This window comes from Amphiura filiformis, chromosome 7 (assembly GCF_039555335.1).
Source record: "Amphiura filiformis chromosome 7, Afil_fr2py, whole genome shotgun sequence".
NCBI lineage: Eukaryota > Metazoa > Echinodermata > Ophiuroidea > Amphilepidida > Amphiuridae > Amphiura > Amphiura filiformis.
In genome coordinates this window covers 21,305,083-21,366,030 of record NC_092634.1, presented here as the reverse complement: position 1 = coordinate 21,366,030, position 60,948 = coordinate 21,305,083, and the positions used below count along the sequence as shown (strand labels likewise).

Sequence of the window (60,948 nt, the reverse complement as noted above, 5' to 3'; positions counted from 1 at the left end):
TTCTGAGGGGGCACATCCCATGCGCCTGATTTGCAACTTTTTCTTGTTTTTACCACGCTAATTTGCATCTTTACTGTAATATATTAAACCCATAAAATTATGTTGATAATAATATCAAAATGGTGCACCAAGTGCCTTCAATATTGGGACAACATTTTTCAAAATACTCCAAATTCTCAACTCATTCAAGCTGAAGTGGCAGCTCTATAATGAAATGTTCTCTGACCAGAAGATAATTTCCACCTTGGAACAACCAATTTGTTATGTGATTGACTTCGAGTGTTCTTAGAATGAGTAGAGGAGGTGAAGGTAAATTGAGACGACAAATAATGTGGAGCAATGTTTTTTAGACGTTTAAAAACTAAAATAAGTATTAAACTGATTCTCCCACCTACTATCATCAAGTTTAACCCAGTCCAGGTCTTTCATCATTTTGTCCACTGATGTTCTGATGTCTGCAGAAAGTAAAATACGGGCAAGTCTATTCTGCAGAATCTGAAGCTCATTTTTGTGGCAAGCACTAAAATTTGACCAAACAGAGCTGCAGTTAGACTATGCCATAGTCGATTTGTGATAAATAAAACACAATGTGTTATTAATCATGAAGAAAGCATTCAGTTGAACTCGAAATTGTACTGATATTTATTACATCAAAATACTAGTATAAAATTGTTCTGAAAAAGTTTATATAATTATGACAGTAAAAGTAAAGTATACGTAGGCTTATTATTATTGAATGCAACATATCATAATGTCATAATTATATTAGCACTTCAATACTGAACAATTCTGATTTTAGAATCTACGGTACCAGTTTATTAATCGCGATTGAGTCCGAGTTAAAAATCACTTGAGAAGCTAACAAACAGGGGGAGTATGGTGACTGAAAAGATCAGTTGTGAAATCTATCAATTGTGCACAAACTTAAAATTAAATCAGAGTTTTAAGCTTAATTGCAATATCCAGAATGCACAATGGGCAAGTGGACGGAGTAGTCTAGGCTGCAGTAGTCAAAATGAGGAAAGACAAGGGCTTAGACAAGTATTATGGTCTCAGATAATAACGGACCCTTTATGTAATCTCCAAGTTAAAATAAATAAATTAAATACAATAATTTGATTTTTTTTTAAATGACATTATCATATTTGTTTTCAAGTTGAGGCAAGCGACTATTGATTAATATGTTGAACTATAACTTCCGAAGATTGTCAGATCAATGGCAAAGGAGTTCATAGTAAAAACTAAAAACAAACACATCGAGGGTTGGTGTAAGCAAGTCCTATCTACAATAGCTGCCCTATAGATAATTTGACAATTCTGCATTGTATATTGTACACATGAGTCATGTGACATGACACCTGGCAGCTATTGCAGATAGGTCTTATACACCATCGAATTCACTCACTGGGCTTTCATCCGGCGACATAACAACCAAAAAGGTTATCAACATCATCAAAGAGTACAATTCATTATGAATTGAAGCCAACAAAATATCGATGATATCATAATAGTCTTCATCGAAAAATTGATTTACAAAATGTTCCCCATACAATTCTTGAGACGGAGAACTGGGGCAAGTCAATATTTTTTGTCATATTTTTTTTTGCTCGTGACACTCCCGAGGTGACACGCCATCCTATACCATCTTGGCTGCAGAGAATTACTATTACCAAGATGGATCTACTGAAGCTGATGAGGAATTATTCCAGTGGTACATAATGTTTTTGGTCAAATCGGAATTATTAGTTTGGCTTCTAGAAAGGAACAACTAATTGAAACGAGTTCTGAGACTGGACAGAATGATGTTGTTGGACCCTACATTTCGGACAAATGACTAACGCTGTCATGTCTATTTAAAAATGACGATTATGATAAACATCGAATTACAAAGACTTGAAGCCATTTTACTATCATGCCGCAGATCAGGCATGGGTACAACTAATAATTGTTTATAGTCGTTGGTAACATGGCTTCATCACCAGAATAAAGGGATAACTTCTGGAAGGCAGCGCAATGAGCTATCGTAAGTTCCTGAAACCTGAGCCTCCCGTGGGTTACTCAAACTCGCCTCGATCTAGGAGGAGGTTTAAACTGTCTCCAGTGGTTCCTGGCTATCAACCTAGCAAATCAAGGATAACACCAGCATCAGGATGGGTAAGGAAAAAAATGCTTAAAGAGGAAGCCCGACCAGAGCAGTTCTTCTAGGGTGAACCAACTGACCTGCCTGGTTATCATATTAATCAGTGACAAGGTTACCTCTGAATTTGACAGGTGCTAAATTGATGCAATAATATTAAAACACCAATTAGCACTTATCAAATTCAGAGATAACCTTGTCACTGATTAACATGATAACAAGACAGGTTTGGTTCACCCCAGAAGAGCTGCTCTGGTGGGGCTTCCTCATTATGCTCAAGCATAATTATTTTGCTTCAAAGAGTATTTCGTGATCCTAGCATCCTCTTTTTATAACATTTTTCAGTAGATATCCACGAAAAAAGCTTATTCCCAAAATTTCAGTTGATTCCGATTTTGCGTTTGCGAGATATGCATGATTATGTGTATTACACTACTCCATAGACAATGTGTTGTAATTTCGTTCTGGTATGCCAGAACGAAATTCAAATTTCACGATATCTTTGCAAAACGAATTAATCTGCAAGAAATTTTTTGTACATAAACAATTGTGTAGCCAGAGGTTTCCAGTGATATAAAAATCTCATTTTTTTTTAGAAAAGAGGGGGGGTGATGCTGTGGATCACGAAATGCCCTTATATTATGCTTAAGTCATAACATTTGCCTAATGAGACAATAATCAATCACGATGAGTATGGCTTTGAGCTGATAACTACCAGGTATTACAGACCGTGTGTTATTTTAATGGTAATTAATTAATTGAATAATTGAAGACAAATAATTTTGCTTCACTCTAAGCAATCATGAATAATAATCTTTAAAAAGCACATTGAAAGGAATTTTCATTTTATCCCCGAGGAAACCAATGATGTTTTTAAAGGAACCATAAAATATTCTTCCGGTATTCTGGTGAACCTTTTACGTTGATTCTTAAGAAAGCCTAAAAGTCTATTGTCTATAATTCTCCCAAGATCCAATAAGACTGAGAACCCTGAGAGTTCAGAATCTTCTTGCTAAGATCGTTTTAATCATCGGATAAAACGCGAAACACGCAGTATCCCACTTTTATGAACAAAACTGCAATGGGCCGCGAAGTGCACCTGGAGGATCATCACTGCTTGAAGCTTCACAAATCCTGGTTTAAAGTCGCACAGAGAATCAAGATTATCCTTTGTGGCACAAGCTATGCCAATTATGACCAATTTGGATTGGAATTGCGTTGTCAAGAAAAACATATTGTACAATACGACCTCGAAAAGCACTAAAAAGCGTCTTTTTAATTATTCATATAGTTTGCATAAACATAATCATGTTCTTTCAGATCATAGAGGCATGCTATTTTTAGATATCAATTTCTTTTTAATACGATATTTTTACTCTTAGTTATGTATTGATAAATACCGATTTAATTGTATGAGGAAATTATACATAATATATGAAAATGTTAAATTAATTACCATGTAATTGAACCAAATATAAATTGTGTCCGTACATAAGTTATGGGTCTATTGAATTGAAGATTCAGTACCTATTTGACAGCAATTCGAATGGACATGATGCATGGATGTATTTGGAATCCGGTCAGCATAAGCATGATACGTGGCTCGAGTGGTTTAAAATTATACTTTGCTGCTCAAACTAAACATCAATTTTTGGGATATGAGATGAGAATAAAAAAAAGTTGTAGCTGCATTTATCTCACATCCCTATTGTAGTTGCACATGACAGGCCCAGCGTGGATTTCGATTCTTGTGAAAAAGAAATAACAACAGTATGTTATGCCACATGAGCATGATAGCTCATGATTAGACCTGGGAGGAAAAGACATTTCTCAGGAAGTTTCAGAACCTCCCATTTTGAAACTGCAACTGTTGCTGTTATGGAGGATATGAGGGTTGAGTCCCTTTTGAATGTTGGATTGTCTTCGCAAGATCTTGGTACATGGTCTTCGCCTCAATTAGGAAAAAAAATGAATACATGCGAGAGTGGGTGGTGAACTGGTGATGTTGGGCTACGATAAGAGGAGCTATAATAGAGGAGCACTATTTTCAACAGATTCAAAGCTGCAAAGGTTATGGAATACTGAATCTGTTATTTTAGTTGCAAATATTTTTGTCCGGGAAGTTGAAATCTTGGTAAGCAGGTAGAAGAATTTTAACGCAAGTCAGTCTCTGCAGCCAGTGGAAAAAAATAATCGCCATCCAGGTTTTCAAACAGGAACTATATAGGCCTATAGCATCTTGTTTTGGACATCAAAATGGAGGAACAAGAGCCAAAGAAGCAAGAGCCTTCTGCCAATCCGCCACCATTAACAACTAAAACTAGTTGGTCGACGATACCAGTGAGTCAATGGTTTCCAGCTAGTTCATTTGAAGATTTTGTTGACAGTTATACATCTGGAAACAAAAATGATAATAATGATAAAAATAAGCCGCATCAGGAAGGAGTTGATAATTTTAATTCGAAGGGCACAAATCGAGATTATCGAACGAAAAAGGTGAGATTGCATTATTGTGTCAATGATACAAATGTCTAGACCGATACGGTATTATTTTTTATAAACTGAGTTATATTCAATCTCGTACGCCTAGTCGCCTACGTGTTTATACCAACGCAACAATCATTCCTAAAATGAACTTTAAATTAAACAGTTTCCTGAAGAAGGTGGGTATAGGAGAGGGATGCTGGCCGCCGTTATCATGGTTATAATTTTAAGTTTTTTTAATCATTTTCGTCAACCCCCCACTCTCGAAAATCACTTCCCTCTCCCCCACCTTGGCCCACTGGAAAAACCCTGGCTACGCCACTGCATACATACACCTATACACTCCCCCCACCCACCCACCCACCCCACCAAACACGACACAAACACGGACAGAAGATAAAGTGCAGTATACTGCGGAGGCTGTATTCTTTAATGCATATTCAACCAAGGCTTGTATTTTCATTGGTAATTAAGTGTCAATTATAATAATTAATTTTGAATGTTAGCACATGTAGAATGTTTATGGAATCGTAGGATGTAAATAATTAATGTCACCAATTCTCCATTTGTGTTGCTATGAGACGTGAGACTCGTGGCTGCAATCATTATCGTATTTTCTGTAGTGAATTTCTGTGCACTGCAGCCGCGGTAAACACATCCTTTGCATGTTTTATACTAAACATCTCAAAAAAAGTAACTGACCCCCCTTAAATAATGACCATTATTTAAAAACGGGTGATTGTATTACAAATCTGTAAAATGCGTTGGAAGCAGAATTTATTTCTGCACATTTTGACTCCTCATTTGTAGCAATTGACTAAATATTGACGTCACAGCGTACATTTAAATCAATGTAGCCCAAGATTTTTGAAAGTTGCAGTAAATTCTATTGATTTTGCATTCAGTGTAATGGAAGGAAATCTGTGTAATGATATCTGAGTGCTTTTGTATTGTAAAAATTTGTGTGTAAGTGCAACTTTCAAATCTGGACCTCACTACATTAAATTGACCGATGTTTTATTGTTTTCTGGGCTATCGTATCAAATGAGGTGTCAAAATGCGCAGAAATAAATTCTGCTTCCAACGCATTTTACAGATTTGTAACATAATCACCCGTTTTTGAATAATGGTCATTATTTAATGGTCATTATTTAAGGGGGGTTAGTTACTTTTTTTGATATGTTTATAATAACTGATTAACTATTGTACTTATTTGCTGTTCAATCTCAAAGGAGACTAATTCTTTAAACTTCAAAGTTTATAGCAAAATATGATGTTCCTAAAACAAGACAAAAATGTGATACAATATTACTATGGTACCAATCTTCCAACAATGAGTTTACAAATTTGCGATCAAGGTAGTTTTTCCGTTACCTGCAACCCCTTGCATTATTCCCGTCGCATGAGCGCCAATTGTTATGTATTGTCTATGGAATACACATGTGTATGTGTAGTTGTGGTAGTAGAGAAGCGATGTATCTCCCAGAACCAGCATAAAATGCTGTACATAAAATGCATTACAATAATAGTTTAAAGACCAACGTTGTTGTACAATTGAAACAATGAGTTCACACAAACTTGTGATCAGTGTAGTTTTTCCGTCTCCCGCATCGCGCAATCCCATACATTTAATATACTTTCTGTTACTATTTGAATACACCGTTCATATTAATATGTGTAAGTCTATGGTTAAAAACAGCAACCGTGAATAAACGGGCAATACTATAAACATTATACAGAATTTTCACATTGTAGATTTTGCAAAACGTCATAGTTTCTCTATGATCAATATAATTATCTTCTCACTTTTCCTTTTCTACGCAGACGTCGGAGCCTGACGATGCCACCACCGACTATGACTTCCAGGATGACTACCAGGCAGCAGATCAGGAGAGGTCGCACTCTGCCTCTCCCACCATTCCTATCCAATACCACGATGGCAGCATGCTTCGCTACCAACCACCTGCCCATAGAAACAAACAGGCAGCACCTGGTAAAAGAGGCGGTGGTAAATTCACCACTAAGCTTGTCACATTCTACCGTAACGGAGACAAGCATTTCAAAGGCCTACAGTTACCCGTTAGTAAGAAGAATTTTAATACTTGGGATACTTTAATCAATTATCTAGCGCAGAAAATATATCTACCGTATGGTGTGAGACATGTGTATACTCTAGGAGGCCAAAGAGTTACTGATGTTGCACAACTTGTGGATGGTAAAGCGTATGTGTGCGCCAGTGGAGAGTTTGCAAGCAAAGTCCAGTATGGTAAACAGGAAAATACCGACAGAGTTTGGCAAAACAATAGACCACAACCAGGAATCCGTGTAACTGATCGAAAACTTTTAAACAGGGATTCGAACTTGGACCCTGAGGTTGTAAACGAAGTAGTGCAGGGCGCGAATCGTGGTTATAGATCGACAGCTGGTGGTGGTTTTGCAGATCCGAATATGGCGATGGCTGCGATGCCAGTGCCGGGGGTTCGCGCCAAGTTGAAGCCGAGAGTTATAACTATTATAAGTAATACGCATAGAGCGAGCAGAGCAAGGATATTATTGAATCCTAGAACTGCACAAAGTTTTGAGCAGGTATTACGTGATATGAGCACATCGATTACAATGACGAATCCACCGATTAAACAAATCTTTACATGGATGACAGAAGAACAGGTAAGAGCTACACTCTTAGAATGATCTTATCATTTCGTTTGGACATCAAAAGTGTCCGAAATCGGTTTCCGAACACTTTTGATGTCAAGACGCTTTTTCCCTGAAAATCGTTTGGACATCAAAAGTGTCCGAAATTGGTTTCCGAACACTTTTGATGTCAAGACGCTTTTTTCCCGAAAACTGTTTGGACAACACTACTGCAAAATTGAATTCCTTGTCCCGCAGCGACCGCTACGGTTACCAACAATCATTGTTTTTTTACCAACTTTGCTCACAATTAATTTTAATAAGAAAACAATTAGAATTTATATGAACATAAGCTTTACTGAAGAATTTGTTTTTTATGTTGTCCAAACAATGTGGGTCAAAATCATGCCTATATACCACACCCACACACAACCCTCAAACCCACCACCTCACCTGCGCACACTACACACCCGCATTTTGTTTTGGCACATTACGCAACTTTGTGAGCAATGTAGTTTTACCACATTCCGAAATACCGCTGAGTAACCTCCTGCGTCTCACAATATGTAAAAAAGAAATTAATAAAAGGCGTGGGAACACATAATGTATACACGTAACTCCTACCCACCCACATACTACCCACACACACAACCCTCAAACCCACCCACCCCACCTGCGCACACTACACACCCGCATTTTGTTTTGGTACATTACGCAAGTTTGTGAGCAATGTAGTTTTACCACATTCCGAAATACCGCTGAGTAACCTCCTGCGTCTCATAATATGTAAAAACAGAAATTAATAAAAGGCGTGGGCACACATAATGTATACACGTAACTCCTACCCACCCACATACCACCCACACACACAACCCTCAAACCCACCCACCCCACCTGCGCACACTACACACCCGCATTTTGTTTTGGTACATTACGCAACTTTGTGAGCAATGTAGTTTCACCACATTCCGAAATACCGCTGAGTAACCTCCTGCGTTTCACAATATCCAGCTGAACCGTCAATCTTTGTAAAAGGGGTCTGTCTATACTATAGAATTTAAAAAAATCATAATTAAAGTTACGGGATCGATATAATACTAATTTTATAGCAAATTATTAAAAATTAATTTTTGATATTTAACAGTCCTCGAAGTAAACTTTATAAATCTAATGATGTGTACAGAACTTAAAGCGTATGTAGCTGGGAGGAAAAGCCGATTATCAATTGAAAATAGTGACATTTAGTATTGAAGATACACATTTGCTTTTGCAAAACATTCCCTTATTTAAAGTTGAAATTGAAATTGACATTGAAATTGAAATTGAAATTGACATTGACATTGACATTGACATTGACATTGAAATTGAAATTGAAATTGAAATTGAAATTGAAATAAAAAATGAATTAAAAAAAAAAAATCTTAAAATTTGAAATTTGAAATTTCATTAAAATGTTTTTGGACTCAAGTATCTGCAACGGATGTATCCAATTATCAAATCTATTGTTGGAAGCATGTAGTGAGCGTTAAATTATGGATGCAACCTGAATTTATAAACACATTATTCCAGGCTAGTGAACAAGTAAGACTACACGGTTGATCACAATAAAGGTTTTGTCTTCATGTCTTAATTATCATAAAATAAACCATCCGTGCTAGAAACATCACATAGACATTTTTTATTTGGTTTATAAAAATGAAGCTTATATTATACCTGTAACCGTGGTAATGTTGTAAATTACTGTAAAAATTCATATTCCTACGTTTAATGGTTTCTGAAATTACAGAACTAAATGGAGTGTACAAGTTATGCACACACACACCCACACCCACATTTGTTGCGGTATTTTATTCAACTTTGTGATCAATGTAGTTTTACCACATTCCGGAATACCTCTTAGTAACATCCTAGGCTACATTTAAAATCTATGCCCAAACCCACAATACCCCACAGCACCCCACCTACACACAATACACACCCACAATTTGTTTCAACACATTTATGCAACTTTGTGATCAATGTAGTTTTACCACTTTTTTCCGGAACACCTCTTAGCATAGATACTAAAAACGTCCTGCGTCTAGGAAATATTAAAATATTTCATAAATGTGCGAGCACACATATAGGCTACATTTAAATCTATGCCCAAACCCACAATACCGCACCTGCACACAATACACAACCGCATTTTGTTACAACACATTTATGCAACTTTGTGATCAATGTAGTTTTACCACTTTCCGGAATACCTCTTAGTAACATCATAATGAGTCTACATCCATGACAACGAAAAAAATCTTGAATAATGACGCTCGAGACATTAGGCATAACCGCATTAGTTGGCTACTCATGCGTACATACGTTCATGTTGGTTTTTAATTGCAATTGGTATCTTGTCTTTTTCACATATCCACAACATTCATAATATTGTAAGGTACTGTGTACTGTAATAATCAAATACCAACGATTAGATTCTTAGCGAATCCATTTTGAATTGATTCTCATCATCGTTAGCCCCGGTAATGCTATTTTTCGTAATCTTGGAACAAAGGTTTGAATGTGATTTTGGCATGCCTGAAAGGTACTGAACAAATCTGTTTAAAAAAACTGACTTGGGCTATAAGTGTCAGGCATTTTTTGGTAGGGGGTCAATTAAGGTCAAACAGGGGTCAAAATTATAAATTATCGCAATTCTTTTAAAAAGTATTCCAAATTACTTCACTTGGTCATAAGGAATCCAAAAAGGTACCGGGTACCGTATAGTTTGCCCTATCTGCGACCTTTGGCTATGGAGCTATGGTTAGAAACATGACAAAGGTCAGCACACTTTCGGCTAGGTGCATTTTTACTAAAACCGAGAGGAAGCCCAGTCAGAACAGTTTTTATGGGGTGAACCAAACCTTCCTGGTTATCAAATTAATCAGTGACAATGTTATCTCTGAATTTGACAGGTGCTAATTGATGTTGTAATGTTATTGCATCAAAGCAATAGTCAGAGATAACCGAGTTACTGATTAATTTGATAACCAGGCAGGTTTGGTTCACCCCAGAAGAACTGCTCTGGCGGGGCTTCCTCTCGGGTATAGTAAAAATACACCTAGCCGAAAGTGTGCCCGATTAATGATTTTGGTGTCTAGTTATATGTTTTCTGACATTACAAATTAAACTGAACAACATAAAAAATGTAAATGGTTGCCTTCAAAATGACCACGAAAAGGCATAAAATATAATAATAATAATACTAATAATAATAATGAATATACTTAAGACTAAGACTAGTACATCATACCTGATATTAATTAATGTTAGACTCAGGTGTCACATACTTACTTGGTAACTACAGAGAACTTAATGAAAACCAACGGTTGTCATGAGGACCTAGCTTTAATTACAGTTATATTGTTTTAAGTGTCATCAACCTGCAGTATAATGTTAATTAATTTAATAATTTCCTTATTAAAATAGAAAATGATAATATAAAGCAACAATAATCATGGGCAGCTGTGCGTTGTGGTTATATGATTAACCTACGGCTTTCTTATCTGTTATAATATTGAAAGGTAAAAACTTATTGATTTCATTTTCATGAAAAACAATGATTGTCAGAATTAAACGTCGGTAAATATGTTGAAGTGTGAAGGAGGTCCGAAGGAGGAAAACCTATATGTACAGAAGCAATGATAAATATTGAACTTCTGAAATTACAATAACATTATTTGTTCAATACATAAAAAAATGGATTGGTAACTTAAGGGGGGGGGGGTAATATAGACCCCTTGGCCTTAAGCATAAAACAGCAGTAAACTAACAATCTACAGAACTTGATGGCCCATTCTCCGATAAAGCGTTCAAGTTTGGTCTCCGGAATGACAAAATGCCAACCACAAAGAATTCATAAAATTCATTCAGAATCGTAAACTTTAATAGTTTAAGAACACAAAACAATGCATGGGTGATTTTTCAACAATACTTCATTTTTGAGCAATATTACTTGTACGTATTGGGGTAACGTATCAGTGGTAACGTATCTGTGAAACCCTTTCCCATCTTTGTCTTAATCGTGCAAGTGTAAAAACTGAACGACTTAATACCCATACTTGATCAGTCATCACCCAATGTACTAAAGTCTGGTATGGTATTTGGCTTCATTTATCACAGTGTTTTTTCCGAGGGGAGTAGAATTTAGGTAACGTATCTGTGACGGCATGAACGTAACGTCAGGACTTTTTGCCATTAATAGACCTATTTTTTTTACTTTGAAACCATTGTGTTATGTTCCATATAAATAATATAACTATGGAGCCTGCTTGATCCATCACATATGAAAACATTCATCTAGCCAATTATTTTCACAGATTGTTATCCATTAGAAATATGGTAACATATCTGTGAACAATATTAACGACATAATCTGAAAGACCTGTTGAAAAAATTTAATAATCTGTGTTGTGATGATTTATACTTTATAATTAGGGCATGATACCAGCTAATGAAAAGTATCTATAATCCATTATATGCGTGCATGTTTAGAGAGCAGGGACACATTATACGGAACACACTTTGACTGGCGACATGGAGAAAAACAATGGACATGCATAATCAGCTTTATTGTTTTATACTTTCTAGGCATGTTACAACCTCTAGCCTCACACACTTTAAAAAGCAACTCCTGAGTATAAGTTATATTAATAAAAGTTATTTCTTTCTGACGAAACAAGTCTGAATACGACTTGAAACTATGGGCGACACATATTTGGCATTTTGAACACTTTATCGGAGAATTATGTGCCTGATATCAACTCATATTTCATTCAAGACAAGAACTATTTATTACCACCACAAATAAGATGAAAAATATTAAATTACATTTTGCTATTAACGAGGAAATGAGAAATACGACAAGTGGCTACGGGGGCCATATTACCCCAAAAGTTGGGGTAATATGGCCCCCTGTGTAAATCAATGTAAAGTTTTTTGTATGCAAATTAACTGATAGTTCATTAAATTTGAATGTAAACCACTTGCATTTAAAAATCTGGTAGGTATATTGCTCAAACATGAAAACAGTTTATCTTCACGAAGATCAAAGCATTTAAGAGCAATTCCATGTTACTCGCCTTACATTTTTGACAGAATTATCACACTCTGTCTCCTATAAATTCAACTAAACAAGAACATGGTTGGTTCATCTTCTCCACATATGAGATTATATAGACCCTAAGTAACAAATACCCTAAACATTAAATTTGTGGACAACTTCAAGCAACATTTATTGGCAAACAATGTGACTCGCATTAGGCAAAAAGAGAAGGTCCTAAATTTGGTACTTTAATATTCACCATTTCTCCACATATTAACAGTTGAATTAAAACTGAAGTAAACAAAACTAGGTGATTACCTTTACTGGAACTATACTCCAGAGGCAAAGACTAACTATAAAAGAATGAACTTTTTTTAAATGACCAATTAACATGATTAAGCGTGTGACTCGCGTTACGTGACTCACGTTGGCGTTACACTCAACTTACCTGAAAATTCCAACTTTTATTTCACCACATTTCTCAACTTTGAGTAAATAATCGTGTAAATTTTACTATTCATAATAATTATAATTTCAACCTTTTAGCGAATGTTTGAAATAAAATTACTAAGTGAAACAAGGCTGTAAAAAAGATTAATTTTGAAAGGTGAAAATCCCAGAATTTCCCCTAAAATCCACTTTTTCGGCATTTTTTCATACTAAATGTTATTCAAGTTGACTGAAAGACATAAAGGTTTTTCTTCCCTTTCATTTGATACCACATTTGTGATTGCTGTGCTTACATTTACCTTGTCAGATGTAAAAATGAGTTTTTGAGAAATGTCATTTTAACATGAGACCCATAATATTCAGCGGTTGTCCGGAATATGGTAAAACTACATTGCTCACTAAATTGTACAACAAAGAACTTTGCTCAAACAAAATGTCCGAAATAAATGTAGGGGTGCATATCCTTATATTCATGATATCAGGGCTTCAAGCGGTAAAACAATACCATTAAGGTTGCACTGTAATGTAATTTCCCCATCGAGTAATACTCCTTTTAAAATAATGATAATCAAATACGAAATCCACCAGTTGTGGCGGTGTAGTTACACATAATACAGTCCTTAATACAGTTATTCATTCTTTTATGATGTAGCATGCATCGGCTCACTGCTTTTATATGTTAAAAAATACAATTTCTATAATTGTAGGCTATATACTAACAAAAAATATTTACCACATCATCTATCATATCTAAGTCACTGATCATCTAGTCACATCTAATATCTGAGGAAATGAGTCACATCGGAAATGAGAGAAACAGCAAAATCAGATCAATCGATTATTTCTATCAAATTATTCTAAGGCAAGACATACGTCTGGACGCTCCCAACCTTTATTTAAAGCCAGGTTAATCATTGGTATTATGTTGTGGATCATGGAGGGAAGTCCCGAGGGAAGCAGCGTAACCAGTTTTTTAGTGTGAGGGGGCAAAGCCACATTATCGTCCCCATTTGTCAATTTTACGTCCCAGTTTTACGTCCCATTTTCATGCCATTTTAATGTTAATTACTTTACCAAGGGGGTTAGTACGGTATATCTCCTATAAGAAAAGCTTAGTCAAATCTTTATAAAAAGCCAGATCTTTTTTCGATAGGCTCTTATATTTCAGACCTAATATATGACTAAACAGTAATAATAGGGTCTAAACGTTTGTTTTAAGCTTTTCATAACAGCTACCTTCGACTATATTTATAAATACGTATTTATAAATACGCACGTGACCCATGGGCACGACATACCAAGACCAACAAGCGTGACCAAATCCTCATGTTATTGACATGGATAGGAACTTATTAGATAAATAGATTCCGAGTTCGTATTATGTTATCAAAAACAACATTTTGAGGTGTGCACCCTAACAGTCATGTTGTTTTTGCTCCCAATTTACAACTCTCTAGATATTGAGCTTATTGTAGTTTCTAAAAATGCGTTTATTTTCTGTCCATTTTTGATAGGTTTTGAGCTTCAACCAACTATTTAACGACTTCAAAGACCACGACTCATTTATTGCATGTGGAACCGAATCGCTTGTCAAATCAACGCAACTCAGTCATGTCAGTAGTGATTCGGCTTCAGAAGATATGAGTCCGCGTGTGGTGGATAACCGTGCGCGGGATAGAGTCAAATTTGCGGCGCCGCAACACCCTGATGATGAGAAACTAGTCAACGGTGGGAAGCCGAGGAGGAAGATTAAAAGACAAGATACAGGTAGAGATGTAACGACTACACAAATAGGTATGGTTATTAGGTCACACAGGGATGAAATCCTTGATTGGTCGTTTGCATGTATATTTTCTCGTATGACCTTGAAACTACACTGTATAGGCAATATATAGCGGATGAAATTCATTATAGGCCCTAGGACCAGTTTTTTCAGCTATTAAAATATTGTTTCAGAATTGTTCTGAACCATTGTTGACACATGCCATGCACTCAGCATGCTCAGACAAGAAGATGGCAATTTAGAATTTAAAATGATATAGGCCTATAGGAAAAGTAAGGAGGAAACACTATATAATATTTAAAATCCAGAGCAAAATTTAAATGACATGCTTTAACCACTCAGGCTGAAGGAGCAATTTTTTTAATTTGAAATATAGCCATAATCTACAGACATGAGTTTTTTGGAAATGCAAAGCTACCTCCACGATATCAGTGCCAGTTCATACTTGCCAGTCTGTGGCCTTTGTAGATCAGTTCTTATTATGAAGTATACAAGTTGGCCATTCGACTGCTGATCTTCCAACAACCTATAGAGGTTATCCACTTCACTCATGTGTGACTTCTAACAAAAGGCGCTGGTTCCCGTAGTATTCCTCATTCAAACCAATTCAATGCACGACCTCGGAGTTATCTGCATGACTTTGACGGGCTATTTTGAAACAGTCATGGTTGCACATGCAGGTACTTCTTTTTTAAGTCCTAAACAAGGTATAGCAGTCGTTGATAGGATATGCAGCTTATAAACACCTCAAAAGAAATAAGTCCCCCTCTGAACATGTCGTCATAACATCGTAAGGTTTCATTTTGTACCAACAAAACTAACTTTGAAATAATTATATGACTGTTTACTAAGTGCTGTGTGAAAATGAGAGATTTCCATGACTTCAGGGCTGAATGAGCCTAAATTGAAGGCAAAAACTGCCCTTTTCAAAAGTCACAAAGTGTTTAGAACATGGATAACCTCTATTGTAATTTTTACGATACAATACCAGAATATAAGCCAACCTTCATGACCTTTATCTATGAATTTTATTTGTCATTTAATAGCTTATCCAAGAGATCCACTAAGTTCCGACGATGCCTTTTCACCCCGCTCTTCTATTGATGACGGTCCCTCCCACCACCAATCTCTCCCTCCATTACGCCCACGTAAAGCTTTCGCAAGCAGCGGAAGTGAAGACAGCGTTGGAAGTCCGTTACCAGTAGACAAACGTCGCGGTGGCAGAGCCAAACACAGCCATTCGGGAGAACCGATGGAAGTAGACTCTTCAACATCATCGTCGGGTAACGGTCTGAATCGCAGAACACGGCTTAATCATATACAGAAATACGACGGAGATGCAGAGACTGGTGCCAGCAATTCGGAATCTGCAGCAGAGAGTGGAGATCAAGGTGGAATTCGGAAGAGGAAATCAAAGGCACGGACTTTCCGTAATTTGGGACGTGCATATCGCGCTCTGATAGCGCCGATTACGGTGGAAATTCACGGTCAGGAGAAGCAGTTCTTGCCACCCTCTGATTTGGACCCGACCGAAGTATCGAAATATCGTGCACCACAGAAGAGGCTCAAACTGGAATGGGTGTATCCTTTTGATTAGTAAATTATTATTTTCTTAAATTTAATTTCCCACTGCCTTGAAGAGAACTTTATATTTGTTCATCAGCAGTAGTATTGTTTCAGACACTACCAAAACAATTACGGTACAAAATAATGCATACTCCTAAACTATAAGTCCTGTGTTTAAATTTGAGAAAAAAAAGGTGAAAATTTGAAATCGTATAGAGATAATCTCTCTCAGTTGAACCTTCAACGTCTGTGCTTCAATGGAGTCTATGAATAAGGGCAACAAGTCTTTTCGATATACAATTGCTCTCAAAAAACAATTCTAGAATTTATACAGACGAAGAAGCCTAATATAATTATTCTTGACTCTTTAGAGAGTCAAATGACTCCCAACGTGGAGTCATTTTAGGCATAGAGTCATAAAGTGACTGGACTCCATTTCACTCGAGGAGTCACCCTGACTCCACTTTGTGTGGAGTCAAATGTTTATATTTTCTTAACACGTGCTGCTTACCAGGTATGGCTACCGTGGGTTGGACTCGCGCAACAATCTCTTTGTCCTTCCGTCCGGTGAGATTTTATACACAGTAGGTGCTGTAGCTGTGATGTATGACCAAGAGACTGATCAACAGAGACACTACGTGGGACACAATGAAGACATCACCAGGTAGGTGAAGTGATAATATGCTCCTACCCTATTTCAAGGGATGTGTATGTAAGAAGCCCAAGTCTGATCATGTAACTTACATTGTAAGCCCACTCTTAAGAGATCTTCATTGGCTACCAGTTCATGAGAGAATCAAGTTCAAGACACTCACGATGTGTGCAACTGTTTCACGATCAAGAGCTTCATACATGCTATGAGTACTAGGTCCAGTGAGAGTGTTCATTTGATCATTCCTCGCACCTGGAAATGTGCTGGGGATAGAGCCTTTTCAATGACTGCTCCAAGGTTTTGGAATGGCTTACCATCTACAATCAAGAATGCCATCAGCCTGGACTCATAAGTCATTGATCAAAACTCAAAATTTCAGTAATTTTTGCTGCCATTGCTTTTTGTGTTTTTGAATTTGTTGGTTTTCTTTTCTCTTGCGCCTTGAATCCCCAGGCAAAAGGCGCATATAAATACTTGTTGTTATGTTATGTTATGTTAAGAAAGAGAGGTAGATCATTGGAGTCTAAACCATGGGCGAAGAGTCAACAGTTGCTATGCGCAATTTACAAATTATGGAATAATGCTCGGAGTGTCGAAAGACTTGAACATAAACCTATGATACAATCCGTAGCTTTGTGGTGTTTATAGTTAAGAGTTTGTTTGTTTGTTTAAACGGTCGCTCCGTGTGGAGACACGCTTTGGTCCTGATGGGACCAGGCTCAAACAAAATGCTCAAGCCAGGCTAAAAAAGCCTATATCAGCATGCTGGCCTGTATGGAAAGATATGTGAGAAACAGATTTGAAGACAAAGAACAAGGAAAAGAAGGCCATTCCCAACAATCAAGTTAACAATTTAACTGTCAGCCTTTGGGTCAAGAGAAAGGAAGTGCTTAATCTATCTCAACTGCCACTGAGCGGGCATGACATGTAGGGAATCGCTATTGAGTGAAACCAGAAGAGTGGCTTCTCCACTTAGACCAGAGCTGATTTGAACAGTATAAAATATCCTTCTATATGCATAAAATTTCTTTGCATTAAGGACAACTATTTGTAATTGTTCGATTTGTTTAAACTACTTGCGCACCATTCTACATAAATTATTTCTCATATATATTATATATATTTCTTATGGCTAGTCCGACTTTTGACTGAACTCGTCTTCGTATTCGTTCTTTAGTATTGCAGTACACCCAAGTGGTGACTTTGTCGCAACAGGGCAAATGAATGGGCATCTACCGGAAACAACAGTAAGTTTGAAGAAACTCTCTTTTTTCGCGAATTTCTCATTAATTAGATATCCGTTCAATGATGTCTAGCTTTAATGACAGTTAACGCACCAGGAAAATTGTAGATCATAAAGCTACCTAATAACAAGTGCAGGTTGCAAACAACATGGTATCTATGCCTATTCCAATGTATTGCGCTCTGGGCTCATACACTGAATTATATACCGGCTATCTGTTACATAGTAAACTCGCTCTCTGTTTCATAGCAGCCTCGTTCTGTGTTCATGTTCATTAGTGTTTTAGGTATATTAACCCATGTATGGTATTACGAGTCCACGGTAAGTTTTCTATCTTTAATATAAAGGATCATTATCACAATCATAGAATCATGCTGACAACATACAGCCTGTCTCAAAAAAAATTGTGCAAGTGAAAAGCGCCCTCTTTGGCGATTAGAAAAAACCGTTGTGACATGATGCTTACATCAACGTCAAGGGCACATTCTTAGCTCTAAAATACCGTTTGTTCTGTTCAATTTGCTCTTTTTAATCTCGAGATATGTTTAGTTAAGAACGAAAGGGTAAAATCGAAATTGTGCCACTTTTACTATAGGGAATAGGGCGGTACAATGTAAATCAATGATAGCTGATGTTGATGCGTCTAATGCACTCCCCTTCAGGGCTCGTGCATTAGACGCATCAACACCAACTTACTGCGTGCGATATTTTGTCTAATTTCATTAATTTGTCAAATTTCATGAACTTGTCAAAGTTTATTAACCCATAAGTGTGAAATATTTGTTTGTCTTTTAACATGTCTTGAATGACAAAAAGAATATTATTTACCATGGTAAAATCATTGACATGCATATGTATTTAATTTTACAGCAGAATGTGAAATATTTATCGTTTAATTTGTCGTAAGAGGAAAAGACAATCATTATACCTTTATCATGTTAAAACATTAAAAACAATTTTGCATTGTTGTGTAATTGATGCATTCTTTTGATTTCACGAAGGAACTCTTGATAAACTTGATGCTATCAATCATTGATTTATACATGTTACATGTACAACCCTCTTCCCTAGTAAAAGTGGCACAATTGTGATTTTACCCTTTCGTTGTTAAGTAAGCATATCTCGAGATTAAAACAAGCAAATTGAACAGACTAAACGGCATTTGAGAGCTAAAACTATGCCCTTGACGTCGATGTAAGCATTATGTCACAACGGTATTTTCTAATTGCCACAGAGGGCGCTTTTCACTTGCACAATTTTTTTTGAGACAGGCTGTATAAGAATACCCCCACATCACACTCGCACACACCCGCCCCTTCACATCACGCATTTTGTTAAGACACATACAACTTTGCGAGCAATGTAGGTTTACCACAATCCGGAATTGAGTAATTTTGAAAACTTTTGAGCGTCTTTTCAGCAACTTTACGCAATTTTGAAAAAAAATGTTAAGCAATTTTGTGAAACTTACCCGATATTGACGTGCGTAACATTCTACATCAAATTATTTTATCACAATCCTAATTTCATTTGAATCATGCTGACAACATATAAGAATACCCCCACATCACACTCGCACACACCCGCCCCTTCACATCACGCATTTTGTTAAGACACATACAACTTTGCGAGCAATGTAGGTTTACCACAATCCGGAATACCGCTCACTTATTTCATGCGGCCAACAAAATGTATTGATTATAGCTTTTGAACCATACTGACAACATTATAGCTTTCAAACCATGCTGACAATATATATACGACGTGAGAATACCCCCATATCACACTTGCACACAACTACCCCTTCATAGCACGCATTTTGTTAAGACACTTATTTGTACAACTTTGCGAGCAATTTAGGTTTACCACATTCCGGAATACCGCTCACCTATTTCATGCGGCCAACGAAATACATTGATTATAAATTTACAAACATTAACTCAGAATGCTGAATATTTCCATAATAACAAAATATTATTTTGTTTACATATTTCTACAGCCACCAGACATAGCGATATGCCACAGTGTAAGTATATTGATGCGTATTATTATCATGATCATGATCTTGAGATCTCCCTGCAATTTTATAGCCCGGTTTTATAGATATTACTGAAAAGTCACACATCATGAACAAGAATAAAACTCTTCACTAAAAGGATCACTGATGCAAAAGAGAGCAAATTTACTTCATTATATAAATGGCTTTATTATTTCAAACTAGGCCTACATGTATATACTCACTACCCGGTATTTCACAACAATACAGCACTAATAAATGCGAAAAAATATGAATTTAAAAGCACAGAAAATGTTGGAAAATGCACATTTTTAATAGTTATTAATACATATGCGATAGTCATATAACAATTCAAAAATCTTGACGCACAAAGTCTAAGAATTCATTTTGTGTGCAGCTTTGCTTAAAGGAGGATTTCGTGATCCTAGCATCCTGTTTTTATGACATTTTTCAGTAGATATCCAGGAAAAAAGCTTATTTCCAAAATTTCAGTTGATTCCGATTTTGCGTTTGCGAATTATGCATGATTATGTGTATTACACTGCTCCATAGACAAAGTGTTGTAATTTCGTTCTGGTGCACCAGAACGAAATTCAAATTTAACGATATTTTTGCTAAACGAATTAATCTGCAAGAAATATTTGGTACATAAGCTTTATCTAGCCAGAGGGATACATTGGTCTAAAAATCTCGACTTATTTTGCGAAAATTTGGGTGATGAGGCTATGAATCATGAAATGCCTCTTTAAATAATAAACTAAGGAAGAAAGAACAGTTTACCAACTCAAAGTGTTACTATTAAACAAGACAAATAATAAACAATGATTATATAAGATGAAGATTATTTAGAAAAACACACAAGTTTTGTTTCGTTTTGTGGTTTTACTTGTCTTGTTTAATTATAACACTTTGGGTTTGTAAACTGTTCTTTCTTTCTTATTAATTATATTCAGTTTTCTCTTGTAGCGAGCAATCGTTCCCCATTGTATCTTGTAAAGGATGCGTAGCCTCATTACCTACTTGACTTATAAATAATATACTCTTAATTTCGCTTTTTCATTATTGGTTATTAAACTTTCATAATACATATTTAATTTGGTATTTGAGGTTGATTGCTTTTATGGTTAGTGTACGAAACGCACATAAAATAAATTGTAAAAAAATGACAATGGAATGTTTTAATTTCATCCCAGTTGGGTCAAAATAAAGGATTATTATGTTTGCAGAATAAAATAATTAATAGTGTTAGAAAATATATCAAAAATGTAATTAATGGTTGTAATTATTTTCAATCTTTTCAGGCACACGTAAGGGTATGGGAGACGAACAGCCTGTCCACTCACGCCATACTAGGACTGGAATTCTTTGAAGTAGGCATCGCATGCTTAAGCTTCTCAAATGAGGTGAGTTAGTACTCTTTAAGATTTTTCAGATCAGGAGATTATATCAAATGTCTTATAGCAAATAAGACTTTCATCAATAAACAAATAATATGAAATGAAAATTATTTAGAAAAACACGCAAGTTTTTTTTTTGTGTGTGTTTTACTTAGGTCGTAATTTTCGCAGTTTACTGCGTATGAGAAGCACTTTGAAACACTACATATTTTAATAATTGCAATTGCACCCAGAGGTGTATTGGACAAAAACACTGTCAATTTTTGTGTAGGGGTGCTGATTTGTATTATATCGTGAATTTAAAAAAATTATTTGATATCAGAAAGACGGACATTCTTCGTATTCAGAATGCAATTCGATATGTCTGATGTGCCCTCATGTCCCACAAAAAATACTGTCGAAATGCTCAAAACGCTCATTCCAGATCCCTTAATGCACCCATTGTTGGAAATAAGCTATGTATCGATCATTAATGGGCTTGAAAGCAAGCTATATGTTAATTATGTTACCATTTCCGTCCTATTTTTAGTGCTGAATATTTACATTCGCAACTGCAAAATTTCGTTTTACGCTGCTGGTATAAGAAGTATCCGTTTTCAACATCATCAACAGACCCATTTTAGCACCATCATCATGAAGTGAATGCGCAGAAAATAAAAACTTTTAAAAAGAGATAGTACTATCAATAATAGTGGTTTAGTGCCCAAAAAACCATAGAACTTTGAATTTGCATATTGTTAAAAAAGATGATAATTTTAATATTATATAATTTACTGTTGATTCGTGTAGAACAATGGGGAATGGTTGATGGCTGTTGATCAGAGTGAGGATCACATATTAAGCTTATGGAGCTGGAATGATGACAACCTTATTGCTAAATCAAACGTAAGTTAAGTATTCAAATAATTTAATTTGAAATTAAGTGCTTTTATCATTAAGAAATTGAATTTCTTCCGTTGTGCAAAGACCAGAAATAATGAGTTTGTGCTTTATTTTTTATTAACGATACTTGCATATTTTTTGGATAATGCTCGCCAAGCCTTGGTCCCACAAAAATACTGTTAAACGTTGTTATCCGATCTCATGAAGGTTATTATGTGTTATGAATTTTATTTTACAGGACTACATTCTTTATGACACAGTTGTGGCTGAGGTATACTTTTTTTGAATAATATCAACTGCGCACCCCTTCACAAATTATGTTAATATGTTGAAGTCTGTGTTTTTCTCACGGCTAATTGAATTTACTAGATGTAGGCTATGCATATTTAATTGGCTCTTATTAAACACAATAAAAATCCATGTGCTTCAACGTTATTCTATTGCAAACAACAAACATAAGCCATAATATCATTTACGCTATGCATGTTTCATTAAATTTCACGCCTATATGCCCTTTGTTTTAAATTTAAGGTGGTACTACACCCCTTGATAATTTTGTGACTAATTTTGCATTTTTCTCAAAAAATAACTACACACTGGTAACAAAAGTTATGTATTATATTTTATAGGGGCAAGGAATCCAATTACTTCACTGAAATTTCAGTGATTCAAGACAAGTGGTTCATTATATGTTAAGAAATGAGGTACATTCTAGCGGTACCTCTTTTCTTATCATAAATAACGTACCGCTTGTCTTGAGTCACTGAAATTCAGTGTAACTGGATTCCTTGCTATATACATAACTTTTGTTACCAGTGTGTTATCATATTTTGAGAAAAATGCAAAATTAGTCACAAAATTATCAAGGGGTGTAGTACCACCTTAATGCTCTGCATGCTAGCCATGCGCTTCAACGGAAAAAGTTCAAGCGTTGAAATATTTTCTTAAAATATCAAGAGCTATCGTAAGAACTACTGAACCAATACTAGGCTTGTTTGTACTCATTTTAATGCATTTTTCCAAATTCCAAATATGGTCATGACAATTTACATTTCTGAAATTTTTGAATTTTTAAAAAAAAATTGAAACATGTCGTCTGCAGTCGACACCCGCGTGAAGAGAGTTAAAACACCAAACATTCTCAAGAGTCATAATACCATAGGCCTATCTACGCTATGCATGATTCATTAAATTTCACGCTTTTACGCTTTTGTTTTAAGTTTAAAGCAATGCTACATTATATGCTGAATGTATCTGACGATAGTCTTTACCACGTATGAACGTCTATTTCATGCTTTTCATGCATATTATATTTTAAAAAGCTCCTATACATGCAAGCTTCCTGCAATAGTTTTTCACCGCAAACGAAAAGCTTACTTTGGTATAAAGTAATCTTTATTTGTTGTATAGTCTTTCTGGAAGTATAAAGTTAAAGAAACCCGGGGAAGGCCTGCTACCGCCTCACTCAAGAATTATGGATATTATTTTCTTTGTGCATACTTGCTTCCCCGGAGTGGGTTCTACTTAATCATGTTAATGGTTGAAGGTGCACATGTGCCATGATTTTAGGGTACCTTTTTATGGCACGCCACACCGGACAAAAAACGGCGAGACTTAAAAAATGACGTCCAGTTTAAAAAATGACGCCGAGAATGAAAAAAACGACGTCGAGAATGAAATGATAACGTCGAGTTTTAAAATACGACGTTGAGTTCAAAACGATGACGTTGAGATTGTAAAACCAACGCCGAGTTTGTAACGCCGAGTTTTTTCGCGTCCAGATTTTTTTTCGCGTCCAGATTTGTTCGCGTCGAGAAGCGCCCTCTATAGTTTCTGATTGGCCATGTTGACATAGTCCAAATAGCTAGTCATTTTCAAAATCTGCAATGGCGGAAATAAAATAATATGGTGAGTGTGACAAATCTTATGAGTGAGATTCAGAGGACAGACATTGATTCCGAGGTTAATTCCGTGGAAAGACTATATAGGAAGAATATGGTAGAAGAGCATTTGTGTAATTAAGTTACGACCTTTCTAGCTGTATACTTGCCATAGTCAGTTCAATGGAATGACTCTTATGTCGTGTGAAATTTAAATAACCAGCATAACATGATATACAAGGTGTACCAGAAATACCCTGGTGAATGAATTTGGACATAAGTCAAGAAATAGGCATCGGAAAAATGTAAAAAGCGGCGTTTAGCTCATTGTATTGTGCATCATATTATTATAATATTATTATGTATGCAAATTATATTTGATTCGGTTGACTGTTTGTGAAGAAATGAGCGATTAGGGCCTACATAATCATGATAATACCCGCATCAATGCAATTTCCGCGGGGAAGTGACGCGTATGTAGGGCCATTAAGACTACCTTTTCAGCACCGCAGTCACCCAAAGACCCCATTTTTTTTTATTATCACATGCTCTGTCACCCAAATACTCCTTATATTTTCCTTTTGATCTGTCACCCAAAGACCCTTATACATGTATATCCATTTGAACAGCAACGAGTCATCTATCACTGATTTTGTTACTTATTTTGAAATAACAAAGCCATTTGAAGCCATTTAGAACTAGAAATTCAATTTTCGAGGGTCTCGTCCGAAGATCCTATTTAAAAAAAGGTCATTCTTACCCAATGCCCCGACTAATTTAGATCCAAACGGTCCGTCTGTCACCCAATGACCCCATATTTTGTGCATTTTGATCTCACCAAATGCCAATATGTATGCTTTCACCCAATGACCCCATATTTTTTTATATTTTGCCAAATGCCCCTTACTGCGAAAGTGTCAGCCCTACACCTATACCGTATCCATTTCATATTGAAGTGCCCCCCCCGCTTTTTCATACTGCTCACCCCTTCCTTATAAAGATTGTGTATCTCATTAAATTTAGTCCTTTATAGCAGTCGCGGTGGAAACATTAACATCTAGGGGGGGGGGGGGCGCTAGTAGGGGGACGAGCATTACGGTTTTGCTGATGTGACTTTTTGTGCGCACGAAAATATTTCAATTTTGGACTATTTTAGCCCTAGATGAACGTGCATTTTGCTATTTGATGGGTCATCGCGCACGAAGCGAGTACAATTGTGTAATTTTACCCATTTGGGCCCAAAAAAGGTGCTAAAAAGGAAGATGTACATGGGAATTATTACTTTGTTTCTTCTATTATGATTTTTAGGGGGACGTGTTCAATGTGTTCTAGCCAATTTACAGTGTAATTGTTGATACTGTGCAATGTTTTGTTTAAAACTTTTGCACTCATTATTCAGGACAATATTTAAAGTAACATTTTGTCCGGGAAAACTTTGATTTCTGCAACAAACTTATTGAACAGATTAAACTTATTAACAGATTATTTAAAGAACGAAAAGAATTTTACTAAAATATAAAGCCCATTGGCATGTACTTTGTTTGAATTTTTGACATTGGCAACCTTAATGATAATAATAAGTTTATATTCATTATGAGCGATAATGAGAATGATGCCATCACTGATCTTGCTAATTATATTCATTCTGCTTAAAAACGTTCTTTAAACATGTTAAATAATGGTAGTTAATTTCTCATGTTCATAATAATATGTTGTATTCTCTATGTTCGATCCTGTATTTTCATTTAATGCCTAGTTTGAATTATACCTGCTTTGTTTGGGTGATTGTCTATAAAATGCTGATTCTGATTCTGAATGAACTTTCTTTCAAACTTGAAATGAAGTGATTGATTCATGCGTTATGTAATCGCTAATTTATTCGCAATCATTCAACCGATTCAAGTAAAATCATCGTATTATAATGGGCTATACGCTGTTTTTTAAATATTTGGATTCTGATGCCTATTTCTCAACTTAGGTCCAGTTTTTTATTTTCTGGGACACCCTGTACACTACCCAGAGCCAATTGGTCAAACATAAATTATCACTCAAATTATTGTAACAGGTAGGCCTATAAATTTCATGTTTTGTCTTATGTTGCCTCCATACCCAATGTGTCTTTGTTAACCCATTTTGACCCTACCTGCTACCCATACCTAACATTACATCACTGACCTTGCCCATTTCCTGTCCTATCCTTGCAATTTGACCTGAACCATGGTAACCCACCCCATAATATGTGCTTTTTCATGTGCTAGGCAGTTCTGCACTGACCTCCATCAAGTCAAGACCATGCTGGATTCAACCATAGATAAGGAGACACTATCACTATCATGGACTTAAACAAACACGCATAGCAATTACCTACAATGAAACATGAACAATATACTGTCAATAATCACAGCTCAAGTGCTATCTTTATCATTGTTGTTTCTTTCAAATATGAATAATATTAGTAAATAATCAATAAATTGCATGGTTTATAATAATTACTAGTATTGAGATATAATATATACAGAAAGACTATAGAGGGCGCTTCTCGGCGCGAAAAAATCTGGACGCGAAAAAAATCTGGACGCGAAAAATATCTGGACGCGAAAAAACTCGGCCCGTTACAAACTCGGCGTTGGTTTTACAATCTCAACGTCATCGTTTTGAACTCAACGTTGTATTTTAAAACTCGACGTTATTATTTCATTCTCGACGTTATCATTTCATTCTCGACGTTGTTTTTATTCTCGACGTTAATTTTTTTTATTCTCGGCGTCATTTTTAAACTGGACGTCATTTTTAAGTCTCGCCGTTTTTTGTCTTGTCTCGCGTGCCATACCTTTTCAGTAATTTTGGTATATCGATGGGTGGGTTTTAAGTGAAGACCGTGCGCCCAATTAGGGGTATTCTGTCAAAAGTGCCTTTAAAAGCACCTAATTTGGCAAATTTGGGTATTTTTGGTAAAATATCAGGTATACCGATGGGTTGCAAAATCAGCAACAACATAAGAGAAAGTCGGTATCAGAAAGTCTACGTGGCACATCTATGGCAATTAAGTATATTGCACAATAGAACAGAATCGATAAGCCTGGTTTTTCGATTGAAAAACAGGGTTTTCCGCGAAAAACCAGGTTTAGTGGAGTTTTCGCCGATAAACTTGGTTTTTCACTGATAAACCCGGTTTTTCAATCAAAAAACCAGGTCGAGAAACCTGGTTTATCAATAACTATGACAATCGAATTCGAAAAAACCAGGTTTTTCGATTGATGTGGTTCATACGAAGTCGGATAGGAACCGGGGGTATAGGATGCATGAAGAAACACTATCATATCATCAATGGACGAATTAAGGCTATTAAATAAAATTTCGGTTCTCAGATGCAATTTTCAGCTCAAATGATTAGCTTTGTTTCGGGGTTTTGCCTTTCTTCTTGACGTATGTCGCTGCGGACATTTTTTGGCCGCAACGCAGCACCGCAGTTATTATAATTTCATCATTTGTCTTCCTTACTGCAGCAACAGACGGATGTCGAGGACGTAGTAGTCGGTGTGTTCAATCCTTTTGATGATAACCTGATAGTAACTGCTGGAAAGCAACATGTCTTCTTCTGGAAGATTAAGAATAAGAAGATCCAACGAGATAAGAAGAGTGGCATCTTTGAGGTAATAATAAGATACCGTAAAGGTTCGCCTAATGGCGCTGTGGGCTCCCTTAACGTAAGTGTAATTTTAGGCACAACTTAAAAGTGCCCTCCCGTAAAATTCCCACCAGCAAATAAGGTTACGGAACCTTAATTCTTGTTAGAATTTCAGAGGAGGGAGCTCTTTATTTGCACATGAAATTTACCTCAAGGCAAAGGAGCCCAAGTGCGCCAATAGGCGAATCTTTACGGTATTTTAATATCATTCGTAACGGTGTTGACTATATCTCTCTGAATGTAAAAGAGTGAAAAACTCACTCCCCAAAAGAGTGATTCACTTATAAAACCACTCAAAAAAGAGTGAAATGTGTTTTGTTTAACTTTAAACCCATAAGGGGATCGCTACACCTCCTCTACAGCGAGTCTGTTACCTTCCCAGCATTTAAGAATACCGGTACCCATTTAAACACTTGGGTGGATGGAGAGGAGTAATCGAGATAAAGTGCCTTACTCAAGGGCACAACACCATGGCGTCGCCGGGGCTCGAACCCACAACCTTACGATTATGAGTCAGTGCCCGTTCCGCTAGGCCACCGCGCTCCCGTTAAATATTAGATATTTTAGCAAACGCATTTAAATGAAACAATGACATCCCTATACGTGATAAAAATAAAAATAAAACTTATCTTGTATAAAGCGACATAATTATTATGTATTATTTCATTATTATAATATACCAGTATCATTGTAAGTTTTCGTCTATATTCAAGAATGCTGATTTCATATTATAGTTATAAAGAATTTTTAAGACGTAAGTTTGACACAATTATTTCGGCATTTATGTATTTATGTATTTTCCACGTTCACCAACTTGTTAATACTCCTCTGCAGGGCATGAAGCCAGCTTACGTATCCTGCATCGAGTTCTCTCATACAGGCGATGTTCTGACCGGGGATTCCGGAGGTAACATCACAGTCTGGGAAAAGGGTAAGTCCATATCATGAATTGGCTTATCATTTCGTTTTAATATATAGCTCGGGCTATTGACAATATAGTTCTCACCAGCGTTTTGCCGTTGTGAGAAACGTAGCGGCAATTTAACGTCTGAAACGTCAGAAGAAAATAAAGCCCCAAGCAAATTTAGCTTGCCATGCATGAAATGGTGAGCGGAAAATTGAAGCCTTGGATCGAAAATCGCAGCGGAAAACCGAAAATCATTGCTGAGAACCGAAAACGGAACCGAAAACTGAACATTAATATCCTGTTCAGGGTGACAATAAGTTAATAAAACAAACACCCAGCTTCAGAAACTGAAGGTTTTTTGGAAGATTATTCGATTTTTGTTGCCAGATATTTTAAAGTACCTTTTGGCAATTAAGGGTGATCTCTCCTCGGCCCGTTTATGACGGTACTGTTTCGTAACATTTTGCAGATAATGACAGTGTCTATCGTATGCGCTACTGCATTCAACACGCACATGAGAAGTTCGTGTCAGCGATGTGTATGTTAGAAGATGGTACATTGCTGTCAGGTGGAGGTCTGGACCGGAGACTACTGGCTTGGGACTCGTTACAGGGGTACCAATCTGCAAAGATTGAAAGAATGGTACGTATGGAGACATATCATGTGTGTTGGGTGGGTGAGGGATGTGGGGTGGGGAATGTGTATAGAGGAGTTGATCCTGGATTTGGTGCGTTGGTATTTACCTGCAAACGATGACACCCTCCTGGATACACGTGTGTTAAGAGTAGACACCCTCCAACAACTTCCAAGATCAGTGCTCCAACCGAGGATGTCCTCGATCACTTCCCCAACCAGCATGTTGCAAACAACGTAAATGCATATAAGACCCTGTCATTCTCGTATGGTATAGGGAAAGTACTAGACTAGATAGCAAAACTTTATCCACTGACGCAGAGTGTCCGGTGTATAACGTCCTCGTCCATGTTAAAGGTCCTCTGTTAAAAACCCTAAGGTCCATGTTTGTTACTGCTGCCAAAGCCTGGAATAACCTCATATCATATCACATCCACAAACACCTTCAAGAAATTGTTAAAACTAATTCTGAACTTTTGTTAGTTAATTTGTTCTCCTACTTTGTTGTTTTGTAAACGCAATGTTGCCTTGCGGCGAATTGTGTCCTAAATAAATATCTTTTTTATGTATGTATGTATATGTTTGCAGGTCTTTATAATTAGGGGTGCTTCCAACTAAATTCTTGCAATCGCAACTAAAGTAGATGATAATTGACTACCAGATGTTAAACAGATGATATTACTTTAAAATATAAGTTAACATAATTAGCCCTACAGCACAATTTATATATTCTCCTTAAATGAACAAGTGCATCACAGACAGCGAGAAATATGTATTTTAATAATAAAACATTAAAATGTTTTATTTCTAAAATGTACTCTGGATACACATGCATCTTGTTATATTCTAACAACATCTTCTTCTCTTCCAACCAGTTCACCGAGAGTGCAGGTGGGATTCGTTCCATAGCACCCGTAACCCCAGGTAGTCCAGATGGCCGAGTCGTCTTAGGGACAACAAAAAACCACATTATGGTCGGATCGCTACAGAACAAGTTTGAATATATTCTCCAAGGGCATTGCTCTGAACTCTGGGCTCTTGCGGCACATCCTAGCGAGCTAGGTTTTGCTACAGCAGGATATGATCAACATGTCATGTTCTGGAGAGCAGAAGATCACAAACTTCTATGGAAAGTCCATGTCGAGGTTGGTGCACATTGATTTCATTACATATGATTGTTTCAATCTTTGGCTTTTGTTTTTGTTTTCGATTTCGCTACCTATCTCTGCCTCTCTTTGTATGTCTCTTTTATCCTCTCTGTTGTACTGAACTTGTTACCCTTAAAGCCATATTATAACATTTTCAAACAAAATAGATTAGCATTTCTTTGCCATAACATGTTAGCTTTTACTGTCACATATATCCCCTTTTATTTTTGAACCGAACAACTACGGCAAAGCAAAGAAAATTGGAATTTACTACCAGCGCACATGTCGACAATACGTACCACTCCTTCGGTCATGTTATGGTACGACCCTTTGTTGTGTATAGCACCGTCCCGCACGCCGTGTACGTACTGTGTGTTATGAACATCGTGTATGCGTTCGACTAATAATTCCACCGTAATAATAAAGCGCCGGTTCCAGCGTTTTATTCAAAATCTCAGATTCTGACAAAACTACAGCACCTAGAGTCTTGATTTTTGCAGGGTGTATTGGTTTAATAAAGTACAATTTAATCGTGTAAAAAAAAAGAATTTGAAAAATTCAGCGAGGGCGTCCTCCTCAGCAAATGTTATAATATGGCTTCAACGGATATCTTTTTTGGCCTTTCTTTCGATATCCGGTTAAATAGATGTTTGTATTCGTTTGACAATGTTTTCTGATTTTAGTGGTATATTGATGTATCTAAGACGAAAATATCTTTAGGTATTTTCGTCTCAGGATGTATGAAAGTCCCTCTTCTTGTTTATCTTTCCCTAAAGAAATTTGACCATTTCGGTAAATCCCATAATCCATTGCGGTTAGACCCGAGATGTCGTCATTTGACGTCACGCCGACTTGCAATGCGCAGTAGCGATGTTCGCTTAACGATGTGCGTAACGTCAAATGACGACATCTCATTTCTACCCACAAAGGCTTATGGGATTTACCAAAAAGGTCAATTAGAAATTAGACATAAACCTGTCGGTTTCCTCTCTATTATTCTAGTGTCGGTTGTTAGTCTAAAATGTGTATCAAGAATGATCGTGATGACGAGCAGAATAATCCTGAAGATGATGATGATGATTATCTTGAACATAATGATATTCTGTGAATCTGTGTCGGATCTGATTCTTATCACTGATTTTCGTTTTTCTCAATAGAAACCGTGCTTATCATGTGCCTTCAATCCAATTGGAACCGTCGTTGCAGTAGGGACAACTGTTGGTCGTTTTGTAGTTCTCAACACAGAGGATGGTATGCATGTAACATCGGTACAAGTGGGCAAAGAACAACTTAGTGTAGTCAAATATTCACCAGGTAATTCAAGACGTTTTATTCTGCAACAAACAGCGACAATCTGCTCATTTTCTCATATGTTTTATGAAGTCGAAATGTTATACCAGATAAACTGTTATGAAGAGACATAAGACAATTGTTTTTTTGGGGTTTTTTTTTGCAGGGAGCTTTATATATTATATAAAAACATAGTCAATGCACGATACAAAGAGGATTGGTACCAATCGGTACCAAGGGATCACCGATAGCACTATAGGACCTAATCATACGTCGAGCCTTGAATCTGTTAATGGAAGGCTTAATTTAATTAATGAACTTAGCGTGCAACATAGGCATAGAGTAAGTCAGGCTAGTGTAAGGGTTAGAATGCGGGTTAAGGTTAGGGCTATTATATGCTTATTAGATTTAATATTATGGGCAAAGTTAGGGTTAGGTCCAAGTTAGTGTCATGTAGGGTTAGAGTTAGAGTTAGGTTTAGCATTAGGGTAAGGGTAGGGTAGGGCTAGGCTTAGAGTTAAGTTTAGGGATAGAGCCTAGTGTGAACCCTGTATTCAGCAGACACAACTGATTGAATATCTTTCATTTGAATGTTCAGATGGCACTTTGCTGGCAATGGGATCTCATGACTTCAAGATCTATCTTTTCTCTGTTATGGATGACGGCTTGGTATACAGAAGACTCGGAACTTTAGAGGTAAGATGTAGTGTGTGTTAGTGAATTGATTGAAAATCAATTTACAGAGCAACCTAATTCTACTTCACTAAGCAAGAGAGAAAAAGCTCATAGGACTTCATACATGATCATATAGCAATAACATTTTAATTTACTATTGGGCTATTTATCAGGTGAATTAGAAGTCTAATTCCTGAAGTTACGCATTAATGTGAATGCCATATAATGACGAGAAGATTGTTCTGAAATCGGACTATTTTTAAATAGTCCGATTGAATATAATTCAATATGATTGATTGAAAATGATTCAATATGATTCAGATACCCTTACCCTAATGATAAAATAATTAATATTTGACAATTTATTGTATTCTCTCCTAGGGACACAGTAATTTCCTGACCCACCTTGATTGGTCAGATGACAACAGACATCTACAAAGCGTGTCAGGAGATTATGATTTACATTTCTGTAAGTATTATTCGATAGTACAAGATTGCTGGGAATCAACCACGAGAAAGGGAGTTGGTCAAAGTATTAGCATTTCATCTTGGTTAGTGGTTACCCGAAAAGTACATGTAGATATCCAAGAGGTTTTATACCATAAAATTGGATCTTCATCTTGTCATGCTTATAGAGTGAATTTGTGGATCCATTTGTGGACCCTGATAAATTTTGTGACTAATTTTGCATTTTTCTCAAAAAATAACTACACACTGTTACCAAAAGTTATGTATATTATAGGGGCAAAGAATCCAATTACTTCACTGAAATTTCAGTGATTCAAGACAAGTGCATGGTTCATTATATGTTAAGAAATGAGGTACGTTTCAGCGGTACCTCTTTTCTTATCATAAATAATGCACTGCTTGTCTTGAGTCACTGAAATTCCAGTGTAGTAACTGGATTCCTTGCCCCTATAATATACATAATTTTTGTTACCAGTGTGTTATTTTTTTTGAGAAAAATGCAAAATAGTCTCAAATTTATCAAGAGGTGTAGTACCACCTTAATATAAAGGTACCATTACATGGATTCATGCTTTATCAATCTCTGCTACGTGCTATTTATGCAAGATGTAATTATTTTTGTATATAGGGGATGCAGCGGAAGTGAGAAAAGAGAAACCAGAGAATGTGACGGATGTGACGTGGAATACACAGAGTTGCATTATGGGATACACTGTAGCAGGTAAGGTACACATGTAGCTAATAATAAGCAGTATTTTTGTTTGTTATTCATATTATGTTTTTGATATCAAAGAACTGATAATAAAATTTGACAATATGAACCTGCTCAATCTATTCCAAGATTTCAGGGTTAAGACCAACCTTAACTAATAAGCAGTATTTTTGTTTGTTATTCATATCATGTTTTTGATATCAAAGACCTGATAACAAAATTGAACATTAATAACCTGATAAATCTATTTTTCATTTGAAAGGGCATGTATGTGAAATGCTACTTTATCATCAGAAGTCGAATTTGTATCTTGCGTGAGAAAAATATAATTAAATAAATAAATAATTAGGTTGTGTCACGTAAACTTTGTCGTCAATAGTTATATTATTTTATTGCTTTTCAATCAAATCAATAGGTGTGTGGCCGACTCGGGAACAGGGAACAGATATCAACACGTTGGATAAGTCACATAGCGGAGATCTATTGGTTGCCGGGGACAACTATGGGTGTATATCTCTGCTTAAATATCCCTGCGCAAATCTTAAGGTTTGTATCCTGCTAATGCTATAGTATTATTTGCTTAACCAGTTGGTCCAGGCGGACATACGCTTGGGTCCTGATGGGACTAGGCTCAAGCCCAAGCTTAAAAGCGTTTATAAACATGCTGGTGGCCTGTATGAAGAGAAAAGAAAGAAACAGATTTGAAGAATAAGAGCAAAGTAAAGAAAGACCACTCCCAACAAATCAATTGTACAATTTTGCTTTTAGCCCGTGGGTTGAAAAATAAGAAATTGCGAATTGTTATTCAGTGCCCATTACAAAGGCTAATGTCTCTGCACGTTGGTGGCCTGTAAAAGAGAAAAGAAAGAAACAGATTTGAAGAAAAAGGGCAAAGAAAAGAATGGCTACTCCCAACAAATTAACTGTACGTTTTTGCTCCTAGCCCTTGGGTTGAAACATAGGAAATTGCAAATTGTTATTCAGTGCCCATTACAAAAGCTAATGTCACTCTGCACGCTGGTGGCCTGTAAAAGAGAACAGAAACAAACTGATTTTAAGAAATAGAGCAAAGTAAAGAAAGGCCACTCCCAACAAATCAATTATACAAGTTTTCTCTTAGAAAAGTTTTCCTTGGGTTGAGAAATTGTTATTCAGTACCCATTACAAATGCTAATGTCTCTGCAGGCTGGTGGCCTGTAAAAGAGAAAAGAAAGAAACAGATTTGAAGAATAAGAGCAAAGTAAAGAAAGGCAACTCCCAACAAATCAATTGTACAATTTTGCTGTTACCCCTTAGGTTGAAAAATAAGAAATTGGGAATTGTTATTCAGTGCCCATTACAAAGGCTAATGTCTCTGCACGCTGGTGGCCTGTAAAAGAGAACAGAAAGAAACTGATTTTAAGAAATAGAGCAAAGTAAAGAAAGGCCACTCCCAACAAATCAATTATACAAGTTTTCTCTTAGAAAAGTTTTCCTTGGGTTGAGAAATTGTTATTCAGTACCCATTACAAATGCTAATGTCTCTGCACGCTGGTGGCCTGTAAAAGAGAAAACAAAGAAACAGATTTGAAGAAATTAGAGCAAGGAAAAGAAAGGCCACTCCAAACAAATCAATTGTACGTTTTTGCTCCTAGCCCTTGGGTTGAAAAATAAGAAATTGCGAATTGTTATTCAGTGCCCATTACAAAGGTTAATGTCTCTGCACGCTGGTGGCCTGTAAAAGAGAACAGAAAGAAACATATTTGAAGAAAAAGAGCAAAGAAAAGAAAGGCAACTCCAAACAAATCAATTGTACATTTTTCCTCCTAGCCCTTGGGTTAAATCGCGAATTGTTATTCAGTGCCCATTACAAAGGCTAATGTCTCTGTACGCTGGTGGCCTTTAAAAGAGAAAAGAAAGAAACAGATTTGAAGAAAAAGAGCAAAGAAAAGAAAGGCCACTCCAAACAAATCAATTGTACATTTTTGCTCCTAGCCCTTGGGTTGAAAAATAGGAAATTACGAATTGGTATTCAGTGCCCATTACAAAGGCTAATGTAACTCTGCACGCTGGTGGCCTTTAAAAGAGAAAAGAAAGAAACAGATTTGAAGAAAAAGAGCAAAGAAAAGAAAGGCCACTCCCAACAAATCAATTGTACATTTTTGCTCCTAGCCCTTGGGTTGAAAAATAGGAAATTACGAATTGGTATTCAGTGCCCATTACAAAGGCTAATGTCACTCTGCACGCTGGTGGCCTTTAAAAGAGAAAAGAAAGAAACAAATTTGAAGAAAAAGAGCAAAGAAAAGAAAGGCAACTCCAAACAAATCAATTGTACATTTTTGCTCCTAGCCCTTGGGTTGAAAAATAAGAAATTACGAATTGTTATTCAGTGCCCATTACAAAAGCTAATGTCTCTGCACGCTGGTGGCCTGTAAAAGAGAAAAGAAAGAAACAGATTTGAAGAAAAAGAGCAAAGAAAAGAAAGGCCACTCCCAACAAATCCATTGTACGTTTTTGCTCCTAGCCCTTGGGTTGAAAAATAGGAAATTGCAAATTGTTATTCAGTGCCCATTACAAAGGCTAATGTCACTCTGCACGCTGGTGGCCTGTAAAAGAGAAAAGAAAAAAAAAAAAAAAAAAAAAAAAGAGGAAAGAAAAGAAAGGCAACCTCTAAGAAATCAATTGTATAATCTTGCACTTAGCCCTTGGGTTGAAAAATAAGAAATTGCGAATTGTTATCCATTGACCATTACAAAGGCTAATGTCTCTCTGCACGCCGGTGGCCTGTAAAAGATAAAAGAAAGAAACACATTTGAAGAAAAAGATCATAGAAAAGAAAGGCCACTCCCAACAAATCAATTGTACAATTTTGCTCCTAGCCCTTGGGTTGACAAATAAGAAATTGCGACGAAAGCTAATGTCTCTGTGCACCCTGGTGGCCTGTAAAAGAGAAAAGAAAGAAACAGACTGGAAGAGAAAGAGAAAGAAAGGCCACTCCCGACAATTCAATAATATGCAATATAATATTGCTCTTAGCCCTCGGGTTGAAAATAAGAAATTGCGAATTGTTATTCAGTGCCCATTACAAGGGCTAATGTCTCTGCACGCTGGTGGCCTGTAAAAAAGATAAGAAAGAAACAGATTTGAAGAAATAGAGCAAAGAAAAGAAAGGCCACTCCCAACAAATCAATTGTACAATTTTGCGCTTAGCCCTTGGGTTGAAAAATAAGAAATTGCGAATTGTTATTCATTGACCATTACAAAGGCTAATGTTTCTCTGCACGCTGGTGGCCTGTAAAAGAGAACAGAAAGAAACAGATTTGAAGAAATAGAGCAAAGAAAAGAAAGGCAACTCCCAACAAATCAATTATACAATTTTGCGCTTAGCCAGTGGGTTGAAAAATAAGAAATTGCGAATTGTTATTCAGTGCCCATTACAAGGGCTAATGTCTTTCTGCACGCTGGTGGCCTGTAAAAGAGAAAAGAATGAAACAGATTTGTAGAAATAGAGCAAAGTAAAGAAAGGCCACTCACAACAAATCTATTGTACAAGTTTGTTCTTAACCCTAGCTTGGGTTGACAAATAAGAAATTGCGAATTGTTATTCACTGCCCATTGCAAAGGCTAATGTCACTCTGCACGTTTCAATTTGGTATTTTGAGTAGTCTTTGAATGTTAATACATAGCCTCAAAACATTCCCCATAACAATGACATACCCGTGAATGATTATTTCTAGAGGTGAGGAGCTATGTAAGGATGGTGTTGACACATTATAGTTTCGCGAAGTGCAAGTGTGAAGCTACAAGAGATTCTGAAATAAGAAGTAATGTCATATTACTTACGGCATCTCTTTGGTGTTCTGGTTTCAATATGGGTCTTACCAGGCTTCTATTGCCTAAATGTTATCAATAAATAATATATGCCTATAAAAAGTACTTCACATCTGAGGCAAGTTTCACATATTAAAAGTGTTTTACTTACACTATATATTCCATTGTTTTTTACACATCCTTTGCAAAGGTGATAACATTATTAATTACATATATTTTGAAATTTTGCATATCAGGCTGAATCGCACGATGTCAAACATAACAGCTCTCACGTGACCGCTTTACAATTTCTCTACGGTGACGCATGCGTGGTGGCGACTGGTGGGACAGATGCGTGTCTAATGCAATTTGTATTGGAAGATAAAACCACACGAGATAGTTATGACGGGATTGATGACGAGGATCGTTATGCTCCATGATTGGTTAGATATCCGGAACTGACTGCGAAATCGTTGTCTTTGCCAGACCACATAATCAGCTATAATCGCAGGTTTTATGAATAGCCGCATGCGAATAAAAGAGACAACAGATTCCTTCAGCCCGTAGCCAGGATGAGGGGTCGCACTCGCAACCCCCGCAACCCCACCAAGTTGAAAAAGTTCAGCGACTTTTCAGAGTAAAAATGCCATGGTCCAAATTAGAAAGCAACTACCAAAAGGGACCATTTCATGTAAACTGTTCAAAATACCACAGTGAAGTGTTCAAAATACCACAGTGAAGCCCACTTTTGCATGCAAGTGAATTTTATTTAACTATCGGGTTTTATATAAAGATTTTAAAACTTTTTGTAACATTTTCATTTTCAAAAGTTGCCACGAAACATTATTTATTTTAATATTGACATTGTTGACAAAAGCTTTTTTTTACAAATGTTTGCAAAATATTTAACAATAACATTTTGACAAAATTTTTGATACAAATGTTTAAGACGTTTTTCTAATCTTTTAACAATCCGACATTTAATGCAAATTTAATTAAACATTTAAACATCCTGTGTTGTTTCCTCATGTTCTGCACCAATTGGGTCCAAGGATACCAAAGATCTATTCTTTCAAGATTATATTTAAAACATTATTTTGGTTTTCAAACAAGGAAGTACTACAATAATATTCTTTTGGTTAATTGAACACGCGTGTATTTGGTTTCATAGCATTTACCAAGCATGTATCTGTAATTCTGTATACAAATGATTCCTTGATATGTAACAATATTTTGTTTGTTTACGGTTCAACAAACCGGTTCCGCATTAAAGGGATACCAAACTCAAACGTCATGAATGTAAGATAAAAGTCATGCCGGATGACATGCCCGGCCATTAGGGCCGTCCATAATTTTCGCCATTTTCACTTACGTACAAAGCGTACGTAACTTGTTACCCCCTCCCTCCCTCGAGTTACGTACAAATAAAATGGCGAAGCATTTCCATGAGTAGGCCTACTACTAATAGCAAAATTGATATGTTGGGTTGGGGTTGAAATTTGAAATTCACACCCCTGTGTGGACGAGTAAGGTGACTAAGGTCATGCCTTCCTTACCATGCTTATGGGTGTATGGATTTCAATCGGGCAAGGTGGCGCAGTGTAAGGGCTCTGCCTTGCAATCGGTTGATTGCGAGTTCGAGCCCCCACGGTACCATCGTGCTCTTGGGCAAAGCGCTTTACCTTACTTGCCTCTCTATAACCAGGGGTAAAATGGGGGAGCTGTTATGAATATTGTCCATTGAGCACCACCCCAAGGTATGAGCATGCCTTGGGCATTGTATGGCAGGTCACATATTCTAATGACAGTGGAATAAATGTAAAGCGATTTGATACATGTGCACATGTGCAAGCTGCTGTATAAATACCAACATTTATTTATTTTTATTCATAATGAGAGACCAACGAAGAGTTACAAAAAGATTTACATGAATTTGATGTTTCATCAAAAACCATGATTATTTAGTTATCATGATCAAATTGATATTTGTATGCTTATTTGTACATTTTTTTAAAATTAGGTAATCTATTTTGTCCAGAATACCCACCTATGCATGTCCCTTATCATTGTGCAATATTTAAGTAATTAGTTGCACGTCATGACAATTATTCACACACTTTCTAATGAATGCTTAGCTTTGTGCAAAGTCTGTATTTCTTTTATTACTGTATAGAAGAAAGGAATTGTCAATGATAAATACGAATGTAGGCCCTATTGGCTTTCTTTTTCCAAACATCGAAATAACTTTTATTCCCATATTAATAACGTCTACAGGGTGAGTAAAAAAAGTGCAATAGAGAAAAGAATCCTTTTTTATTCAAGAACCAAGTTGAACCTTTTAGGTTTTGGAACATGTTATAAATAACATATCCATTAGTGATCTTATGTGAAAAATTCAAGGAATTAGCATTTAACGTTTTGTTTTTATGACACATTTTACAGCGATACCCAATTTTAATGTTTGTCCAAAAGACATCTAAAATTTGAATGTCAGCCCACTCTGTGTATGGAAGATTTGGAATAACTACATTTACTTAACTTCATTGGCATTGAACTAAAATGGAGTACCCAAAGTGTTATTGCCCTTGGTCTTGTTTAAGGAAAAGAAACATTATTTGTTGTTATTTTTATTTTCTCTTTACTTTAAAGATGTTTATTCTCTATCAAAAACATATAAATTTGTAGGCGGGTTTTTCAAATGTCGAAATGAAATGCGCGCAAATTGAAGTGGAGTGAATTACAAAATATCCAGTAAGTTGGACATATTGGGATTAAAAATACTTGGAGTTTGAGTCGAGTGAGGTATGAAGGTTATGTGAAAAAGTTTGTTTGAACAGAAAAAAAGAAATTACAATAACGCAAAAATCAACCTTATTTAAGTTAAAGTCAGTTTCAGAGCTGGTGCCTTTACTGTGCATTGTGTGCTCTCATTCAAAATACGTGGTACCTCGTGGACAAATAATGAAATTGGGTATCGCAGCAAAAGGAGTCATAAAAATTAAACGGTAGTAGCGAGTCACTTCATTTTTTCACAGAAGGTGACTATTGAGTGTGGCATTTATAGAAACTTTCAATAATGGAAAAGTTCAACTTGGTTCTTACATAAATATCGATTGTTCTATTGCACTTTTTTTACTCACCCTGTATAATAAAGAGTTACTATTAAAACCAGTAGTTTGGCTAAACTGCATATTCTTATTAGTCTTTACTTTTTTTTTTAATTACGAAATAGTGGTGTTCAATTTTTGTTTCGGAATTAAATTTCAATTACGTGATTAAATTAAAAAAAAAAAAAAAAAAAAAAAAAAAATAGCCAATTTGATATTATTTTCATTGAACTTTTGCCTTGGTGCAGAGCCAAATAGAATGCATGCTTCAGGGAACACTTAATGCAGTCGTATATTCTTTACTGTGTATAGATATTGTTTTCAGGACTGGTGAAAACAAAATTGAAAATCTGAGAACAGCAACAACAATACCAAAAACCATACTTCATACACTGATATATCAAATCAAGAAATATGTATAATCATAACAAAGTGAAAATGATGCTTAACAGCCTCATCTTCAATTAAATTAGATTAATTATTACTACAACTAATTAAAACGCAAAATATATACAAATGATATATACGTGTGATGTAAATCAAAATAATAAAACAGATTAGACCATTAAATTAACACAACTATTTCAACTATATGCGCTCTCAATACGTCCAAAAAGGTAATTCAAGACAAGTCCAGTTGACACACTTTTTCTACGCGTTCTTGAAATGTGCCAAAAAACTAAGTGCTTGAACTGGACATGTCTTGAAGAACTAATTGATTAAATTGGAATATTATTGGAGTATTGTTTATTTTTTGTTGTTGGTTGGATACTGCCTTTCAAGATCATGAAGAAAGTGCAATAGTTGAAGTACAAAATAAGTTAAGAAATATATCTTTTGTACAGTCTCATAGGCGACACGATCAAGCAAAACGAGTCGTTTGTCACGTAAACTGATTTAGAGAACCAAACAAAATGTTGCATTACTGTATTCTTTTGTTTTCAGAAACACGACAATTATTTGGAGCGCTTGCGAATTTTACGCAAATAGCTTTTTATGCGTACGCCATAATTCCAAATCACTGGATTATAACGGCTGGTGGTAGCGCGTACATGTAGATATTTAGCATTGGCGTAATTTTGAGTGTAATTTTAGAACATCAAATTTATGCAACACGTGACCCAATTTGCTTGACCAGGTCTAAGTGTTTTTATTTTATGAAATTGGGTGTTGAGGTAAGCACTCTGCATATTATTATACACGAGACCTGTATTTCGTTACACCTATTAATTTGTAATCCATTTCTCACTCAAATGTTCTTACTTATGCCTTTATTGTATTTTTTGTCTAATACCTTACCACCCCATACCAATCATGTTTTTGTAATTTTAAAACTGATTCAGAGAATCGGTGCTTTTCGACATTTTTGCAAAAAAATCTTTTAACAACATTTTTGAAACAATAATAATGTATACTTAATAAAGCGCAGGTATCCGTCGAGAGATGCTCATGGCGCTTGCAAAAAAGCAACCAATTTACAATGATACAAACATAACAATAACAATAAATGCAAAAACGTATATAGTTCATGATATGCATCATTTTGGAATAATTGTGTTTTCAAGTTTGTTTTGAAACTACACAAGCTTTTAACTAAAAATGGCAGATTGTTTCAAATTTTTGCAGCTGAAACATGAAATGAACTGCTGCTATACCCTTTCTGGCAACTGTTTCTTGAAGAAGTCCTTTTGTAGCAGAACGGAGGTTACGAACTGGTGAATACGTTTCTACAAGTTCAGTTAAATATGCTGGAGCTGATATATACAAGATTTTGGGTCTCCTTTTCGTTAAATTTGGTCTATTTTCAGGGTATGAGTTAAGAATATCAGCAACATATCTACCCATTCTAAAATCAAGCACCCCGGGAGGACGGTACTTGAATGCTTTCCTCGAGTCCGTAATTTAGATATTGTTTTTTATTGTCTCTCTAAATGTAATGATGAGAAGTATATAAAATTATACATTTTCAGAAAGGATATGATGCCAGTAATCCAACTAGCATGACAGTTTCCTTCAAAAGTTAATTTTTTGCGCACATCTCAAAATTTGATCTTTACTGACTCGAGGAAGGTATACGGGCTATAACATAGACGTATTTAAGTTTATAAACAAAATTGAATGTAAATCATTATTTTTCTATCCAGTATCGATAAGCATTATATACAACGATTATGTACAACGATTCTTGATTAATAAGATAATAAAAGTCAATTTAATGCACAAAATATCGTGTATCAGACTGTGTAACGTGTGAAGCAAATTATTCACGTGGTCATCCGTTTTGTCTGTAGTTTTTAAAAACGTTGGTTTATAAGTTCAAGCATGTTTCAAAGACACATTATTCAACAACTTAAGGTTATACAATGGATTTTTCAAGGCTTGATTCCAGAGGGACGTAAGTAAATAATAGAAACAGCCATGCAGAAAAAAAAATGAACTCAAGCGTACTTGGTGTATCAATCTACATGCACAATGAAACCGTGGCACGTGAGTCATCCTATGTTGCAGGTATAGGGAGGGAGGGGGCAACCATGATAGGGGCTGCCGTGGTGGGGGCAGCCGGTTTTCTGCAATTTTCCTATGGTATTTTATAAATTTTCATTTTTTTAAATATTATCCTTTGATGATATCTGTCGTGAAATAAATCAATGCCGCTATAATAGGACGCATTGCCCCCACAAAGTCGGACGCATCGATGACGAAAAAACTCGTTTTTTGCCAAACTAGCTTCAATTTGGAATGAAAATCAAATGGTAGAGTAATCGACAGACAGTTGAGAAATAATGTTGGCAGTTAGATGTCAAAATTATCGTTCCACAATCAAGATATCGATAATGTAACAAAACGGTGTTTTCTCATGCAAGATTCTCGAAAATGTTCCCCCAAAACGGGCTTTAAAAATTTAATCGGTACTGTATTTGGTTCTTCCCCATGGCAACATTATTTCTTTGATCGATTTGTAGTACAATACAAAAAAGAAGAAAACAATCACTCTGCGTGGTTTTATACGGCGCGCACATTTGAAAAAAAAAACCGTCATGGAACGCGTTTTTGATCTTGTGAACATGGTGCGTAAAAAGGCTTTAAACGAAGGATTTTCAAATTTATTCTAAAAATTTGTATAAACACACAAAAAAAATGTTAAGCTACATCCAATGCACCAACATTTCACTCGCTGGATACGCTCGTATTTGATTACGGAGAAAACTCTGTTTTAGAGAACAACTTTATACGTCTTTTATACGTTTTTTATACGTTTCTTTGTGTAACCTTAAATAGTTCATTGAACACACGTGCGCGTGTATTAGTCGCTCGGAGATCCGCCGACAACCTAAAAAATCTGTAAAATATTCTGAAATTTCTTAAAAATGACTGGTTGATAAATCAAAGAAATATATACCAGAAATATCAACAAAATATAAAGAAAACTGAAACTTTCAAGGTTACGTCCGTTTGTGAGTTCACGTCTCTATTTGTACAAAAATAGACATGTGTGGGGAATAGTGTAGTTTGGGATTGATCATGTTGACGGATCTCATGCTGTTCCTTTAAATATTGAACAAAACATCAATGTGACACTAACTAGTATCTATTGTATGACATTTTACTTCCTCCTACTACGCTTTTACTCTAAGGAGCCTTCCCTGCAAACACAAAACGTTTTCGACATCATTCGCAAAAGGTTAGAAAAGGTTGCCCGAAAACGTTTAAATGCCGGGTTATATAAAGGGTATATAAAAAGTATGAAACGTTTTCTTTTTTTGATAACATCATCGTCATTTAAGTGTTGACAAAATATTTGGCAGAAAATGTTTGCAAAAATAGTTTACAATAGCATTTTGAACACATTTAAAAAATATTTTTGTGGTGTGTTTTCATACAAAACTTTTTAAAACGTTTTCATAAGTTTTATATAACCCGACATTTAATGTTTTTAAAATGTTTTTAACAAAACCAAAAACCCAAAATATAACCTGTTTGACGTTTTAAAAACGTTTTGTGTTTGCTGGGTTACTTATACGACAATGTTATATTTACACGATAATGGTATACTTCACATAAAGTGCAAACGCCAGAACATGCTAATAGCAAGAAAAGTGAACTTAATCAAATCAAATTATTTCAATGCAAAATAATATAAAGTGTGCACAAAAAGTAACTCAGCTGTTATAAATAAGCCTATAGATTCAGAACTAATAATTGTTTTCACAATATTTGAACATAAAAAGAAGGATGGTTTATTTACGCGCATTTTGATACCCCATTTGTCCAATTTTGTTCAATATTGACAATACAGCAATGTTTTGAAAGAAAAATACCCCAATTTAAAAGTTGCAGTTATTTGTATTGATTTGAAGTAAGCGCGAAGATAATGGCGGGCTGTGTTACAGTGCTGGCATTATAACCATTGATCGCTGTGTAAACTGCAACTTTTTAATTCGGGTATTTTCTGTAAAAGCACTACTGTGTTGTTAATATTGAACGACTTTTGACGTTTGGGGTATCAAAATGCGTGTAAATAAATCATCCTTCTCTCTCTATCATGTCTATGTTGAAATATTGTGAAAACAATTATTAGTTCTGAATCTATAGGTGTATTTATAACAGCTGAGTTACTTTTTGTGCAGACTTTAGTTACTGTGGTTACATGATAACAGAAAAGGACCAAATTTGTGAGATATTAAAGAGGATTCGATCAAAACACAATGTCTATTTCACGTTTACTATCAAGATCTTGATCTTAATGTATACCACAATATGAGCAAAACGAATGGACAAAAGACACGAAATAGAATTAGTGTGTAAATTGTGCAAGTGGCAGACATTAACCTAATTATACGTTTGCAACGTGTTTAACGTAAAGTTATAATTGAAACCTACGATTTACATGTCCGGGTCTCTGAAGTTTAGCCTTCAGTTTTTGCCAGAATAACTTATTACCTACAGGATCATTGGTGTATTCAAGCACACCTTTAGTACGAAGTAATTTACGCAGCAAACGTGTCATTTTATCGTCAGGAATAGGTTGCAGAAGTACTGGAATGATAACATCACGACCCTCATCTAGCAGCCTTTGTTGCGCAATTTGCATCTCAAAATAACACCATTCACTTTCCATAAAATTCGGTGACAATACTAAAATTGTTTTTCTACTGCGTTCAATTCCGTCTACTATAGCTTGAACACGGAACTGACCAAGTTCTTCGTCTCGTACACCTATGTACAATCGTAAAGCATTTGCCCCTTCTTCTATATTAGGTATCATTTCATTAAGTACAAAATCTTCATCGCGTTCTTCGTAAGCCACAAAGGCGTCAAATTGTGGCAACTGGCGCACTTCCGCTTCGTCTTCATATTCATCATCGAGATAGGGCACAAAGTTTTGATATCGTAATTTTATGCGGAAAAAGCAATATTTAATCCGCCAGCGATATTTGTAAGAAATCCCGATGAGACAAATAACTATGACGGAAGTAATTGGTACAGATGTTGTGATTAGGTAGAAACTTTTTGAAGGGCATGTAAAATGTACCCGAGGATCCGTTAAAACTAACCCTCTTTTACTTTCAGGTGTGTCACATAAGTAGTATTTATTTACATCAAAGTCAAGACGCGTTTGTGTATCTGTTAACAGCCAATGCTGTAAATATCCATTGTCACTGCTGCATGCACAAGAAAATGGGTTGCCACTTGCGTCAAATACTGCAAGAGAATGGTTTACGCCGACATGGCTGAGAACAGATTTGGGCACTTCTGTGATTGAATTAACGGCGATGTTCAACGTCTGCAGAAATGGAAAATCGGCAAGGCCGAGAGCGAATTCTTTCAAATTATTGTATGAGAGATCGAACACTTTTAGATTTGATAAAACAATAACTGAATCATAATCAATTGTCTGAAGATTATTGTTATCCAAATACAACATTTCAATGTTACGAGACTGGTAGAAAATATCATTTTCAAGACGCGAAAGTTTATTAGAAGACATCTTTAACGTCATCAAAGAAGGCAGTTTCCCTTTGTAAAATCCGTGGAAGTCATGGTCTTCAAAGCAGTTGTCTGATAGGTCAAGATAGGACAATTGAGACATGTCTGGTATCTTTCCAATCAATACCAATTTATTGCATTGCCCCTGGGGTTCGTTTGGACCCGCTTTACCAGATGACATGTCTAACCTGGCTAAAGATTTTAAATAGATCAGTGCAGTAAAATTGATAGTCAGTGAATTAACAACAACGTCTGTATTTCCTGCTATATTGAGTTCTGATAAATTGGTCAATTTCATGAGTCTGTTGTCAGTATTCATCGGCGCGTTCAACGGTGGAATACTGTGTAATCCATTTCCCGTAAAATATAATTTGCGAAAATGCGAAATGTCAAAGCGGTCAATAATAGGGATATAAGGAAAATAATCTGGAGAATCAATTGTGTATGACAGGTCCAATGTTGACGGTTTTGGCTTTAACATTGAGGAGACCTCTGCGGGGATCTTTGCGGGGTCTACTGCTGGATCGATTCGAAATGGATTTTTGTCTAATTTAAGAACCGATATATTATAGGATCCAAAGGGATTGACGAATTCGTCAGGAATAGACTGAATTTGATTGTGAGATAGAATTAAAGTACTTAAATTAGAGTTGGCAAACGCTTGAAGTGCTTGCGACGGGACACTGAGAAGAAAATTGTCGTCCAAATACAGTTCCTCCAGTAGTACTAGATGGTTGAATGCTCCATCTGATATAAATTGAAGACCATTAAAATTGAGCACAAGTATACGAATTGACTGGATCCATTGAAAAGCATTATCCTCTATTCCGACGCAACGGTTGTAAATCCGGAAAAGATTTAAAGAAGTAAACTTTGCCAAGGGCATGAGATATGTCGATGTAATATTTTTGAGATCACGAACAGGACGCCCATTACAGGCGATACTCAGGGTGGTAAGATTCGCGTTGACTGACTGCAAATCATTTATGTCTTCTGCGCACATCAAGAGATGTTTCAGATTTTGTAAAGGAGTGAAGGTGCTTAGTCCATTGACCAGAACTTTGTGGTGATATCGTAGATCCATGTAGGTGAGTGAAGACCCGTTGAAATATTGAAATGATGAGTCTGTTAAGTGTAATACTGGTGCCTTTTCATGAGGATATAAAGTCAATTCTTCGAGTTGAACCGTAGAGATGAGCCGATCACTATCCGCATCCAGTGAGTGTATTGGGTTGACGCCTAAATCCAAAACTGTCAAAGATGTCAGCGGTAAAAGTGCTTCATACGGTACTGAGGAAAGCAAGTTGTTGAACAAATCGAGTTCCTGCAAAGATGTCAAATCCCGAAACACATTTGGTGCCAGATGTTCAAGCATATTGTTAGTCAAATCAAGCAATTCGAGCTGGTGTAGCTTATTGAATGCCTCGGGATGAATATCACCGATCATGTTCTGCCTAAGATCAATGGAAACTAACTCGTAATGAATGGATACAAATGCATTATCTGGTAATCGTGTCAAGTTATTATTCTGTAGCTCAACCACCGATATACTTTGATCTTTGTCGCCTTCAAACAAGCCTTCAATATGAGTCAGACCTCTACTTGAACAATCTTTGTATGTCAGTGTACCTCTTCCTGGTGATCTCCAGGTCTTACATGGTAAATCCATGGCCACACGTTCATCAATATCTATTTTTATGGTCTTATCAAAAATCAACACCCTTTTTAAGATAACGAATGGAAGAAATGCCATAATGAGTAATGTGACACGGAAATACATGGTGCAATACGTAAATGTACAACGGGCTATAACTGCAACGTAGCACTAAAGTATCCAAATCAAATCATACAATATTGTTGAGATGCAGTCCTAGTCCAGTCCTAATCCTTCAATCCCAATACGGGTAAACACTCATACAAGTTTCTTCCTGGATATTGAAACTGATATATCAGGATTATATTAACGCATAGATTTTCAAGAGATTATGAAGAAGCTAGCTATATGCAGTAAACAATGCATCATGTTGACTATGTACTTATGTCGAAACGAAGTGAGACTAACTTTCCCGTGACCTATTTTGTTGTACTTTTGTCAATTTTCAATATAAATTCCGGGATCATTTGAACATGAATACGAAATCATCAGATTGGAAAAAATGACCCCGTCAGTAAATAATATAAATTTGCCTTGAGTTTGATATCGCATTGTCTCTACATTATGATATACAGCTCTTCTTTGAACACGCTGTGTGAATTTCATGATATATGCAGTGAAGTCTTTGTACTTGAGGGGGTTAAAGTATTTGACATGTTCAGGGAGCAAAGATAAAAATAATTGAGTGCTAAATTTGCAACATATTAGCCTAAAATACACTTCTAGTGCCCGTTTCTATTCATCGTTATGTATTCTTCTCCCGTGCATTATTTTTGCGAACTACCCTTCATAGCCCAAATTATATAAACCTGCACGCTAAACAATGCATTATCTAAAACCCGCACGCTAAACAATAGATTCTAGATAATACGTGCACGCTCAAATACTAGAAATACTACTTTCACATAGTAGAGTTAGGTGGCGCTTTCGACACAGAGGTCACATAACTATCAGACGATGGTGGACTACATTATTCACTGTGGCAACAGCCAATATCGTAAACAAAACAGACAATATGACGGCAACACTGCCTGGACATTGGACGCCCCGTGCTGAGTTGTGTTTTTAGCTCTATTGGCCCCGTTACAGAAAAAAAAATGCACAAAATATATTTCTCAGTGAATGTATAAATTTTCACATAAAAAAAAAAATTTTTGGATTCAAAATAAATGTGAAGAAAAAAAAAAATTATAGCCGGGAGTGAGCGGGACTCGATCTCGGGACCCTATGCACCGCAGGCGAGACCCGTTACCATTAGACCAAGCGAACCGTGATACACAACGGGGGAAATTTTAGGTATATATCATAAACATACCGTGCGTTATTCATACAAAACATTCAAAAAACAGTACTTACAATGAGGTTCACTGGCGAACCTCAACGGATTTAGACTGATAAAATAGTGCTTAATAACATACGTACAGTTTTGGAATAATTTGAGACATTTTTGTGTTTACGTGTAAAACCAATGACAACGTCAAAATTCAGCCAATCTTGGCCGGCCCCCCCTGATAACTATATAATTGTCTGTTCGGTATATATACCATCAAAAAAGTACGAATATACATTCTGTGGTGTTAAAATGGTATAGTTACAAACGGTGTTCTATTTTGCAAATATCATTGTCATAAATTATGATAAATGACCTCAAATAAATCAAACATCAAATGAGAATAATCGAGCTTCTATTAATTAAAAAAAGCCAAAAACAGGTGGATCATAATTATACAAGATGAAACCAAAAAAAAAAATTCAGCATTTTATAAATGAAATACATGTAGGCCTATATCTAAAATAACATGGCCGGGCCTGGGAAAAACACACTAGCGCATAATGTCATGATCATGCTTTATAATACTGAACAAATTGTAAAATCCCAATGTCGTGTGTTTTAATATAAGTTCATTTTTTAAAGTTCAAATTATAGAGCTATAAAGTCCAGTTGATATGTTTTTTTTCTCATCTCAATTCACCGTAGTACTAGTCGGACATCTAAATTGATCGTTTCCAGGTGAACTGGTTCAGTGCTCTCTGTGTTCGATCACCACGATATTAAATGATCACAACATAAAGTCAATTGGTTACAAACCATGCGTGAATAAGTTACTAAAGTATGACGTATGACGTAATCGATACGATTGATAGTTAACTTATACAGGGATTGATTTTCTTTACCAGTTAAATTTTACCTAGCTGGTCAATGACCTGACGGTGTTTTTAAAATGTAAGATATTTTCCCTAATATTAAAACTAATATAATGAATGCAGCAATTAATATTGCCTATTGTTTTAATACACTCAAAGTGTATGACGGATAATGTACACGTGCAAATGCATTCGTCAAGATAATTGCACTTGCCGTGGAGTTATTGCATTTAGCTCTCGAGCCTATGGCTCTCGAGCTAAATGCAATAACTCCACGGCGCGTGCGATTATCTTGACTAATGCATTGCACTCAGTTCATTATCCTTATCATAAAAATAATAATTTTGTGTTATCATGTCAATTTTACACTAAGGGGTTATGGGGTTGAACGTTTCTTTTGATGATGGTTTTAGGAGTTTCATTTTTGGCGATTGAGTTAGCAAATCATTTGGGGGTTTAACCCACCCGATACATGCTATAGGGATTCGAATATATTATCAGTTAATGTGCTGCAAGGCGTCAGGTTTGGAAAATATGATTAAAGTAACAGTTTATCAATAACCACAATAGCACAAATTAATGATGTATCGTTTCTTTTAAATTACTTAGTTGATCAAAATACTTATAGGCATATAAGACAACTATGTTCAAGTATGTAACTTCCCCAGTTACCTCATTTATGCGTGGGGTAAGTGGGACATGGGGGGAACTAAGACAGATCGCCAGTTACCCCATTTATACTCAATACATAAAAAAACCCTATTTCATAGCTGTGCATATTATTTGTATCAAAGCAATAAATAACCCTTTGTCTCAAATTTAGTTGCTTTTAGCACGCATTACCTCAAATTTGTGATTTTCAGCAACAACATCAATAATATAATTTAGTTGTTTAAACCTTTGATCACAACACAAAAATTTGCGTACCTGGAATTTTCAGTCGACACTTCGACTTTCATCAGCAGACTGGCAACCCAATTCAGAGGTCAGCGACCTTTCGGACACTTGACCCCAAAATCGGGTCGTACACTCTAGGTAGCTTGTATTGGCCCCCGTCTCTGTTTAGCGATGGCTGGTTCACTCTGATATAGATGGCCTCCTTCACACCACGCTCAAAATATCTGGGTTCCTTGTCCAGAATTTGAACTTTGTCCAAGTCTATGTGATGGCCGGAAGACTCAATGTGAATATGTTGGGAGACCTCTGACGAGGTGGAGCTGGGGCGACGGTGTTCCAAGGGATATTTCTGTCTCGCCGATATAAGATTCGGAACACTGACCCTTACGGGTTTGTCCTTGGCATGGAATGAAATAAACCGGCCCAGCTATGTCCTTCTTCTCGGTTATGTCTTTTGGGGGAAACAAGCAGTTGTCTTAGCGTTTGAGTAGGCTTGAAGCTCGCTCTTATCCCGTAGGTGCCAAAAGTTCTTCTAAGTGCCTCGGATGTACCCTTTATATAAGGCAAAACCACTTGTCCCTTTGTCTCAGTATTGAGTCTCACGATTGACTTTTTCTGTGTCTTTCTTATCTTTGTTTGGTTTAACAGCTCTGTCAAAAGCCCAATTGGGATAGCCACAATTTTCAAGCGCAGCGTTGATGTGTTGATGTTGTTGATGTTGCCAGTCTGCTGATGAAAGTCGAAGTGTCGACTGAAAATTCAAGGTACGCAAATTTTTGTGTTGTGATCAAAGGTTTAAACCACTAAATTATGTTTACTACCAACACAGATGAACTTTCATTCTAACATCAATAATAAGCTACATAATAGATATACAGTTAGCTATTTGAGCTCACTATGAATTTGTTTTTTGTTTATACCTATATCAAAATATAAAATCAAAACTAAAAAAAAAAACCTACCTCAACTTCCAGCTTCTCAACTTAATTATTTGATTGGAGGGACATAGTTAAAGTCAAATGGCGCGTCACTTAGTATAACTTTCTGACATCTTCTGACACCTTCTGCTGCCCAAATACGAAATAAATCCATTTTGAGGTTTGAAACTAAAGCACAGCATATTGTTGGTGATAAGTGGGACACTTGGCATCGTATTGATATATTTTTTCTGCATGCGGCAGTATGGTAGATGTCCCTCTTACACTACCCACTGTCCCAGTTACTCAATCTACTACTGCAAATTCAAAACATCCCATGGACAATTGCCAAAAAACGACCAGTGCCCCCAATCTGCCCCGGTGCCCCCAAATAATGGTCGGTGCCCCCCACCATCCCATAGGATAACTCACGCTACGTCACTCAGTGTATAACTGGTAATTTGTCCATTGGATATTCAAGATACATGAAGGTCTTTGTTCAATATATCTTTCGTGTTTCTCGGATAATAAACTAGAGCACTTGTGTTGCAAGAAAAGTTCAGATTTTTGACTTGGTCATCACTGCTCTAGATGCCACCTGCACAGTACATGCAAGACTAGGTACCTCAGACCATGGTCCAGTTCATTTTAAATTGAACATGCCGCTGTACAGAGATAAACCTTACAAACGCAAAGTGTGTCAGTACGATAAGGCTGACTATTGGGGAATGAGAGGTTTCCTTGCATCTGCAGACTGGTCTCTTGTACTTCAATCTGATGATCCAAAAGAAGCTTGCAGCAACATCACCACTATTATCAGTGATGCAATGGAGATTTTCATAACAAGACTGGTGGCAAGGTATGGTTTGATGACCACTGCAAACGAGCAGCAACCAGACGAATCTGCCCCTGAAGTTCAGCATTCAGCAACGTGCTCAATGGAAGGGATAGCCATCAAGGTCAAAGATGTTAGAAAGCTGCTCAGGAATCTGCAAGCAGATAAAGCTACTGGTCCTGATGAAATCTCAGCAAGAGTCCTGAAAGAGTGCAGCGCAGAAATTGCAAGACCACTCAGCCTGCTGTTTGAGCTTTGCTTTTCCAAGGGAGTTTTCTCAAGCCAATGGAAGACTGCATTTGCCATCCCTATTCACAAGAGAGATTCGAAGTCTAATCCATCTATGTACTGCCCCAAGGGTGGTCTAACTCCCGGGACAGAGGCAACGAAGTGCGCCTGATTGCACTGGATATCAAAGGAACGTTTGACAAGGTCTGACATTATAGCCTTTGGTTTTCCCCTTATGATGAGGAGAAGATATTGACCTTTTCGGAAAATAACATATAGCCTTTGCGAGTACACCTGAGATATCGTCACGCCGATGCGCACATCGTTACTGCGCACTTCACGGCTTTGACATGCGCAGTAGCGATGTTCACTAAACGATGTGCGCAAATGACGACATCTCATGTGTACTCATGTGTACTCAAGGCTTCTGGGATTTACCGAAAAGGTCAATTGGTACATCGTAATTTGGAAATTACACACCAACACGAGTGGCCATGTTGGATTTACGCTTTCAGTACATAATTTTTAATGATTTTGTGTGAGCTTTTTTGGAGATGGATCAATGTGAAATGGAATTGGAATTAGTAGTGGATTAACCCAGGTTTTTCCGTAATTTTACTTGCCTAATATTTATAAGCCCAATCGCCATTGTAACTTTTCAGCTTTGGGACACTTTGACCTCATTAGAAATATTTAAATGATTATTTATTCAATAATAATGTTTTTGGGTTTGTTTACATTCTTGTTAAACATTTTAGATTGTATTTTGTACGCACAAAAACCAATTTTTCTGAATTTTTCCAATAGTGTCCCAAAACTGCAAAAACTGTCCCACAATGCATAGCAAGCTTCCAATGCCGATTTGGCTTATTTCGTAATAGCTTGACTGTGAAAATTTTATTACTTGATTTACCAAGACTTTCTATCTGTCAAACTTCTTAGTCAAGTTAAAGTAGAGGGCCCAATAATATGATTCGCTACGTGGTTGAATGGTCTTAGTTTCTAAATGGATTGAATACATCAATTTACAAATAATCTTATAAATATTTCGGTATTTGTTATTTTCATCAAAACATGTAGATTTTGTTAGATCATGTTTCTCCACTCCTTTTGTATAGACTCAAGTACTTATTTCTATTCGTTGATATAACACCTTGATTTCAGGATATCCAATGTAATATATATCTTAGATTTACTTATCATTTAAATTTTTAGAATACAGGTTGTCCCTGAAAGAACCGTATCGTCGGATACTGAAATGTTTGGATTTTTCTTTTAAATATCCAAACATTTAAAACGTCACAACTAAACACAACTAAATAACCGACGTGGTTGAGGAATATATCAGCTATCACATACTCTTTGAATTTTGACAATTGACCGCTGCGTTTTTTAAATAAAAGAATTTTACGAAAATATCTCATTTTACATACATACATACATAAACAACATTTAATAGGGCGCCTTTCCAACTTGATCAAAGCGCCGTGGCGCGCCGTAAAAACAAAGCAATAACAAAAACAGAGTCAATATGATGGATAAAAATGAGACTTCAACACCTTCTTGAAACTAGGCAGTGTGCATGCCTCCCTGATGGTTCTTGGGAGGCTGTTCCAGAGTGTGGGTGCCGAAACATAAAATGATTTATCTCCAATGCGATTTTTCCCGACATTTTCAGTCCGTTCCACGGAGTCAAATATCTATCAATGACAAAAGACGCCTCATGCGCTGATGAAGCGCAGTGAATAGCACTCCGAATGCAGATCATCGATTGATATTTGAATCCGTGGAAAGGTTTGGAAATGAGGGAGTTTCGTAAAATTCTTATATTTCAAGAACGGTGTGGTCAATTGTCAAAATTGTCAAAAAGTATATGCTTGCTGATTTCTCCCTCAACCACACCCATTATTTAGTAATATGTTTGATTGTGGCGTTCAAATACCCAAACAATTAAGTATCCGACGATACAGTTCTTTCAGGGACACCCTGTATTACAATCAAAGTTGTGGTTCAATATGCTTATAATATGTAACGATTTACTCATAATCATGATAATGATTTCATTTTTTATTTCCTTTAGCATTAGTGGTGGACTAATATTTACATTAAATATATAAGACATATATCAATTATTCTTGACAATTTCATAAATATTTGGAGTATGGCTTATATTTATTATGAAAGAAAGCTGTCTTGATATCAGAAATAATTTGGAAATATAGTAAATTGATACCAATTTATGATTCAGTTTAGTTGCATTGAATCCTACGATCAACATGTACAGGTTTCTTAAGTTTAGCCTTCAGTTTTTGCCAGAATAACTTATTACCTACAGGATCATTAGTGTATTCAAGCACACCTTTTGTACGAAGTAATTTACGCAGCAAACGTGTCATGTTATCATCAGGAATAGGTTGCAGAAGTACAGGAACGATAACATCACGACCTTCATCTAGTAGTCTTTGTTGCGCAATTTGCATCTCAAAATAACACCATTCGCTCTCCATAAAATTCGGTGACAATACTAGAATAGTTTTTCTACTGCGTTCAATCCCGTCTACTATAGCTTGAACACGGAACTGACCAAGTTCTTCGTCTCTTACACCTATGTACAATCGTAAAGCATCTGCCCCTTCTTCTATATTAGGTATCATTTTAGTTAGTACAAACTCTTCATCGCGTTCTTCGTAAGCCACAAATGCGTCAAAACTAGGCAAATGACGCACTGCTGTTTCTTCTTCATATTTATCATCGAGATAGGGGACAAAGTTTTGATATCGTAACCGTATCCTGAAAAAGCAATATTTAAACCGCCAGCGATATTTGTAAGAAATCAGGACAAGACAAGTAACTATGACGGAAGTAATTGGTACAAATGTTTTGATTAAGTAGAAACTTTTTGAAGGGCATCTAAAATGTACCCGAGGATCCGTTAACACTAACCCTCTTTTACTTTCAGGTGTGTCACATAAGTAGTATCTATCTACATCAAAGTCAAGACGCGTTTGTGTATCTGTTAGAAGCCAGTGCTGTAAAAACCTATTGTCACTGCTGCATTCACAAGAAAATGGATTGCCACTTGCGTCAAATACTGCAAGAGAATGGTTTACGCCGACATGGCTGAGAACAGATTCGGGCACTTCTGTGATTGAATTAACGGCGATGTTCAAAGTCTTCAGAAATGGAAAATCCTCAAGACTGATAGTGACTTCTATCAAATTATTGTATGAGAGATCTAGGACTTTTAGATTTGATAAAATACTACCAACTGAATCATAATCAACTGTCTGAAGATGATTGTTATCCAAATACAACATTTCAATGTTACGAGACTGATAAAAAATGTCACTTTCAAGACGCGAAAGTTTATTGGAAGACATCTTTAACGTGATCAAGGAAGGCAATTTCCCTTTGTAAAACCCGTGAAAGTCATGGTCTGCTAAGCAGTTGTCTGATAGGTCAAGATAGGACAAATGAGATAGGTCTGGTATCTTTCCAATCAACCCCAGTGTACTGCATTGTCCGTTATGTCCGTTTTGACCCGATTTGCTAGATGACATGTCTAATCTTGTTAAAGATTTTAAATAGATCAGAGCAGTAAAATTGATAGTCAGTGAATTAGTTTGATCGTCTGAAGTTTCTGCTATATCGAGTTCTGATAAATTCGTCAATTTCATGAGCCTGTTTTCATTACTCATTGGCCAGTTTAATGGAGGAATACTGGGGAATCCGTTTCCTCTTAGATTTAATTTGCGAAAATACGAAATATTAAAGCGGTCAATAATAGGGTTATACTTCATTAAATCTACATTGACATTGGTTGTGTATGACAGGTCCAATGTCGACGGCTGTGGCTTTAACATTGAGGAGACCTGTGTTGGTGTTTGATCGAATTGAAACGGATTTTGGTCTAATTTAAGAACCGATATACTAAAGGATCCAAAGGGATTGACGAATTCATCAGAGATAGACTGAATTTGGTTGTGAGATAGAATTAAAGTACTTAAATTAGAGTTGGCAAACACCTGAAGTGCTTGCGACGGGACACTGTGAAGATAATTGTTGTCCAAATACAGTTCCTTCAGTAGTATTAGATGGTTGAATGCGCCATCTGATATGAATCGAAGACCATTCAAATTGAGTTTAAGTACACGAATGGACGGAATCCATTGAAAAGCATTATCCTCTATTGCTACACAATGGTATACAATCTGGAAAAAGTTTAAAGAAGAAAACTTTGCCAAGGGCATGAGATATGTTGATGTAATAGTTTTGGTGGCATTACCCCTGTAATTACAAATGATTCTAAGTGTGGTAAGATTCGAGTTGACTGACTGCAAATCATTAATGTCTTCCGCACACATCATGAGATATTTCAGATTATGTAAAGGAGTGAAGGTGTTTTGTCCATTGACCAGAATTTTGTTGTAAAATCGTAGATCCATGTAGGTGAGTGAGGACCCGTTGAAATATTGAAATGATGAATCTGTTAAGTGTAATACTGGTGCTTTTTTGTGAGGATATAAAATCAATTCTTCGAGTTGAATCGTAAAAATATTTATCCGATCACTGTCCGCTTCCAGTGAGCCTATTGGGTTGACGCCTAAATCCAAAAATGTCAACGATGATAGAGGCATGAGTGCTTCATACGGTACTGATGAAAACAAATTGTAATACAAATAGAGCACCTTCAAAGATGTTAAATCCTGAAACACAGTTGGTTCCAGATGTTCAAGCATATTGTTGGTCAAATCAAGCAATTCGAGCTGCTGAAGCTTATTGAATGCCTCGGGATGAATGTCACCGATCATATTCTGGCTGAGATCAATTGCAAGTAACTTGTAATGAATGGATAAAAATGCATTTGCCTGTAGCGATGTCATATTATTATTCTGTAGCTCAACCACCGATATTTCTTTGTCGCCTTCAAACAAGCCGTCAATATGAGTCAGACCTCTACTGGAGCAATCTTTGAATGTTGTACTACTGTCTGGTGGTCTCCAGGTCTTACATGGTAGATCCATGGCCACACGTTCATCGATGTCTATTTTGATTAACTCCTTAAAAATTTCCACCTGTTCCAAGATGACGAATGGAAGAAATGCGATAACGAGTAATTTGACACAGAAATGCATGGTGCAATACGTAAATGTAGTTTTCATCAAACAACAAACGTGCTTAAGCTATAACAGACGGTCAACGGGCTACAATAGCAATACAGCACTAAAGGATCAAAATCATACAACTTGAATTGGTTGACACAATTCTTCAATCCCAATACGCGTATAAACTCAACAGTTTGTTCATGGATATTGCAACTAATGTAATCAAGATCAGGGTGATACTATATCGAGTCAGTGCACGCAGCCTTCTTCTTCTTCCGTTACTGTGCAAAACCTCAAAAGAGTATCGACGCACATTGGTTGATTTGCAAGCATACAAGCATACAGTCAGTTGATTATGTTGACTAGGTTGAAGGAAGTGAAACCAGCTTTGACACGACCTATTTATTTGGCTTTTGCTTACATTATTTTACAATACAAGTTCCCGAATTATCTGAACAAACATGAATACAAAATCATCTGATTGGAAAGATTGACCCCAAACTGTAGATACACCGTGTGGGTCATTAAACACGCACTGAACTTGCGACATCGCTCTATTATTAAGTTTATTTCTTTGCTCTTTTCAGTGACACAACTTTTCGCTGAACACGCTGAAGAAGATTGTGAATATCGCTTAACAAACGATATATGCATGTGTATCTTTATTATCCGGATTTGTAGAGACATTAAATTAAAAAAACAACAACAAATACTGAAATTACTGCAAGCATTGGAAAAGGTAATTGAAAACTGTAGTTTCAATAACCATAATAACAAGACTATCATCCTTTGGATAATGGAAGCATCTGATCACGTTCTTATCCTCGGCAAACAAACTAGAGCACTTGTGCTTCAAGGGGCACATGATGCCCCGATGCGGGACCTTTCCAGCCATAAATATTAGTGAGAAATTTGTCCGAACATAGTGTAATACGCATGCGCAAACTTCATGGTTCGTAATATTGTTCATCGCTTTTCATATTGCTATAGCAAAACGACCAGCCTATGTATATTGCCTTTCCTCGAGAATGTACATTTCCTGCTTCAGGGACAATGGAAGGAAAATCCCTCGCCAGTACCTAAATCCTCAACAACAACAAACAAAATCATGTTAAAAACATACAACATTTACATTGAAATGATAGTAAACTCTTATCTGAACCGATTGTAATCGTAACTAACTTACATTGGAAGGGTCGAATGCATAGTGATCTCTTTTCCTTGGTGTTTGGGCCAGACTCCCCTTATTATCTTGTTGTGAGGGGGAGTAGGAGAAGCTCACCACTTCTTCCGCACAATGAGTCTATTAATTACGTTCACATCGCTCTATATAATTATGCTGGTATCCATTTATACACTTCTAGTGCCCGTTTCTATTCATCGTTATGTATTCTTCTCCCGTGCATTATTTTCGCGAACTACCCTTCACAGCCCAAATTATATAAACCTGCACGCTAAACAATGCATTATCTAAAACCTGCACGCTAAACAATAGATTCTAGATAATACGTGCACGCTCAAATACTAGAAATACTACTTCCACATAACCATATAGTAGAGTTAGGTGACGCTTTCGACACAGAGGTCACATAACTATATAATTGTCTGTTCGATATATATACCATCAAAAAAGTACGAATATACATTCTGTGGTGTTAAAATGGTATAGTTACAAACGGTGTTCTATAATAGGGTACAATTACCGAATAGGGTGCAACTCGTTAGACTTGAGTCCAGTCCTCGTTTACGGAGTTTAGGGTTAGGGTTTAGGGTTGGGGTAGGGCAGTCTTGTAATAAGACTAGTAGAGTTGCACCCTATTCATTGTCATAAATTATGATTAATGACCTCAAATAAATCAAACATCAAATGAGAATAATCGAGCTTCTATTAATTAAAAAGGGCCAAAAACAGGTGGATCATAATTATACAAGATGACACCATTGCAAAATATTCAGCATTTTACAAATGAAACACATGTAGGCCTATATCTAAAATAACATAGCCGGGCCCGGGAAACACACACTAGCGCATAATATCATGATCATGCTTTATAATACCATAGGCCTTCAAACACATGTGTTTGAAAGCCTATGATAATACTGAACAAATTGTTAAATCCCAATGTCGTGTGTTTTAATATAAGTAGATTTTAAAGTTCAAATTATAGAGCTATAAAGTCCAGTTGATATTCACCGTAGTACTAGTCGGACATCTAAATCGATCGTTTCCAGGTGAACAGGTTCAGTGCTCTAAATGATCACAACAACATAAAGTCAATTGGTTACAAACCATGCGTGAATAAGTTACTAAAGTATGACGTATGGCGCAATCGATACCATTGATAGCTAACTTATACAGGATTGATTTTCTTTACCAGTTAAATGCTACATAGCTGGTCAATGTCCTGACGGTGTTTTTAAGATATTTTCCTAATATTAAAACTAATATAATGAATGCAGCAATTAATATTGCCTATTGTTTTAATAGGCCTACACTCAAAGTGTATGACGGATAATGTACTCGTGCAAATGCATTCGTCAAAATAATTGCACTTGC

At 36.3% G+C, this 60,948-nt stretch overlaps 1 protein-coding gene across 2 annotated transcripts; it reads left to right on the top strand.

Annotated features, from left to right (window-relative positions):
• The first annotated feature begins 1,596 nt into the window (after positions 1 to 1,596).
• LOC140156870 (echinoderm microtubule-associated protein-like 2) lies at positions 1,597 to 38,665 on the top strand. Of its 2 annotated transcripts, XM_072179868.1 has the most exons (20): positions 1,597 to 2,154; positions 6,446 to 7,288; positions 14,300 to 14,579; positions 15,615 to 16,149; positions 16,649 to 16,798; positions 17,964 to 18,033; positions 20,029 to 20,055; positions 21,348 to 21,449; positions 22,233 to 22,328; positions 22,564 to 22,596; positions 27,712 to 27,858; positions 28,728 to 28,824; positions 29,270 to 29,442; positions 30,309 to 30,578; positions 31,739 to 31,895; positions 32,470 to 32,567; positions 32,928 to 33,015; positions 33,643 to 33,735; positions 34,142 to 34,272; positions 37,773 to 38,665. In XM_072179868.1, exons 1-20 carry the CDS (start codon positions 2,014 to 2,016, stop codon positions 37,953 to 37,955), a joined length of 3,714 nt encoding a protein of 1,237 aa, XP_072035969.1. In that variant the 5' UTR covers positions 1,597 to 2,013; the 3' UTR covers positions 37,956 to 38,665. The 2 variants fall into 2 exon arrangements, with proteins under 2 accessions (XP_072035969.1, XP_072035970.1); XM_072179869.1 differs by lacking the exon at positions 22,564 to 22,596.
• The last annotated feature ends 22,283 nt before the right edge of the window (positions 38,666 to 60,948 follow it).

Bases quoted from the DNA above. Each gene is read 5' to 3' on its own strand.
- LOC140156870 (XM_072179868.1), top strand. From the start codon at position 2,014: ATGAGCTATCGTAAGTTCCTGAAACCTGAGCCTCCCGTGGGTTACTCA. The intron at 16,150-16,648 runs GTATCCTTTTGA...GCTGCTTACCAG, and splicing joins AGGCTCAAACTGGAATGGGT to GTATGGCTACCGTGGGTTGG. The intron at 30,579-31,738 runs GTTGGTGCACAT...TTTTCTCAATAG, and splicing joins TATGGAAAGTCCATGTCGAG to AAACCGTGCTTATCATGTGC.